Here is a 72,089-nt window from a genome sequence, read left to right as displayed (position 1 = left end):
ATGTCTATTCATCACCTCATATACTTGCCTTAACTTTAGAGTATTGCCACAAAGACATTCCTTTAACATTTAGTACTCGCCACAAACACTTTCCCTTTAAAGTATTGCCACAAAGGCATTCCTTTAACTTTCAGTACTCGCCACACAGACATTGCCTTTAGAGTATTGCCACAAAGACATTCCTTTAACATTTAGTATTTTCCATAAAGGCTTTCCCTTTAGAGTATTGAAATAAAGGCTTCCTTTAACAGAGATTGCCATAAAGGCTTCCTTTAACAAAGATCACCACAAAGGCTTCCATTAATAAGGATAGCCATAAAGGCTTCCTTTTAAGAAAGATCGCAAAAGGCTTCCATTAATAGAGATAGCCACAAAGGCTTCCTTTTAACAGAGATTGCCACAAAGGCTTCCATTAACAGAGATAGCCAAAAAGGCTTCCTTAGATTACGCCACAAAGACGTCTCTTTACACTTTTATAAAAAATGGTGTTTTTGACGATAGAGATTCGCCTAAACTCACCATTGTGATGTTTGCCCCTCACCATTTGGTACTCACCCAACAGTCCTTTACATATTCCATATGATGTCATGGCCCAACCATGGTCTTATAATATATGATACTCAGAGTGCCATAGCCATGGGCTTGTCCTTATTAGAGATTCATGTTTTCAGTCCCGATAGACTCCTTTAGCCTAACTTTTGTGTTTTTAGTCCTAGCAGACCCTTTTAGATGACTCCGGAGACAGACGCATTCTCATCATGCAAACTCATACATGACAGACTTATTCCTTTCAGAATTCTTCATGATAGATCCATTCATGCTTACAGATGCAATGCACTTCACATCAGACTCATTCAAATCACGACTAACTTATGACACACATGTTCATTCTTTCAGACATATATGCATGCATATTGTTCCTTTCCTTCTTCAGAATCATAGATTCATGCTTTACTAGTTTCGATTTCATGCTTTAGTCACTTTGCATAGAAATATCTAAAGTACAAAAATACATGTAAGATTCAGTCTTAGAGACTCACCTTATAACCTCAAAGGAAACTTAAACTTCAGATCTAGCCCTTTCTTCTTGAAATCAACCGCTTGAGCTCCAGATCCTTTAATCAGCCAGATGCTACGACTTCCTCACCTCAGCAAACAGAGACATTGTTAGAATTTCGGGTAACCTTTATCATCACTTTAAATCCTAAACGTAACACTAAGCCTTATTTCTTCAAGTATACTTATAGATATGTATTCCCTTAACAAGTAGAACCTCAAAACATACATTAATGTTAGGAAAATCACTAGCAGAAATTGGGGTTTTAGACTCATCTGTTAGGAGGTAGCTTACTTAACAGAAAAAACGAGTTTCAGACTTGTCTTGTTGGGAGGCATCCCTCATATACTTAGGCCCCTCCATCCTTAAGAAGGGAGACAACCCTTCTTAATCTAACTTAAGTGTCCTTTTAAATTAACCCAAGTCTTCATGGAAACTTGGTGAATTTTACGTCAAGACAAAATGGTATTGCCTCTAGTAAGATGTAAATCGAAATGACAGATCACGACATGAAAATATGTATAAGACCATGTAGAAGAAACCCATGGTACCCTCTAAGATAGTTCATCGGACAAGAAACACGTATGTTCAGAAAGCCTTTGTGGAATATCCGTAAAGCTTGTGGCATATTATATAAAACCTTTGTGACATATTCGTAAACACTACCACCTTTCCTTGAACACATTGTAGTTATTCCTTCTTACCTATGACCCACGCCTTCCTTTCCATGTTTCCGTAACTTATTTACTTTCCTTATTAGCTAAGCCTTAGTCACTTTCTTCACCTTATTAACTTACAAATCTTATTTACTACTCACCGATCATATGATTACATTCTTGTAGTAGACTACGGCCATTACTTAACTTGGAGTTCGCTTCATTTCGTCTTTACTTTTAGAGTACCTTCTATACTTCTCTTTAACACATGTCCTTGCATCGCCAAATACTCTGGCACACACTAGCCTTACTTTTCAGTCCTTATGACTCTACAAAGTTTGCCATTCACTTACATAAAGAGCCTTTCTTTCAACATTCCTTAGATGCTTAGTTCTTTCTACATGTCTATTCATCACCTCATATACTTGCCTTAACTTTAGAGTATTGCCACAAAGACATTCCTTTAACATTTAGTACTCGCCACAAACACTTTCCCTTTAAAGTATTGCCACAAAGGCATTCCTTTAACTTTCAGTACTCGCCACACAGACATTGCCTTTAGAGTATTGCCACAAAGACATTCCTTTAACATTTAGTATTTTCCATAAAGGCTTTCCCTTTAGAGTATTGAAATAAAGGCTTCCTTTAACAGAGATTGCCATAAAGGCTTCCTTTAACAAAGATCACCACAAAGGCTTCCATTAATAAGGATAGCCATAAAGGCTTCCTTTTAAGAAAGATCGCAAAAGGCTTCCATTAATAGAGATAGCCACAAAGGCTTCCTTTTAACTGAGATTGCCACAAAGGCTTCCATTAACTGAGATAGCCAAAAAGGCTTCCTTAGATTACGCCACAAAGACGTCTCTTTACACTTTTATAAAAAATGGTGTTTTTGACGATAGAGATTCGCCTAAACTCACCATTGTGATGTTTGCCCCTCACCATTTGGTACTCACCCAACAGTCCTTTACATATTCCATATGATGTCATGGCCCAACCATGGTCTTATAATATATGATACTCAGAGTGCCATAGCCATGGGCTTGTCCTTATTAGAGATTCATGTTTTCAGTCCCGATAGACTCCTTTAGCCTAACTTTTGTGTTTTTAGTCCTAGCAGACCCTTTTAGATGACTCAGGAGATGCGCATTCTCATCATGCAAACTCATACATGATGACTTATTCCTTTCGTAATTCTTCATGATAGATCCATTCATGCTTACATGATGCAATGCACTTCACATCGACTCATTCAAATCACGACTAACTTATGACACACATGTTCATTCTTTCGACATATATGCATGCATATTGTTCCTTTCCTTCTTCGTAATCATAGATTCATGCTTTACTAGTTTCGATTTCATGCTTTAGTCACTTTGCATAGAAATATCTAAAGTACAAAAATACATGTAAGATTCAGTCTTAGAGACTCACCTTATAACCTCAAAGGAAACTTAAACTTCAGATCTAGCCCTTTCTTCTTGAAATCAACCGCTGAGCTCCAGATCCTTTAATCACCAGATGCTACGACTTCCTCACCTCAAAGAAACAGAGACATTGTTAGAATTTGGGTAACCTTTATCATCACTTTAAATCCTAAACGTAACACTAAGCCTTATTTCTTCAAGTATACTTATAGATATGTATTCCCTTAACAAGTAGAACCTCAAAACATACATTAATGTTAGGAAAATCACTAGCAGAAATTGGGGTTTTAGACTCATCTGTTAGGAGGTAGCTTACTTAACAGAAAAAACGAGTTTCAGACTTGTCTTGTTGGGAGGCATCCCTCATATACTTAGGCCCCTCCATCCTTAAGAAGGGAGACAACCCTTCTTAATCTAACTTAAGTGTCCTTTTAAATTAACCCAAGTCTTCATGGAAACTTGGTGAATTTTACGTCAAGACAAAGTTGCTTATCAAAATCTACCACGTCTAAAACATTTTTTTCATACTCTTTTAGCCTTGGACTCTTCTGGTTCACATTTGGTTAGTTCCCAATCAGCTTTCCTTTCAAATCAACTAGTACGGGACCTTATTGGTAGCTATAGGTATTATGCCTTCTGGCGTGACCTCATACTTCATAACCATCATTTTCGTTTCACTTATCATTCTAATTTGACTAGGAATCCTTGTCTACTTATTTCCATATCAGAGTTTGCCCATTCTATACGCTAAAACTGCATTTAGGTGACTACTACTACTTAGTCAAATATTCTTTCCTATGATTCCTTAATCGTTCCTATTACAGAGGGTCGTATAAATGTTGGTTCACCTATTCTATATGCCAATATAGGCCTTTTTGGGCAAACTCTTCTTTGCCTGTCATTTTTCTATATAACTATACGCCTAATTTAGAGACTTATACACTCTTACCATTATTCTTTGAATCGTTATACTTAACTTAGCCATAAGTTTTGTTCCTTCAGAATATGCCAGACTAAGGCATTTCAAACGTGCTCGGAAAGCAACTTATACTTAATCCAATATTACGTTGGACACTTAAAACTATCCCCTTAAGCTTTATTCCTATGGATTATATTTCAAACTTTCAGGACTTCACCCAATGGCGTATTCATGAACTTTTGTTTCTTAAATGAATCCATCACTTTACTTATTCATTCCAAAATTCTTACTTCTAAAACAACTCCCGAATACTAGGGCTTCTTCGGGCGAGATGTTACAATCCACACATGCAAGTTCATAGATCTTATGTTCCTCATCAAATTCACCATATCATACTTTACTAGTTTCAATCTCATGCTTTGGCTATTTAACATAAATGTAATTCATCATCACAAATACCCATGCACTTAGGCTCATCTAACCTTTCATCAAATTACAATTCTAAGTTATACCCCTTTTCGACCAAACCTTAATTGCATACTTATCATTCTATTCTTCATTCATGAATTTCTGCACATAATAACTTTATTCTTATACAATTCCCTTATGTTTTACGTGTCTAATCAATATTCAAGTTTTTTCACTAATTAATCATCAATACCCATAGTTCACATTTCATAGTATACATTCCAAGTGAACACATACATAGTCATGATTAAATGTCACAACATTCATGCATAATGCATCACATACTAGACTAATCATATTCTTTATCAAATGTTCTTACTATCCTTAATGATCATTTATGCAGTCACTCATTATTTTAGAAACATAGATTATAAATGACTTATCCTAAAGATTCATATGAACCCATATAAGAGAACTCACATTCGACCAGAGTATTTATTCCTTCACTTAATATTTACTCAATACTCATTTAGTCACAAATTTAGAATCACCAAGCTTCATACCCAACACAGATACCATCAATTTCATATAGATATGTTTTAGTCTGAACAAAATATATACAAGCGTCAGTGAAGAAACTCACTCGATCCTCATCTAAAGTAGCTGGCACACCAAATCCAACCATGAAACAACCTCAAACCAACTCGATCTATCGGATCCAAATATCGAGTGTTATGTCCTTCTTACATATGTAACTTAAATTTTATTTTATTCATTATTGTAAATGTCTTTATTAGTGTAACATAATTTCTTATTGGTGTATATTTACATTTCGCCTATGTACACACTACTATCTATGGCTAATATAGAGTTTCTTATAAAAATACAATGTGTGGTTATTATTTCAATTAAATAAAACTTCATACATTCCTACTTTATCTCTTAGTCTACAAAATATACTTTTAGGTACTACTTAATGAACTTTAGCACAGACTCCGACATGCCCTTTAACTTCCTGTATATGCATAAAAGCCTAGTGCGCTGATTCCTTAGCACAGCCCCGACATCGTCTCTTGGTGCATATTCCTTTACAAACCTAAAAATAGAAACAACTTTTGTGAGTTTATAAGAACTTAGTGAGCTAAACCTTAGAATAACTTTTTCATTCATTCTACATTGAATATGTTATTTTGCACATCCATGGGGTATTTCTTGACCTTTCTTCCTTCTTTGGTGGGTACAATACTGATACTATCATCTTTCTTTCTCCAAAACCATTTTCCTTTCTCTTGAGCATACTATACTTAACATTTCTTTACTTTCTATATCCTTTCTTAAATCATATCTTTACATAATCCTTAACCTCTTCATTTACCTTATTATCAGACTTAATATCTTATTCGATACTTACTAGTTTTATCATTTTCTTTAAGAGGGGTAGACTATGCCCAATACTTAACACAGAATTCGTCTACATTTTCCTTATCTCAATGCAGTTTCTATATATACTTTACACATAAATTTGCCTCACCACGAACTCTAGCGCACACTAGCATTTCTTTTCATTCCTTCTAACTATACGAGGTTTGCCATTCATTCGATGTCTGCCCAAAGGCGTTGTCTTCAGATGATCATCATAAGATTTGCTTTTTAAATTTCACCATAAAGGCATTCCTTTCCAAAGATAGCCACAGAGGCTTTCCTTTGTCTCGCTACGAAGGCGTCATTTTAACAGAGTTTGTCACAAGACATTCATTTAACTGAGATAGCCACAAAGAAATCCTTTTAACACAGATCACAACAAAGGCTTCCTATGACAGAGATTAGCCACAAAGGCTTCTTTTAACAGAGATTAGCTATAAAGGCTTCCTTTAACATAGATTATTCTCAAAGGCTTCCATTTAACAGAGATTAGCGAAAAAGGCTTCCTTTAATAGGGATTAGCCACAAAGGCTTTATTTAATAGAGATTAGTCGCAAAGGCTTCATTTAATAGAGATTACCCGAAAAGGCTTCAATTTAACAGAGATAGCCACAAAGGCTTCCATTTAATAGAGATAGCCACAAAGGCTTCTAATTAACAAAAATCACCAAAAAGGCTTCCATTTAACAGAGATCACCACAAAGGCTTTCATTTAACAGAGATTGCAACAAAGGCTTCCATTTAATAGAGATAACCATAAAGGCTTCCTTAGATTTCGCCACAAAGGTGTCTCTTTACAGATTACCACAAAGGTATTCCATATTAGAGATTTGCCACAAAGGCATTCCTTTAACAAAAATAGCCACAAAGACTCACTTTTATGGAAAATGGCGTTTTTGACGATAGGGGTTCATCTAAACTCATAGTCATGAGATTTTTCCCTCACCATTTTGTACTCACCCAACCATCATTTACACAATCCATATGATGTCATGGCCCAGTCATGTCTTACACTATATGATCTTCAAAGTGCTAAGGATTTTTCCTTCTAGAGATTTATTTTTTTACTCTCGACGGACCCCTTTAGACGACTCCAAAGACAGACTCAAAAACTTCGTGCAGACTAATACTTGATAGACTCATTAACAAAAGACTTGTTTATATCCTCAATACACATGTTAACCAACTTTACTCATTTAGATACCTTAACCATTTTCCATAGAGATCATACTCATATGAATCATCCATGCAAGTTAATCAGACATACATTTTTCATAGAATCATCACATGATACATTCTTAGCTCATTTTTAAAGAAGGTACTTAGCATGTATAATACATTTGCAAGATTTGGATTGAGGATTCACCTTATAACTTGAAAGGCAAGTTAAATTTTAGATCTAGCTCTTTCTTCTTGAAATCAATTGCTTGAGCTCCAGATCCTTCACTCAGCTAGATGCTACGACTTCCTGACCTCCTCCGAACATACTAACGTCTAGAGTGTGAATACTACAATAAAATATATGTATATAAGGTGGTATCCATAAGTATATGAGTCTAGTTGCAATATAGTTACAATAGAGTAGGTGAGTACTCCGAGGATTGTACCCAAGAGAGGCTAGTGCTAGATCGATTTTAACCTAAACACTTAAATATCTAATTAGTACTCTAAATCAGTTATAGTACGAAAACATAATAAAAGGAGTTTTTAAGAGAGAATAAAATATAATAAAGAAAGAAATAGAAATCAAAAGATTGAAAAGTACAATTAATCAGATCTGATTCTGGGTGATTAGCTCGCTTTAGTAATTCCTATCAATTGGCGCTTCGGGTTCGTCAACTAGTCATTATCTTAGAAGGATCTTCCAATCTTCCACTCAAATAACAAGTCGGCAAGGCCTACTTATCTTTTGACCTCACAGTCCAGACCGAATTAGGGTAAAGGTGTTCACAGATAGGCCCTACAAATTATGGGTTAATTCACACCTTGATGACTTCCTTGGGTTGTTAGGCTTATGATTTTAAGTTCTTCCTTTCCCAAATAGCTGATCTGTTGAGTAACCCTACAAAACAGTTAATGGATCATACCTCCACTCGCTAATCCCCCATAGAAGGATTTGTTCCTCATGGTTTTCATGAACAATATAAAAATGATATAAAGATAAAACATGAAAAATGAATCGAAAGTATAGAGTTTAAGAAAAGCCTGATTTATATTAAGAATAAACGCGAATCCACAGAAGTTGATTATCTCCACAACCAGATCTCTTGGGATGAAACCAAGAACAAACTGAAAGTAAATCTAAAACCTAAGAAAAGAGAAAAATTGAACTGAATTTAAAAGACGATTTCTAAACTAAGTAATTGCCCCCATAACATGTGCCAAAGGTCCCTATTTATAGATTTTAGGTGGTCATCATCTTTAACCCTAGGTTAGCTGACGTTCTCGAGCTTTAAGTTTGATTATGCGGACCAAAACATCCCATTGCTCGTGTTTAATTCTCGTCCAGAGTCGATGTCGTGACATATTAGGACTTGTGTCGTAACGAAGAAGTCAGTATACTCCTCTTGTGGTATCTTCAAGGCTATGTCACGGCACCCTCGACTGAGTCACAACATCGAAGGCAATCCCTTGATTTCTCCATTCTACTCTCTATGTTGTAACATTGAACATTTCGTGTTGTGACATAGTGACCAGTATCAATTTAGTACGCCTTCTAATGGTCTCTTGCACATTTACTAAGGTCATTAGCTCTCCTTTATGCCTCATTCGGCCCCTCAGGTTACTAAAAACTTAGTGAAAACTTGGAAAAAAACATAATTAAAACCTAATGGAAATGCTTGCTATCAAGCTCTTGAAGTGCAAAAATTAGTTTAATCTGCTACATCGAATTATGGTAGATCACTTCCTTACCTCAGAAAATAAAGAAATTGTTAGAATCTATTTAGGTAACCTTTCTCTTCACTTTAAACCCCAAATGTAAAACTAAGCATTATTTCTTCATGTATACTTGCAAATATGTGTTCCCTTAACAAGCATAACCTCATAGCGTACCTTAATGGGAGGAAAATCATAAATAGAAATTAGGGTTTCAGACTCATCTATTGGGAGGCAGTCTTCATCTGTTCATAGACCTCATCCTTAAAAAGGAAGATAACCCCATTAACTTAACCTGGGTGTCCTTTTAACTTAACCCAAGTCTTCATGGGAACTTGGTCAACATCACGTCAATACTTATCAAATCTGCAACGTCTAAGAAACTTACCTGATACCCCTTTAGCCTTTAACTCCTCTAGTTCACGTTTGGTTAGTTCCCAACCAACTTTCCTTACAAATCAACTGGTACAGGACCACATTGGTCACTAAAGGTATTATCTCTTCTGCCGTAACCTCATACCTCATTAGCATTTGTTTCGTACCCATTAATTTTTTTTTACTTATTGATCTGTAGCAGTACTGTGTAGCAGATTAAACTAGTTTTCGCTCTTGAGAAGCTTAAATACAAGAACTTTTATTATGTTTTAGTCGAGATTTTATAGTTTATTTTACATTCAATAAAAAGTGTATCTTGAGTATTTTATTGACCTTAGGGGCTGAATGAGACCTAAAGGCGAGCTAACGTACTTAGTTAGTATGCAAGAGACCATGCTAAGGCATAGGAACTCAATATTGGTAGCTGTGTTGCAACACGGGGAGTTCGAGGTCGTAACATAAGGAGTAGAATGCAAGAATTGCCATATTGCCTTTGGTGTCATGACACAGCCATAGGACGTCACAACACACCTCTGAAGCCATCCCTGAACTACACATATTATCCTCAATGTCACGAAACAGGCACTAGGGTGTCGCAACACTGACCCTGTAAGGGAGATAATAACAAGTCAATGGAATTTTTTTCCGTACAATCAAAAGTTCAACACAAGAGCGTCAGCTAACCTAGGATTAAGGACGACGCCAACTCTAGCTCTATAAAAAGACTCCAAAACACTTGCCAAAGGACATCTTTTGATATTCTAAATTTTTCTTTGTAATTTAGTTTTCAATTTTTTCTTTCTTTTAGGGTTTAAATTTCTTTTCAGTTCTTTTCAATCGTGTTCTTTAGAGAACTTGATTTATAGACGCAATCAAACATTAGAAGATTTCCACGTTTCATGAATTGAATACAATCAAGATTCTTTAAAATTTATTCTTGATTTATTTTTTGTGCATATATTTACCATCAAGTTTACTATGTTTATGGATTCCATGAGGAACTAATACTCTTATGGGGGATTAGCGAATGGAGGTGTGGTTGATTAATTGCTATGTAGGGTTTTCTTAGCGGATTAGTTTTTTAGGAGAGGAAGAACTTAAACACTAGACTTGACGACCCTAGGAAGTCATTTAGGTAGGAATTAACCCAAAATTGGCATGGCCTATTCGTGAACACCTTAGCCCTAAATCGGTTTGGGCTGTGAGGTCGAGAGATAAGTAATTCTTGCTAACTTGTTAGTTTAGTGGAATATCGAGAGATCCTACTAGGGAAATGACTAGTTGATTGAATAGAAACTCGAAATAGGAATTATTTTAGATCACCAAAGTAAGCTAATTACCTATGTCTTCATTTGAATGAGTTTAGAAATTAGTTTTTTGAAGTCCCTTTTATTTATGAAGTTTTTAATTCTTTATTTATAAAAACCCCAAAAATCTTTCCTTTATATTTTATCGTAATATAATTTATTTAAACTAATAATTAATTCTACTTGTATTTAGGTTAACTTTAATTTAGTACTTGCCTCCCTTGGGTACGATGCTCGGAGTACTCACCTACTTCATTGTAAATTTATACTACAACCTAACTCATATACTTCCGGACACTGCCTCAACTCTATATCTTCAGTTGCAGTATTCACACTTTGGACGTTAGTACGTCTGGAGGTGGTCAAGTTGTTGGTACCGTTTTTGGGGAGGCAACGTTACTGAATTAGTTTTAATCTTTTTGTTCAATAGAATAATTACAAATTTTTTAAATTATGGATATGATTTGTACTAATTTAGTTTACTATTTTTTTCTTTTTCTTTTTCTTTTTCTTTTTCTTTTTCAATTTCAGTATATGCCTTAGAGGATAAGAACACATGTTTCGTCAATCACTGATCCATACAGACTAATCCAACAAACCCATTCAAATATGGATGAAACTAATTACATGTTGTTTAACAATGAGGTGATCTTTAATGATGAAGCATACGTCGACGGAGTATATGAAGAATGAGAGATCATGAAAATAAAAAATTATTCATGATGGAGCTGAGCCAACACAGAAACAAAGTCTTAACACCCCAGTGAAGAATGATCAAGGTACTGATATTGTCGAACATCCACATGAGTTCACTGGTAATTTGTATAAGGCACTTGAAGAAGATAATGATATGCCCAAAAATTCAGACAGGCCTCATTGTGATTCGTGTAAGATGCTTTCATGTGAAACGACCAGGACGGACAACTCTGAGTTATTATCAAACATGTCAAACATGATGGTGCAAATGTTAAAAATGATGCAAGAAATATTTGAAATGCTGCCTCTAAGGAAAGAGGACATGTCTGACGTTCACAACTCGGATCATGAGAACCCTTGTACTATTGATGACCATGATGAGATTTATGGTGAGATTCGACCAGAGCTTGTAACTAAAAATCTTTTGGATAAGTTGAACATAGTTGAAATTGTCTCTGATCCAATTGACATAGCCGTAGAACTAACTGTAAATGTAGAAGGGAAAGATGAGCTAACCACTAACATGGAGCCTAAACTAATATTGAATGAAAGTATAGAAAAGCTAATACACTTTTTGGCAATAGTAGAGAATGTGCCAACCGATGAGGTCGAGGAGTTTGATTCATTCTCATTCGAAAATGATAGCAAGGCTTGAGTAGCCAAAGTCTAACGCAACAGGGAGAGAAGGAAGCTCAAAACAATAGTACCCTGGAAAATAATTTCGGGTTGGCTCGAATTTGGTACAAAATGGCACACAATGTAGATGTTACGTCGGTCAAAAATAAGAAACCATCAATAGAATTGACTGGAGAGGCTAGTTCATACACATCGATAGAGGAACAAATGTCGAATCAAAGTGTCAAGAACCAGCTGGAAGTTCTTCTATGGTGGTGACATGGATCGTCCAAATTTTTAAAGAACTTTTATTTCTTGCTGTAAGTTTTGGTTTGTTTATTGTTTTACTATAGTGTTTATTTCATTTTATTTTATTTCATTTATATTATATCACATATTTCATATTTCTTGTCATAGTATTTACTTGTAGGTACTGCCTGTCCGCTTGCAGCAAACAAATCCCGGTGTTACTAGATCAACAAGGATTCAGCCTTCACAGGGAAGTTTTCTTGTTCGCACCTTAATCATTTTATAATAAGGGAAATGTGTGCTCTAAAGCATGGGGAGAAGTACACTAGGACTCAATTATATTAGGATTTAATTTTTTTTTCAAAGTAGGTTATAGTTGTTTTGCACAGTTTGAAATTCGAAAAGAGGGATCGAAATAATGTCGATGTTGTAACATGAAACCTCTGTGTCTCAATACCACTAATAGGTTTAAGAAATTGGGCAATTCAGCTCAATGTCGCGACATAGCACCTCTGTGTCACGACAAATTAATCATTATACCCCTAATTTTTGCATTTCAAAGTGTGTCGCAACATTAGCATCCTACCAAGGGTGTCGTGACACGGAACCCCTATGTCGCGACATCGCTACAATTTTCTACAAGGTTGACCCGACTCGTCACGCAACCTTTGGCTTAACTGTTGTTTTAACCCGATTTTTAAGGACAAAATATAAAATTTAAACCTAAAAACAATTTTAAATAGATTTCACCATTCATTAACCTCAAAACCTCTCAACAACCTCTCAAAACCACTAAACCTTAAAATCTATTTTCTTCTATTTTCTCTTTATTTTTGCTATAATCTTTCTTCTCCTCTTTCTTTTTTTTTTTAAGTGTAGGTTAAACAATCCACATTCATAAGGATTTTGGAACAAACCTTCAAATGGAGTAACAAGCCTTCAAGTCAAGGTTAAAAGTTCTAACTTAGACTTTTAATGTTTTATTGCATTCGAAATATATTACTTGATATCTAGTTAGTTCTTCTAATTAAAAGTTTTATCGAAAATGCCTCCTAGAAAAGCTAGAAGAACTAGCGAACCCAAACCATCGGTGGTGACAAACCCCTCAAGTTTTTCAAACCCAAACGTCAAGAAATTTTTTTTAAAACTTCAAGGAAAAATGTTTCTACAAGAATGGGGATTTGAACCATCGATGATTTTTGGTTCAATACCATAAGTGGGAACTCTTTTGTGTAACCCCTAAATACTCTGTCGTAGTCCAAGTAGTACAAGAATTCTATGCATCTTTTAGGGACCAAGAGTCTAAGAGACCAGAGGGTTCCAATTGGGAAACTATACCAGTACAAGGGAAAGAGGTGCTCGTTACCCCTAGAGCGATTGTGAGTTTTATAACACTCCATATTATGAATCTAATTTTTCGGAAGAAAACGAATTTAGAATATTTTAGAGATATTAATATGGATAAAGTTATAAAGTATTTAACGGAGGGTAGGGGTGAATGGAAATGTCGCCCTGGTACTGATATCCCTACGCCCTTTAATCAAGTCATTATGTTTCCAATTGCAAATACGTGGATACAATTTTTATGCACCCGAATTGCTCTTACCTTAATTTTTTTTAATGTCAATACTTTTTGAGCAGTTTTGCTATATGTTGTTTTACAGAAGAAACAAGTGTGCATCGAGACTTGGATCCACCATAATATGAAGCAGTACATTAATGGTCAGAAAGTCGAGGTTTTCTTCCCCCACTTAGTGACGGCCTTGTGTAAAAGAACAAGAGTTCCAATAAAAAAATATTGAACAGTTCATAAAGTCAACCAAAAGTATCATAGGGGATACACTATAAATGCAATTTACGAAGCTTCAATGAAAACAAATAAGGGATTGGAACAAACGTCAGAAAGAAAAAATGGACGACCTGGCTTCGCTCAAACAAAAAGAAAAATCGAGATCTCAAAAAGAAATTGGTGAGAGTAGCATTCCACAAATAAACTGAATGATAGGATGGATTCAAGAAATGAGCCAAGTTCTTTAAGAATTTGTGCAGTAGAACAATATGAGAGTACAAAATTATCCGCCAGACATGTTTGGTCTAATACATTCTCATCATGAAGCAGAAGAGAAAGGAAGAGAAGAAAGGGAGGATAGCAAAGATGACAAAGGTGAAAAAGAATGGGATGAGATAGATTTCAAGGAGGAAGATGATTGACCGAAATTTTTATTTTTATTTTTGGATTATAATTTATTTTGGACAATTTTTTATTTTTTAGGAATAGGTTAATATTAGATTTTTTATATAAATTTGTTTTATTTGTTGTTTCAATTTTTCTATGTAACAAAGAAAGAAGCACGCCATTTACAAGCTTGTAACAAAGAAATGAAGTACCCACCATTAGACTACGCCAATGTCACGATCAATCAGGTAACTTCTTTCCTTATCTATAGGAAATTTGTTTTTAATTTTTTTTACGCTTTTCTTTTAATTTCTATTATCAAATGTGTGCTTGAGCTTGTAAAAATACAATTGATTGGTTAGGAGCATTATATAGTTTGGCTGTATTTATTATAAATTTGACATGATAGTAGATGGTTTTAAATTTTTATTATTAGACTACTAAGTTCTATATATTACACTGTAAATAGGAATTGAGAAATTAGAGGTACCAAAGGATATAGAGAATACAGGAAAAGGAGCATGCTAGTATGTATGATAGATTATTGAATTTGTGATTGTTTGATTGATTAAATTTGTGAATATTGAGATACCTAAGGATGACCTAAGGTATTATTTTGGATACACCAGAGCCAAAAATCTAACCCTAATTATTTATCTTTAGTACCTATCTTTGAGCCAGAATACATTTCTTGATGAACCTTCATACAAAACTCGGGACAAAAATGCTAATTTGTATTTACCTTTTTTACTTGGTCTTAAACTGCACGACTATAGACGTCTGGCCATACATATTGGGGGTTAAGTAGATACATCAAGATGAATTTTATAAAAATAAGAGTGAAATAGGAAGAAACAATTTTATATAGTGATTATAGGTTAGCCATTATGTGCCAAATAAAAGAAAATTACTAAAAGAAAGAAAGAAAAGCAAAACAAGTAGAAAAAGTACTTGAAAAAGAAAAAGAAAAGCATTTGTGAGTGAGACATACTAAAAAAGGAAGAAAAATGTGACAAATTCAAAAAAGTAGAAAAAAAACCTTGTTCATTAGTGCATAAAAAATGTGACTTCCTATATGGAGAAATAGGGAAGGTGAGAAAAGGAGAAATAAGACGGTGAGCGGGTAAAGGTCACTAAGGGGGAGAATAGGGAACAATACAATGTGCCAAACTATTTTCATGCTTGAAACTATTTTGATGATTCTTGTTTTTGAATTTTTTACCTATCTTAAGCCTTAGAACATTACAGGCCGAAAAGCCCTATGTGATCTAGGTAGACTTATTCATAAATTGACATCATACCAAATAATTACATTTACGACTATTTGTATTCTGCTAGGATAATCAAGTTACCTGTATAATTTATTGATGGATCTATACATTTGAAAACCTTAATTTTTGTATACTTTGTAATATACTGAACTTAGGTGTTTGATATTAAAAATGGTAACTCGTCTACATATCATGTCAAGATTATGCATAAATATGAAATACCTAGTTATGTACTTTGAACCCAATGTTGTACTATACTTTCTTAAGGGTCATCTCTTAATTGTTTGTTGTTGTTTGCTTTGCCCAAGGATAAGCAATAACTTAAGTGTAGGGGAGTTTGATCTGCCGCAATATGGTGTAGCAAATTAAACTAGTTTTTACACTTGAGAAGCTTGAATACAAGAACTCTTATTATGTTTTAGTCAAGTTTTTTTATAGTTTAGTTTACATTTAATAAAAAAAGTATATTTAGAGTATTTTATTAACCTTAGAGGCCAAATAAGGCCTAAAGGTGAGCTAACATACTTAGTCAATGTATAGGAGACCATGCAAGGGCATAAGAACACAATACTGGTCGTTGTGTTGAAACACGGGGAGTTTGAGGTTGCAACATAAGGAGCAGAATGCAAGAATTTCAATATTGTCTTTGGTGTTGCGACACAGTCATAGGATATCACGACACGCCCCTGAAGCCATCCCTGAACTACACATACTTCCCTCGATGTCGCAACACAAGCACTAGGGTGTCATGACATCGGCCCTGTATGGGAGATATTTACGAGCCAGGGGCATTTTGGTCTGTACAATCAAAACTTCAACATAAGAGCATCAGCTAACCTAGGGTTGAGGATGATGACAACCCTAACTCTATAAAAAGACTCCAAAACACTTGTTAAAGGACAAATTTTGATATTTTATGTTTTACTTTGTAATTTAGTTTTCATTTTTTTTCTTTCTATTAGGGTTTATATTTTTTCAGTTCTTTTCATTCATGTTTTTCGGAGAACTTAATTTGTAGACGCAATAAACATTTGAATATTTTTGCGCTTCATCAATCTAATACAATTAGGATTCTCTAAACTTTATTCTTGATTTATTTTTCATGCTTATATTTATCATCAAGTTTACTATGTTTATGGATTCCATGAGGAACTAATCCTCTTATAGGGGATTAGCGAGTGGAGGTTTGATTCATTAATTGCTATGCAGGGTTTTCTTAGCAGATCAGTTATTCAAGAGAAGGAGAACCTAAGCCCTAGACTTGACAACCCTAGGAAGTCATTTTAGGTAGGAATTAACCCAAAATTGGTATGGCCTATTAGTGAACATTTTATCCCTGAACCGATCTAGACTATGAGGTCGAGAGATACGTAGCTCTATCTAACTCATTAGTTTAGTGGAAGATCGAGAGATCCTACTAGGGTAATGACTAATTGATTGAATAGAAACCCGAAATAGGAATTAGTTTTGATCACCAAAGCAAGCTAATTATCGATGTCTTCATTTGATTGAGTTTAGAAATTAGTTTTCTGAAGTCCCTTTTATTTATGCAGTTTTTAATTCTTTATTTATAAAAACCCCCAAAAATCTTTCCTCTGTGTTTTATCGTAATATAATTTATTTAAACTACTAATTAATTCTATTTTCATTTAGGTTAACTTTAATTTAGTACTCGCCTTCCTTGGATGCGATCCTCGGAGTATTCACCTATTTTGTTGTAAAATTATATTACAACCTAACCCGTATACATGCAAACACTACCTCAAATCTATATCTTTAGTTGTAGTATTCACACTCTGGATATTAGTCTGTTTGAAGGCAGTCACTTACCATCTTAATCTGACTAGGAATCCTTGTCTACTTATTTCCATCTCATAGTCCGCCCATCATTTGGGCGACCACTACTACTTAGTCAAATATTCCTTCCTGTGATTCCTTAATCATTCCTATTACAATGGGTTGTATAAATGGAACATTCTTAGTTAGCCTATTCTATATGCTAATATGGGCCTCTTTGGGCGAACACTTCTTCATGTGTCATTTTTCTATATAACTATATGCCTAATTCAGAGAATTAAACACTCTTACCATTATTCATTGAATCGTCGTACTTAACTTAGGCATCACAAATGCACTCAGAAAGCAACTTATAATTAATCCAATCCTAACGTTGGAAACTTAATGCTATCCTTTTAAACCTTATTCCTATGGACTATATTTCAAACTTTTAGGACTTTGTCGAAAGGCGTACTCGTGAACTCCTATTTCTTAAATGAATCCATCACTTTACTTATTCAGAACTCATTTCAAAATTCTTACGTCTAAAGCAGCACTCGAATACTAGGGCTTCTCCAGGTGGGATGTTATAACTCTCCCCCACTTAGGAAATTTTGTCCTCAAAGTTTCCCACCCTTCTCAAAGTTCTATTGCCTAAGTAAGACAACATTCATTCATCAAGGATAGTATTACTTCTTTATTAAGTTTCCAATATCTATCCTTTATTGGCATATCCTTTGAAAATCTCCTCGAAAATCGTCACTTATCTACTTTTGAGGACATAAATTAATTTTGGCAGTCAAACACTTAAAGGCAAATCTTATGCGATTTCCTTAGGACATTGTTAAACTCGTACTGGGGAATATAAGTCTTCGTTTTGACTTACTATGCATGTTTTTCCTTATTTATTGCTACCATTTCAACATTTATCTCTTATTACAATTTTCAAGACCCTATTTGAAGAAGTCGAACAATTCCCACCAGATTAACTACCTTGGCAAAGCTGACTTTTCTTACAAATCAGCCATGCTTCTGCCTTTAACTTTGCAAGGTTAATTGAAATCCCATCCTTCCTCTTGTTACACTCTTCCTACTTTCCTTATCCTCTGTTTCAATTTCCCTCTCCTTCTTTGTCACATTCTTTTCTTACTATTATTTAAGAAAAAGAGTGTGAATTTCCCTTTAAGGGAAAACACCTTCATTACAAAGAAAACATCATTCCTATCATTCTAATTCCATATGAATCTTTCCAAAATCGAGGATACTTTCCTCAAAAGAAAGGTCTATGCGATGAAACCAAGCAACTATCCAGACATCATTAAGACGACATTGCTCAAAGCCTTATCTCTCTTTTTCCTTAGGGGTCCCTAGCCAAAGGACAGATTTAGATCTTGGTGTGGGTTACTTAATTTCCCCATTATCCATTCTCATGAGGGACCTCCATCAGCACCTCGCAGCCAGAAGAGACCCTTCAGAAGATCACATGGAACCCAAGGAATAGCCACGTTACTTGGTAAAAACTAGCACCATACATGTGAGACAATTTCTCACCGTTGCTCCGTAGAGAGAAACCACGAAGGTAATCACTATTAAGACCTCCTCTCAGCACCGGGCGTTAGCTTCCTGAGGTCTTTAGTGGTCCACTAGCTAGAAAGGCCACTCTTTTTCAACACGTTCACCATATTGCTCCATTACCCTTCCTCCCAATAACCTTACTAATTGTTTCCTTAAGTGTTTACTAGCTCTACACAAACCTAGGGATGGTGAAACATACTTCGGAGACTAAGCCAGGGGCAATGTGTTATGTATACAGGGTTCCTTCATCTCCCTTCGTCTGAAAACCAGCTAAACCATGCTTTAATACCAAAACTTGTAACACCCACGACCTAACCCGATCTACCAGATCTGAATCTTAAATGTTACGTCCTTCTCACATATGTAACTTGGAAATTTTCTTTTACTCATTATTGTAAAAATCTCTATGAGTGTAACAAAATTTCTTATTGGTGTACATTTATATTTCGCCTATATACAAACTACTATCTATGGCTACTATAGAGTTTCTTGTAAAAATACAATGTGTGGTTATTATTTCGACTCAATAAAACTTCAGACATTCCTACTTTATCTCTTAGTCTATTGGATATACTTTTGGGGCACTACTTAATGAACTTCAGTGTAAACTCTAACATTCCATTTAACTTCCTCTTTATGCATAATAGCCCAGCATGTCGCTTTCTTGGCGTAGCCCTGGCATTGTCTCTCGACGCATATTCCTTTACAGACCTGAAAATAGAAACAACTTTTGTAAGTTCGTAAGAACTTAGTGAGCTAAACCTTAGAATACATTTTCATTCATTCTACATTGAATATGTTATTTTGCATATCCTTAGGGTATTTCTTGACCCTTCTTCCTTCTTTGGCGGGTACAATAATGATACTACCATCTTTCTTTCTCCAGAACCATTTTCCTTTCTCCTGAGCATACTATACTTAACATTTCTTTACTTACTACATCATTTCTTAAATCTTATCTTTACATAATCCTTAACCTCTTAATTTACCTTATTATCAGACTTAATACTTATTTCATACTTACTAGTCTTATCATTTTTTCAGGTGGGCTAAACTATGCCCAATACTTAACTCAGAATTCGCCCAGGTTTACCATACCTCAATGCACTCTCTATACATACTTTCAACACATAACTTTGCCTCGCCATGTACTCTAGCATACACTAGCCTTTCTATTCATTCCATCTAACTATATGGGGTTCGTCATTCATTTGGTGTCTGGCCAAAGGCGTTGTCTTTAAATGATCATCACGAGATTCGTTCTTCAGATTTCACTGCAAAGGCGTTCCTTTCCAAAGATAGCCATAGAGGCTTTCCTTTTAGAGTCTCTCCATGTAGGTTTCCTTTTAATAGAGATAGCCACAAAGGCTACCTTTAATAAAGATCGCCACAAAGGCTTACTTAAACAGAGATTACCCACAAAGGCTTCCTTTAACAGAGATTAGTCACAAAGGATTCCTTTAACAGACATTACCCACAAAGGCTTCCTTTAATAGAGATTAGCCACAAAGGCTTCAATTTAAAAAAGATTAGCCACAAAGGCTTCCATTTAACAGAGATTGCCACAATTGCTTCCTTAGATTGCGCCACAAAGGCGTCTCTTTATAGATTACCATAAAGGTATTCCTTATCATAGATTTTCCAAAAAGGCATTTCTTTAATAAAAAATAGCCATAAAGACTCACTTTTATGAAAAATGGTATTTTTGACAATAGGGATTCACCTAGACTCATCGCCGTGAAGTTTGCCCCATACCGTCTGGTTCTCACCCAATCGTCCTTTACATATTCCATATGATAACATAGCCCAGTCATGGTCTTAAAATATATGATCTTTAGAGTGCCATGGATTTTTCCTTTCACAGATTCATGTTTTTAGTCACGATGGACCCCTTTAGACGACTCTGAAGATAGATACAAAAACTTCATGCAAGCTCATACTTGATAGACTCTGTCAGAATAGACTTGTTCATATCCTCAATACACACGTTAACTCACTTTACTCATTCAGATACCTTAACCATTATCCACAGAGATCATATTCATATAAATCATTCATATAAGTTTATCAGACATACATTTTTCACAGAATCATCACATCATACATTCATAGCTCATTTTTACAAAAGGTACTTAACATGTATAATACATTTGCAAGAGTCAACTTAGGGACTCACCTTATAACCTTAAAGGTAGCTTAAATTTTAGATATATCCCTTTCTTCTTAGAATCAATCGCTTGAGCACCAAATCCTTCAATCAACCAGATGCTATGGCTACCTTGCCTCAAGAAACAAAAACTTTGTTAAAATCTATTCGGGTAACCTATTTCATCACTTTAAACCCCAAACGTAACATTAAGGCTTATTTATTCAAGTGTACTTACAGATATGTGTTCCCTTAACAAGCATAACCTTAGAACATACCTTAGGGGAGGAAAATCACAAATAGAAATCGGGATTTCAAACTTATCTGTTGGGAGGCAATCTTCAACTGCTCATGGCCCTCATCCTTAAAAATAAAGATAACCCCATTAACTTAACTCGGGTGTCTTTTTAACTTAACCCAAGTCTTCATGAGAACTTGGTGAACGTCATGTCAAGACAAAGTGGCTTATCAAAATCTGCCATGTCTAAGAAACGTACCTAATATTTGTGTATCTTTTAACTCCTCTGGTTCACATTTGGTTAGTTCCCAACTAAATTTTTTTACAAATTAACTGGTATGAGACCACAATGGTCACTAGAGGTATTTTGCCTTCTGGCTTAGCCTCATACCTCATAACCATCCTTTTCGTAACCATCACTTTCATTTCACTTCCCATCCTAATCTGACTAGGAATCATTGTCTACTTATTTCTATCTCAGAGTCCGCCCATTCTTTATGCTAAAAATACATTTAGGCGACCACTACTACTTAGTTAAATATTCCTCCCTATGATTCCTTAATTGTTCTTATTACGGACGGTCGTATAAACAAAACAATATTGGTTCGCCGATTCTATATGCCAAGATAGGCCTTTTGGGAGAACACTTTTTCATCTATCATTTTTCTGTATAACTATACGTCTAATTCAGATACTTATACACTCTTACCATTATTCTTTGAATTTTCGTACTTAAATTAGCCTTAAGTTTCGTTCCTCTAGCATACCTAGACTAAGGCATCACAAATATGCTTGGAAAGAAACTTTTACTTAACCCAATCCTAACGTTAGACACTTAAAGCTATCCTCTCAAGCCTTATTCCTATGGACTATATTTCAAACTTTCAGGACTTCACCCAAGGGTGTATTCGTAAACTCATATTTCTTAAATGAATCCATAAATTTACTTATTCATAACTCATTCCAGAATTCTTACTTTTAAAACAACATCCGAATACTAGGGCTTCACCGGGTGGGATGTTACAAATCATCTGACTTGCAATCATAGAATATGAAGGAATCTTCTACTTTAGATTCGAACTTTAGTTTTAGCCCAAGGACAACAAACCCTAGATGGCTTCCAAAGAAAGCCTCAAAAGCATTTTCAAAGGAAAGAAGAAGATAAAAATGTCTATCTCTCCATCCCATTTAACTAATATGTACTTATAGATAAGACCCATATTCCCCTAATAACATGGTGTACTATGCCTCCAGTGAGTAATCCCTTTAAAATCATCTTTCCACCTAGTTATTATCTCATTGAATGGTAAGCAAATACTAGGGCTTCACCGGGCGGGCTATTACATACTCTTAACCACTTAACACAATCTTCTCCTTAATATATAGTAAAATATCAGGAAATTAAGTTCTTACTTACTCTTGTAGCAGTTATTAAACATCCACATATACACACCAAATAATTATTTAGGCATATAACACTACGCCAGACAGACTCTTTACTGTTATGCGCCAAATCTTTAATCCCGCCAAAACTGGGGTGTTACAGTATAGGTGAGAATGAACCCAAATATGGTATTGCCTATCCGTGAATACCTTACTTCAATCCGGTCTAAACTGTGAGGTCGAGAGATAAGTATTTTTTGCTAACTCATTAGGTTAGTGGAAGATCGAAAGATCATGTTAGGTTAATGACTAGTTGATTGGATAGAACTCGAAATAAGAGTTAGTTATGACCACCGAAGCAAATTAGTCTTTTGTACTTAGAATTGATAAAATCTGTAAATTGTTTTCTCTTTTGTGTTTTTATGCCTTTTAATTATTATAAAATATGATTTTTTATCACCTTAGGATTCATCATATTATAGTTAAATTAAATTACTAATTAGACTTGTTAATGTAGAAATTAGAATTAGTTTAGTTTAGTTTCGCCTCCCTTAGGTATGATCCTCGAAGCACTCTAATACTTTGTTTTATAAATCTAAATTACAACCTAACCTGTATACTTGTAGAAATTGTTTAACTCTTCTATTTGGTTACAGTATTCACACTCTAGACGTTAGTACATCTAAAGGCCGTCACAAGGTCTACATCACTATTGCTAGTGCCAAACAATATGTTGCTTTGACTAAGAATAACATTATCGAATAGCATAATATTGATGAGAAAAGATTTGGTGGTCATGCTATTGACACCATTCTAGAGAAGAATGGTCTTCTCATCTCTGCTCAATTTATAAAGCCCTAAGTCAAACAGGTAGTATTGGATTTTTATGCTAACTTGCTTCAGAGCTTTGATAACCCTACCAGCAAGTTGCACCACAAGTTTTTTATGTGAGGTAAATTCTACAAGTTCGAGCCTGTATAAATCAGACACTTGGTCCACCATCCTTATACCAAGGATGTGGAATTTAGAGAATCAAAAGACACCATTGCTTCCTAGATTACAAATGAATTTCATCTCACCTAGCCTATTGGTTCACAACTTCACTCATCTATCTTGGAACCAACCTATGTTGTCGTAAATGTCATAGCCATAAGGAATTGGCTTCCCAATAACTAGACGCACAATGTGAGAAAAAAGACAGTTATCCTATTGAGTAAGGTGGGAGTTGGAATCCAATTTGATATTGAAGACTTGATCTTTACATAGATTTTTTGACATGCTGAAAAGGTGTACAATAAGCTAAGTCTTCCCTATCATTCTCTCATATTTCAAATACAATATTTGTAAAATCACAAAATTATCAAGGCTACTAAGAAGTATGAAAAGATGTATCCTGAGTGGAAGTTCTGAAAAGATGTATACTGAGTGGAAGTTCTATCACAAGTGGTTATAAGGAAGGCATGCTCCCCTGGACCTTGGGAATGTGCAAGACGAAGAAGCCCCTATTGAAGACACAATAGTGCCTGAAACTGTTGGCACAAATGCAGACATAGTTCTTGGTTCCTCAAGCACATCAAATGTTGTTTATCAGAGGCTCCTCAAGTTGTTTTCTGATAAGATTGTTTCCAATGAGAGGTAGATCAAGGACCTCAAAGCTCACAAAAGTAAGCTATTGGCCATGAAGTTGATATTTTGGCCAAGCAGCTTTAGTGATCCCTTTGCAATCATTGAACAAAAAAAGGGGTATTGATGGTGTAATAGTTTTTTGTCAGCAAGAATAACCCCAAACTTAGGGTTTCAGTTCTTATAATTTGGTATGATGATTCTTTTATACATATGCTCACTCAATCCAGTAATCTTATACTCTTCCCCATATATGTTTTGGATCATATTAACAAGCTTATGCTTTTGTCTTTATTGTATTCATACATTCATCAATGAATAGATCTCTTTGTTATGATAAAGATAAGAGTGTTTGGTTAAGGGGAATTACTTAGAGGGAGAATATGTAATTATGACGAGTTTATATTGCCCTGTATATGTTTTGTTAAAAATTTGTCAAAGGGGGAGATTTTTGCCACATTTGAAGGCAAGGTTTATATTGAGGTTGTTACTATGGCTAAAACAGTGGCCACAACTTCAAGCACTATTTCATTCCCGAGCTTGCCTATTTTTAGTTTTGGCAAATTTTAGATCAAAAGTATTGGGCTATTTATTTTGAAGACATTTGGACATGGTAAAACCCAAAACATGAAGACCAATTGAGTTGAAATTGAAGACTTGAAGATTGGTTTCTCACGAATTAAGTCTGGTTACTTGTGGAACAAGTTATGTTACTTTCTATGATTGAAGAAATTGGATTACATCAGGACTCTTATGAAATTATTATCCTATGCTGAATTTTAGCTTTACTTTATAGAAAAGTGATTAGAATATAACTCTTATGCAAACAAAACTTAAGTAGTACATAAACTTCAGTTTTGTCTAGGTTAAAGGGTGAGACTGAGAGATTAAAAGAGCACAAATTTGTTCAATTTAGTAACATTCTATGTCTGCCTTGTTTTTGTAAGCAATCAAGAGAGTCTCTTGAGTTGCAAAACTAAGCTTTCGAATGAGAAGCCTAGAGGGAGAGTGATCTAGTCTTTGTACAACGGTGAGGTCACTAAATTGGTAAGTATTAGGCCAGTGTTAGGATTTAAATCATTGGTTGTACTGTGAGAAATATAGTGAATTACGTAGATTGAGGTTGAACTGCATAAATAATCTTAGTATTCATCTTTACATTTTCGCATTTTTGATTTCATGGTTGAAATTGTGGCCACAGTTCCAAGCACTATTTTAGCCACAATTTATGGTTTGAAAAGCAATTACACCTCGTTTCTACAATATCTTACATTTTTAAATGCGAATCTAAGAAAGATAACATTTATAATATCGTTGTCAGAACAACAAAAAAACGAGATTTTCTAATTTTTTATTTTTGAAAAAAGTTGTTTTAAAAGGAAAGAAAAATCCAAGTTACTAGATTACGTCTTTAAATACTTAAAATCTCTTTTTTCCTTTTCGCTCTACACGACAAACTACATATTTAAAAGCAAATCCTAAACTATTAATGAATATCAAATTTCTTTAAATGTAAGAAGGAAGGTACCACTTTCCATTGCCTATATAAACTTACCTAGTTTAGGGATACAATCATTGGCATCGAAAAATTCATAAGCATTCGAGCAAATTAACAAGATAGCGTTGAGGTAATCAAATTAAGTTGGATACATACATTTTTACCTATTATTTACCTGTTTATTGTTTGTAGTTTTGAGCAAGTAATTTTCATGATTTGAGTTATTAAGCTCATATTTTCAATGTGTTTTCAAAGAAAGGTGATATCTGAAAAAATGTCGGGAAATGGTGCATCGAGTTCATCATTGAACATGATATCAGGTGAAGACGTGGTTAACAATAACTTGAGTGCGCTGGTTGTTGATGATAGTCCACTTCTGCGATTGCTCCATGATATACATCTTAAGAAGTATGGACTAAAGGTTCAAGTTGCTGAAAATGGGAAAGTTGCTGTCGATCTTTTCCATTTGGGAGCTTCTTTCGATCTCGTTCTAATGGACAAGGAAATGCCTGTCATGAATGGTGTTGAGGTACGTAGATACACATAATTTACCATATATGCTTTCGAGAATTCTATACTATATAGGTGCACCTTTGCAACTTACCCCTCCGATCCAATAAACCCATTGTCTATGGATTAGGTCTTGAACAGACATTTTGCTGAGTTAAGATCCACTTGCCCCGAATTTACATTTAATAATAATTTTTTATATTTAAATTTAATTACAAAAATATTTTTAATTTTAAATAATGAAATGGAATTTTAGGCTAACCAAGCTGGAAATTAAAATAAAATTCAATTCGCGGTCTAACCCAAAAAACATACCTTCAATTGTAGAGCATAAAAGATAAAATTTTCAAAATTTTGAATCTATTTACCTAGGAAAGCAATCAGCCCTTCTAATTTGTTCCATTGCGCAATTAAAAGGGTTACAAAAAGCATGATACGATCTGTTGGTAAAATAATGGACTTTCAGTTAACAAAAGTGTCAGAAAATGCACTTTCCAATGATAAATTTCATCGAAAATACTTCCACCCCTTTTAACAGAGTAATTAATAATCATACAAAAATAATATTATAAAATATTTTTACAGGCTACTAAGGAGCTGAGAGCTATGGGGGTGACTAGCATGATCGTTGGTGTAACTTCAAAAGACGGACCGGGTGAGCAGCAAGCTTTCATGGAGGCAGGCTTGGATTATTGCTTTGAAAAACCTTTGACTCCTGAGATCATCAGTTTTCTTCTGGAAGAGCTCAACAAGCACAACAACAAGAATTAACACCACCACCACCACCACCACCACCAATTTAGTTTAGTGAGTTATGAAATAAAATGCAAGCCTTCTTGCTTTATGTAGGCATATATATATAATATGTATGCGTGTGTGTAGGTTTACTTTGGCCTTTATGGTTGTTCCTAGGTTACTGTAATTTCCCTTTTCCTATCTAAATTTAAATAATAATAAAATGTTTAATGAATAATGCCTTCTATTTTAGAAATTAATTTTGGTAGAACTTTTAACATTTTAATCGGTGTGTATCAAAGAACGATGTTTAGTATGAAGTGATCTCTTTAAAATCGAAATTGATTTAATCACCGTGACTAAATCAATGTGTTTGGTCGTCACTGATAGTGAACATCTAAACCTTGTCCAAAAGGGTGAAAAAGTTGTCACTGAGGAAGAATGGTATTTAAAATTAGTTTCTTCATTTTATTTATATAATTTAATAAAAATAATTTCATTCTTATAAATGATTGTCCACTATTTTTTTTAAATAAATGCGTTTCATGAAAAATCAAACACATCCAATTATTTAGGACTTTATATATCTTATTAGTAAAAAAATTAATTAATCTAATGCTACAAATTAATTTGATATTGATTCAATTAATAAAATATTAAAGACTTAAATTTTTAATGAATAAAAAGGCAAACTTTAATTATAAGTCTCATAAGCAATTAAGGCTATTATTATAATTTACTTTAAAAATAGTTTTAGTGACATGAAATAAACTATTTTATTTTTTTTTTAAAATTTATTGTTAACTTTTTATTTTACATTTTTTTAAAATATATATTTTTTTAAATTTTACTCATATTTAGGTGTACAATATTTAATATCCATTAAATATGAATATATAAGAATGAGTACAGGTTAGTCCAAGAGTGCTTTGCTTAGAGAAAGCAGTTAACTACTACGACTTGGGATGGAGGAAAATGATGGCGGCAATAGAGAGGGGACGGTTGAGATCTCTCTTCTGACAGAAGAACTCATTCAGTTATCAGTTAAAAGTTCGATGGTAGTACCAAGTGCAAGTCCAACCCTGATCTGTACAATCTAGACAGGAAAATTATACAACCCGGAAAGTTTTAAGGCACAGATGAAAAGCATATGGAAGACAAGGAAGAAATTTGAAATTCGGATGGCTGGGCAGAATTTAATCTTGATCGTGTTTGCTTTAGAAGAAGATTTGGAGACAGTGATGGAAGGGAGGCCATGGCTTTTTCGTAAAAATCTTATATTATTTGACAGATTAACTAAACCGATGGAAGGGAACCAGATTGGGCTCAATTCTTCACCGTTTTGGATTAAGATAGGTTCGTGTTTACCAGATTTTGATAAAAAAAAGATCTTTTGCATGTTATTGGAGTCACATTTGGAGGGGTAATTAGATCTGAAATTATTGGTGATTCATGTCGTCTCAGGATAAATCTTAATGTGCAGCAACCCCTTCGACGAGGTATTTTTGTTTCAATAGATAATATAAATAAATCATGGATCTCGTTCAAATATGAGAAATTACCAATGTTTTGTTTTGGATGTGGAAGAATGGGGCATGATTTCAAGGGTTGTCTTCCTACAGAAAAGAATAAAATTAGAGATGATCCTCCATACTCTACAGCACTAAAAACAGAATCAAATTTAATTTGGAAGGAAAATATGAAATTTAATGCACTCTTCAAAAAGAAGGCGTCCCAATACTCTTATACTGGTAGTTCAGAGTCACCATTGAATTATGCCAAAATAGCAGTAGATGGGAATAATATGTTTTGGAGGTCTTAAGAGAACTTAAAATTGGTAGTATAGAAGGAAGCGCCAACGGAACAGGGGGAAGGAGATACAATTAATAAAGACGAAAAGGTGAATGCAACAAATTTAAATTTAGCAAAAAAGACCAGCTGGAAAAGAATATATCAAGTGGCTGCGTAGAATCAAAAAAGGGAAGAATGTACTACGAGGAAGAGGAAACCCTCAGAAGAGGAAATCAGAGTCTTATGCACAGAATTTGAATATGATGATGGAGCAAAAAGAATGAAACACGAAGAAGTAGCGGATCAAAGTGACGTTCAAACAGGTATGGAGATAGAAAATATGGAGCAAAGTGTCAATTCAAATTTTATAGGACCGAAAGTTGCCGAGAGGCAAGCCAACGAGACGTAATGAAAATCTTAAGCTGGAATGTCCGTGGATTGAGGAGTCCACAGGCGGTAAAAGGCTGTGGTATTTTTTAAAGCAGCAAAATCCCCATTTGGTCTTCTTTATGGAGACAAAAATTGATAAAAAAAACATATGGAGAAGGTTAAAAGGAGTTGTGGATTACTGAACGGGATCGATGTTGAGGCAGAGGGTTCTCGTGGTTTATTATGTTTGGCATGTTAAAGCGGATATCTCGGTCAATGTAAGAAGTTTTTCAAAAAGCCACATTGATGTCACATTAAAGGAGGAAGGCGTCAAAGAAGAATGGAGATTCACGGGATTTTATGGCTCACCTTATGTTCATAAGAAGAATGATTCTTGGAGTCTGCTAAGAAACTTGGGTCAACAACAATCTTTTCCATGGTTAGTAAGTGGATATTTTAATGAAATCATGTTTTCTTTTGAAAAAAGTGGGGGCATACCAAAGGAGGAGAGACGAATGAAGGCCTTTCGTAAGACTTTAGATGAATGCCAATTAGAGGATATAGGGTATTTAGGGGTTTAGTTTACATGGGAAAGGGGAAACTTGCCGAAAACAAATATAAAAGAAAGGCTTGATAGGGGTGTGGCGAATGAAAAATGAAGGCAGCTATTTCCAACAGGATACGTTCAACATTTAACCCACTCATTGTCTAATCATTGCCCAATTCTTTTGAATACAGACAGCGGTAACTTGTATAGGGGAAATTCAAGGTTTAAATTTGAGGTGTGGTGGACCATGGAGGAGTCTATAGAGGAAGAAATTAAGACATCATGGGAATCAACAGCAGGCACGCTAAATAACTTGAGAGATTACAAATGCATTTAAAGAGCTGGGCAGGAAAAATTAAAAAAGGCGAGAGAGGCTTAAGAGGAAGCTTACTAAGGACTTAGAGATACTGATTGAGAAAGAAAGGGATGATGATACGTTGGAAAATATTATTGATACTAAAATTCATCTCAATATGGAAATTGATAAAGAGGAAATGTACTAGGAACAAAAGGCAAGGGTAAACTGGCTTAAATTAGGAGATAAGAATTCAGCCTTTTTTCACAAATATGCCTCAAATCGTAAATGAGTAAACACAATATCTAGGCTGAAACTCGATGAATTAGGAGAGGCTACAGATGAGATTGAGACACATGAGGATGCTACATCATTTTTTTAGAAGCTATTTACGTCAAACGGTGTTGGAGACCGATCTTGTCTACTAACGAGTATTGACAACAGTATTTCGCAAGATGTTAATACTTTTCTACCGTCAACATTTACAGCAAACGAAGTGTCTGTGGCCCTAAAAGGTATGGGGCCCACTAAAGCACCAGGATCAGATGGTTTTCCCGCAATATTTTTTCAAAAATTCTGGCACATCGTAGGTAAAGACGTCACAACCTTTTGTTTGGGAATTTTGACTGAAGATCAGAATTTTGGCTCTTTCAATTCAACAGATAAAGTGCTGATCCCAAAGACCCCAAACCCTACAAATCTTGTTAATTACAGGCCTATTAGCTTGTGCACAGTTATTTACAAAATTATGGACAAGACACTAGCCAATCGACTTTAAGAAGTAGTTGGGAGATGTATTGATACAACTCAGAGTGCTTTTGCCCCTGGCAAATTAATCTCTTATAACGTGCTTTTAGCATATGAAATTTTACACACTCTCCGACTAAAACGTACAGGGAAAAAAGGATATATGGCAATAAAGCTAGATATGAGCAAAGCCTATGATAGAGTTGAATGGAATTTTTTAAAGGATGTAATGTTAAAGATGGGTTTTTCTAGGGAATGGGTGGCATTGATTCTGAAATTCATTACCACAGTTTCGTATGTAGTAAACATTAATGGAGAAAGGGGATAAATTTTTTAATCTACTAGAGGGTTGAGACAAGGAGATCTTTTGAGTCATTTTCTTTTCTTTTCTGTAGTGAGGGACTTTCATCATTGATGAGATTGGCAACAAAAGAGGGTCTGTTAAAAGGCGTAAAGGCTAGTAGGCGGGGTCTAGTGATATCACACTTGCTTTTTACATATGATTGTATATTGTTTGGAGAAGCAACACGTAATGGAACGATGGTTTTAAAAGGTACTTTGAAGGAATATGAAAAAGGTTCAAGATAATGTGTGAATTTTAAAAAATCTACGATTTTTTATAGTTCAAACACATTGGAGGGGAGAAAATGCAAAATTTCGGCATTAATAGAGGTACGAAGTTCAACAAATCTGGATAAATATTTAGGACTTCCCCATGTGGTTGGCAGACAAAAGAATGAATCTTTCCAGAATCTTAAAGAGAGGGTCCATGCAAGAATTGAAGGCTAGAGTGTCAGATTATTATCACAAAGGGATAAAGAGGTTTTTATCAAATCAATGCTTCAGGCAATACCCACCTATGCTATGTATTGTTTTCTTCTACCAAAATCTTTCTTTGGGGACCTCGAAAATATCTTTACTAAATTTTGGTGGCAAAAAGTGTATAAGAAAAGAGGAATTCATTGGTGCCAGTGGAAGTTTCTGTGTCGACCAAAAGAAGAGGGCGGAATGGGATTTTGGAGTATGACCTAATTTAATACTTTTTATTAGCAAAGCGAGGATGGAGAATTTTAAATAGTCCAAATTCTTTAATCGCGCAAGTTCTTAAAGCGAAATACTTTCCAAATGAGAACTTTTTAAATTCGCGCTTGGTAAATAATAGCTCGTATACATGGAAAAGCATATGGGCGGCAAAAGGAATTTTGGGGGAGGGACTTTGCTGGAAGGTAGGTAGGGGCACGAATATCTCAGTTCTTCATGATCGTGGATTTCGGATGCAAGAAATTATAGATTATCATCGATTGTTAACAGTTTATGTGATTTTAAAGTTGTTGAGCTTATTGATGTTAATAACAAAAGCTGGGTAAGAGAGAAGATTGTCAATACCTTTTCGAATGAAGTAGCTGAGAAGATTCTACATATTCCTCTGGCGAAAGCACCTCATGATGATTTCCTGGCTTGGAGTGGTGAACTCTCGGGAGAATACTCTGTCCATCGTGCCTATAAACTCTTACAAAGGTCGAAAGATCCTAGTGTTTATGCTTTACAAACCGACTACAGTAGTTTCTATAAAAAAAAACTATAGCTTTTAAATCTACCCTCCAAAATTAAGATTACAATTTGGAAAACCTCCTAGAATTACTTGCCTACACGAGCTAACATGCAATACAGAAAGCTAATTACTAATGCAATTTGCCCCCGGTGTGAATCAGCATGGAAACGATGGACCATCTTTTCCGAGAATGCCCTGTATCAGTGTCAATATGGACAGAATTATCATTCTAGAAGCTTCTACAGGAATCTAATATGGAATTTCTATAATGGCTAACCTGGGTGTTTGCTCAGAATAACATTTCCCTATTCAAATTATTTTGTTGCGCGTTATGGGCAATCTGAGGAGAAAGAAATAGTAGATTACATGAGAAAGTTAGTAGATCTGGGAAAGAAATTGTAAATTTTGTCCAGAGCTATATCAAAGAGTTAGATGGGAGTGAAAAAGAAACACAAAAAATTACCCAGAAAGTCAGTAAATGGAAACACCCACCTGATCAGACAGTGAAGATTAATTTTGACGTAGCATATGATGAAAGATCTAGTCAAGCGGCTTCGGGGATAGTGGTTAGAAACAGAGAAGGAAAGGCCCTAATATCTTGCTCAGAGATTCATCACCAGATAGGCTCAGCTTTCGCTGCGAAGGCACTCGCTTGCCCCAGAGCAGTCCAAACTGGGATAGAGATGAAATGGTCCAAGATCATTATTGAAGGTGATTCATTATCAATCATCAAGAAATGCAAGGAAAACAGATAGGAAAAATCACATATCGGAGCATATATACATGATATCTAGCAAATAATGTCTAGCTCTAGAAACTTAATGTTTGAATATATCCCAAGAGCAACAAATAGTTTAGCACATATACTAGCCAAAGAATCAATGAAGAAAAAGGAGGAGATATACCTGGTGGATAGTGTTCCTGAATATGCCGAATTTCATAAAGTAAATGACAGTGTGCGAGAACCGGATTAAAAATGGATAGAGAATAAGAGAAAGAAAGGGAAGCTGTGAAATGGGCAAATCAACAGACAAAGTGTTAAATGCTCCCCTTGGAATTGTGAAAATGTCTTGAAGAAGAAATGCCAGCCTAGCAGACAAGACATGCATTAGTTTTCTGATTGAGCAGAATAGGGGTTATAATTATGGTATTCTAGAATACTCTTAGTTTAGTTTTGAATTTCCTTCCGGGCCAAAGCTTAAGTGTTGGACCTCCTTTTGTTTAGTTTATTTTTGTTTTTGATCTGTTGGATATTATGTTTTTATAATTAAATAAAGCCCAATCTGATTTTTCTCAACCAAAAAAAAGAATGAGTACAGGTTCATACTTCACAATCTTTTATAGAAGAGTAATTTTATGTAAAGTTGTTATTTTATTAAATAATTTATGTTTTTAGATTGATGCACGAATTAATTATATGTATTAATTAAAATGTAATTTTTTATTTAATACTAAAAATTTTAAAATAATTGATAACACACACAAAAAAATTGAAAGTGAGAACATAGGAAAATGATAACTTTTAAATTTAATGAAATAATTAAACAAAATTTAACTTAATTTTCTAAAAATCTAATGATAACAAATCTTAATATTATTTATATTTATGATAATTTTATATATTTTACTTCCTTCATAAAAATTTATGTAAAATTTTAAAATTTATCTAACCCTTTCATATTTTTACTCAAGATTTTAATTTTATTTATTTAAAATAATAATTATCCACGTGACAACTAAGTAAGTTGTCCATATCAATTTTGGGTCTTAGACCTTGTAATATATATATATATATATATATATATATGATTTGATTATTATCAACAAATGTTGGGTAAGTGGCAACGCACATTGCACTCTCAAGAGAGAACACAAGTTCAAAAATTAGAGATGGCATTATTGAAAGGTGTTGACGCAAAGCTTAAACATATGTATAATGGATATAGAGAATACAAAAAAAAACATAATTTTATCATTAATAATAATAAAACACCAACTTCTGCCCATAATCCCTTTCCAATCTAAATTTGAAATAAAAACGCGTTTAAACACATTTAAACTTATATCCCGTAATTGTTACCATAAAAATAATACTGACTAACGAAGGCTGAATCCACTTTTTTATGCATTTTCAACCATAGAAACTTAGGATAAATAGATACATAATATTATATCAAACACAATAATTTAAGATAACCTTAGTGATCTTTATTACCATGAAAATTAAATCATGATGGCGATCTTAAAATGATGCTAGTTTTACCTATAAACAATATATAAAAGGAATATCCAAATTTACATGTGGCATATGACGGATTCTTTTAAGTACTGTGCCATATAATGGATGTTCCTCTGTTTCTTTTTTTTTTTTGTTATAGTTAAGTGGTTTAATTTTGATTTTAGTCTCTATTATATTAATTTTTATATTTTAATTTTTAATATAATTTTATCTTTATATTTTATAATATTATTAATTAGTCTAAATAGTTAATTTTATCATTTTTATTAAAAGATTATGTAGTTATATATATAATTTCTTTCTGTTTCTTTTGAGTTTGTCTTTTTTTCTTTTTACATTATAAGACTATGATCAAATTTCATTTTTAGCCCCTATACTATGCTAAAACTTTCTATTTAATCTATATGTTTTAATGTTTTATATTATTTGATTCCTTTACTTTTACATTGTCATTAGTTAGTTCAAATAGTTAATATTGTTAATTATTTCAATCAAAATGTTGATGCCAAATTTTCTTAAGATCACAGCTCCAACGAAAAAAAATTTTATCGTGGCAAGTTCAAATAGTTCTTTAAGAAAAAAATCTTATTCAGTGTTTTCAATATTATCTTTATTATTGCATGACTTCCAAGTAAATATATATAATTTTAAAATATCACACAAGTGAATTAATATAGGGTTTTAGTTTTATTTTAGGCTACTATTATCTCCCCACTATGAGAGATTTTTATTTTTTTAAAATTAATTTCTATTTGATATTAACAAGTGGTTGGGTGCAATTATAACGACCCGATAGTCGGGGTGTCAGAAAACGTATTTTCAAGACTCAGTTTTCGTAAGTCGAACTCATAAATATTTAATTAAATATTTACAAAGTTAGTTGGGTAGCTAATTAATTTTTGGATTAGTGAATTTTAGGAAATTAGAAGTTATTAAGGTATAGGGACTAAATCGCGTAAAGGTTAAATTTTGAATTATAAATTGAAATAAATTAAAGGGGCTAAAGTAACAATTAAATTATTTAATAAATGGTTGTGTATAGGTTGCCCAATATGGTTAAGTGTAAATGCATGTATATATGTTATATATGTTATATTATAAAGTTTAATAATAATAATAAATTAAATGAAAACAAATTAAATGAAATAGAAAGAAAGTGGAAAGAAAGAGATGAAATGCATGCAAATTAGAAAACAAAGAAAAAGAAAAGAAAGAAAAGAGAAGAAGCTCACAGCATTTGGGGGGTTTGAAGCTCAAATTCAAATTGGTTAGTGCAATTTAGTTCCTACACTTGTAATTTTTATATTTTTGAAATTCCGATATTTAAGGTTATCCGACCCATATAGTAATTTTTAGTATTGTTCAAGATTTTAGATGCTGACATTGTTGAATAGTTTAAATTTTAGGGATTAAATAGATAGATTTTTAAGTTAGAAATGGAAAAGGACTAAATTGTGGAATTACTTGTTGATTTTGAACAATAGGGACTAAATTGTGATAAATTTGAAATTATGGGGTCGAATTGGAAAAGAGGAAGCTAAATGTGGTTTAGAGTAAAATTAGATTAAAAATATGAAGTTAATTGTGAAAGTTAAAATTAGTCTCGGTTTAGGGACTAAATTGATAAATAAGCAAAATATAGTGTGAAAATTAAAATTTAATGTGAAATTGAAATATGTAGTATTAATGTGATTTAATTTTTTCATTCCGTAGCTAACGTCGTACCGAAATCCTCAAGTAAAAAGGGGAAGGATAAAATCGACGTCGAATAGCTCAAAAATCACGGTTTGTGTTTCTATAATCTGAATTAAATAGTAGATTATTGCATATATAATTGTTTGCATATGGTAAGCTTTTGAGGCGAGTATTTTGGTACTTGGGAATTGAACTAAATTCATAATTGAAATGAAATGGATTGATTTTGTATATTATGAAATATATTGATTATGAATATATGTGCATTGAGAAAAATGTGATAATTATCAAATTGAATATATGCTTATATGTGATGATATATATTTATGAAATTGAGACATTGGTTGTATTGAAAAGTGAAATGAAACCCTATTAACTGTATTGGGCTAAGTCTGATATAGATGGTATGCCATAGGATAGAAAGAGTTCAGGGATTACTTCGACCTCAAGTCGATGAGGCACGGCGTGCCAATTTGCTTCGGTTTAACCAATGAGACACTGGGTGTCAATTTATATAGTGTTGAATGCAGTTATTACTTCAGATTTATCCGATGAGGCACTGGGTGCTAAACTGTGTTAGTTGCATCCGTGTATCTGCCCGAGTCTGTGTGATGTTAATAAGGGAAAATAAAATAATAACTTATGTGATTGATATTGAAATAGCTAAGATGAGAAATGAATATGATATGAGAAAATATTGAAATGGAAAATAAGAGAAATGATTATGAGATGAGAAATGAAATATGAATTGATGAATTGATAAGTGAAACTTGAATGAATTCAAGTATTGATCAAATATATGAACCATGCCATTGCATGAGATGATGTATTCAAATGTTAAATGAAATGCCATTGATATATACTTATATATTTAAACATGTGAAAATCTTAGTAGGTGTGAATAAAGAATGAGAAAAAAGTATACTATTGAATTGAAACACATGAACATAGCTTACTTGTTGCATTTTTCATTTTAAATACTTACATCAAGTTTATGTTATTCGGATTATAGAAATACCACTGAGTTTTACTCAGCGTGCGATTTTGTTTTCTGTGCGCAGGCTAGGTACTGTTTGAATTATTGTCGACTCAACATCAAATCATAGACCCCTAGCTCAAGTGTGGTGATATTTCATTTTTTAATAGCATGTACCTAGGGAGTGTTTTGTTGATATCGTTTATAAGATGTGGTTAACTTAGTTTCTAGCGAAATAATGGTTAAATGTGTATATGGTTGTGATTGAAGCTATGTTGGTATGCTAGCCTAGTTTATATTTTGGTATGTGATAGTTTAAAGTTGGTAGTTTAGCATAATGCTTGGTATGTGCTTAGTTTCATATTTGGTAACTTTAGAAGTTTGAAAGTTAGTTCAAATATGGTAAGTGTGATATGAATGAAAGTCTTGAATGTGGGATGTGTTATTGATGTATTTGAACATATAAAATGTGGTACCAATGAGGGTACATTGGTTAGGCATATTAGGTGATAAATTTGGTGTATTTTGGGCATTTTTAATCGTGTTTTGAATAGGTTAAAGAATTGGTAACTTAGTTGTTTAGTGCCCAAGTAAGTAGGAATTGGTAAACTTGAGTTTTAATGTGCTTTTGGGTACACACGGCCTGGCCACACGGGTGTGTGACCCCTAAAATCAAAATTTTTGTAATTATTTCTTTAACTTCCAGAATTATTTCAAAATAGTCCCTGCCTATTTTAAAACTATTTTTCGGGTCCCGTGGACTCATAATAGGGTCTGTAAGAGTAAATTTTACTCTAAAATGGGGCGAATTAGCAAACCTAAATTAAGTGCATTCCACTAACATTATCAAAGATAAATTAAAAAGATAATCGTAGATGAAGTATGGACTAATACTTTGATGCTAATAATTTGAATAGTCTTATATGTATCCAAATTCTGACATTTTAGAAGGGATAAATAGTGATAAGAGTGTAGACAGTGGAAGACGAAGTTTAGAAATGCATAGCATAATTTATTATTTGAATGTATAAGAATTTAGCATGAAAGTATTAGATTGTCGTGACCTACCCCTGCATATTATAATCGTATTAGTTAGTTTATAAGTTGATTATGATTGAATTAATTGTTTGATTCATTAGTAATGCTCGTGACCCAAATCTGACGACAGAAAGGGGTTCGGGGTGTTACATTTAGTGGTATCAAAGTTATAGGTTTAGTTGATTCTCGAGCTAAATCGAGCTCAGAATTGAGTCTAGAGGTGCATGCCATAGTTGAGTCTAGTTGAGTCAGGATTTTGATGCTGATGATAATTTTTTTTGTTTTATAGTTAAATGATGGCAAATGAATCAGATAATGAAGTGGAATAAGAGTTCTACTTTAGTGATGTGCATAGTGATGATTGTGAGGCAACGAAGTCAGTAACTCCGAATGTTAACCCAACCAGTGCTCAATGACCTAATATTGAGCGAGGTGATAATGATGGAGCAGGTGATTCACATTTACATAGAGCTATCATTGATGCACTTCAGCGTGTTGCGGGAACTACGTCTGCTTCAATGCCTGCACCTACCATTCGACGGGCTCCAATAAAAGAACTGTGGAGATATGTGCTATTGAGTTTTTGGGGTTGAAAGGGGTCGATCCCACAGCGGTGGAAGTTTGAATTGAATCCACTAAATGTGTTTTGCAACAACTTGAATGCAACTCGCGTGAAAGCGTGATTTATGATGTTTCTCTACTGTAAGGAGAAGCGTATACATGGTGGCAGTCAATAACACGCCATGTACCTATTGAACAAGCCAATTGGGAATTATTTCAAAAGGAATTTCAAAAGAAATATGTCAGAGAATTATACATATAAGATAGAAGGAAAAAGTTTTTGCTGTTAAAGCAGAGGGGATGTCAGTGACCGATTATGAGCGGGAGTTCGTACGACTTAGTAAGTACACTGCTGAATTTGTACAATCTAACATTGAAAGTTGTAGACGATTTCTACGTGGGCTACGTGATAAACTTCGGGTACACTTGGTATCGTATCGAATTACAGAGTTTTCTGATCTAGTTGGTCGGGCAAAGATGGTAGAACAAGCCTTAGGACTTGATAAAAAGGCTGAGGTTACTTGCAGTTCTGGAAAGCGGTTTGGTACTGCTACTTGCATCCGCAACCAAAACAAACCAAGAAATTTTGCAATGGCTGGAAATTGACTTTTAAGTTTGATAGATCTGATAGAAACCGTGATCAACAACGGACTGTGTCCACGGGTACTGTGCGAGGTCTGCCCAGGGATACTGATATTCCGAATTGTGAACATTTTGGGAAAAAGAACCATGGTGAATGTTGGAAGCTAACTCTGGCTTGTTTTCACTGTGGATCTATATGCATTTTGCTCAAGAGTGTCTAAAGAATGAAAATTTTACTCTTGTTTCTTCTCAGAGGTCTATGCATGCATCTAGGGGCAGTGGAACAAGTCACAGTGGTTCTTTTGCTAGAAGTGGTGCTATAAAGGGAAGTGATACTGTTACTCACCAGACAGAGGCTAGAGTGCCAACACGAGCTTATATTGTACGGACACGTAAGGACGATGATGCTACTGACGTTGTGGTAGGTTTTTTTTTATTCCATTCAGAACCTGTTTATGCTTTGATAAACCCGGGCTCTTCACACTCATATGTTAATTTTGAATTAGTTAAATTGGGAAGTTTAAAAGCTGAGATGTCTAGAGTATCGATAGTTGTGTCAAGTCCTTTGGGATAGTCCGTAATAGAGGATCAGGTGTGTAGGCGATGTTCGTTAGATATGCAGAATATAACCTTTCCTGTTGATTTGTTGATAATGTCATTTGGTGACTTTGATTTAATATTGGGAATGGATTGCCTTACTGAGCACAGGGTGATTCTAGACTGTCGTAAAAAGAAATTTGTGGTTCAAAGTAAAGATGGTAACATAATTGAATTGAATAGTGTTCGAACGAGTAGGCCAACTCGTATCATTTCGACAATTCGAGCTAACAAACTTCTCAATCAGAGTTGTGAAGCATTTCTAGCCTATGTTATCAGCTCGAATTCTGATCATAGTTAGAGCAGTAAGATTTGTACCATTTGTGAATTCTCCGATGTGTTTCCCGAGAAATTACTAGGATTACCACTAGATCGAGAGGTTCAATTTGCAATTGAAGTGTTTCCTGGTACGACTCCGGTGACAATGTCCCCTTATTGTATGACACCTACAGAGCTGAAAGAATTGAAGAGGCAATTGCAAGATTTGTTAGATCGCGGGTTTATACGCCCTAGTATATCGCCTTGGGGAGCTCCGGTGTTATTTGTTAAAAAGAAAGATGGCTCGATGCGACTCTGTATAGACTATCAATAATTGAATAAGTTGACAATTAAAAATCGATACCCCCTACCTCGTATCGATGACTTGTTTGATCAGCTAAAGGGAGCTTCTATCTTTTCTAAGCTCGATTTGAGATCTGATTACTATCAATTAAAAGAAAAAGATAGTGACGTACATAAGACGGCGTTTAGTACGCGTTATGGCCACAACGAATATTTGGTGATGCCTTTTGGGCTGACTAATGCTCCGGCGGCATTCATGGATCCCATGAACCGTATTTTCCAACCGTATTTGGATCAATTTATGGTAGTTTTCATAGACGACATCTTGATCTATTCTAAATCTTAATCCGAGCATGAGAGACATCAGAATTGTTTTGGACGTGTTATGAGAGAAACAATTATATGGAAAGCTTAGCAAGTGTGAATTCTGGTTATCAGAAATTGTGTTTTTAGGACATGTTATCTTGGAAGATGGAGTTAGAGTTGACTCAAAAAAGATCGAGGTCATTGTTCAGTGGAAAGCACCGAGAAATGTGTCAGAGGTTCGCAGTTTTCTAGGTTTAGCTGGTTATTATAGAAGATTCGTAAATGGATTTTCCAAGATAGCTTTACTGATGACAAAGCTGTTGCACAAAAATGTTTAGTTTGTTTGGAGCAAGGAATGTCAAGAGAGTTTCGAGAAATTAAAACAAATGTTGACGGAGGCACAGATTTTAACTTTACCTGAACCGGGAAAAGATTTTGTGGTCTATAGTGATGCCTCATTGAGTGGCCTTGGTTGTTTTTATGCAAGACGAAAATGTGGAAAGAAAGAGATGCATGTGTATAGGTTTAATTATAAATTGAAATAAACTAAAGGGACTAAAGTAACTATTAAACAATTTAATAAATGGTTGTGTATAGGTGGTCCAATTTGGTTAAGTGTAAATGCATGTATATATATTATATATGTTATATTATAAAGTTAGTAATAATAATAATAATAATAATAATAATAATAATAAAATGAAAACAAATTAAATGAAATAGAAAGAAAGTGGAAAGAAAGAGATGAAATGCATGCAAATTAGAAAACAAATAAAAGGAAAAGAAAGAAAGAAAAAGCGAAGCTCACGGCATTTGGGGGCTTGAAGTTCAAATCCAAATTGGTTAGTGTAATTTAGTCCCTACACTTGTAATTTTTATATTTTTGAAATCTCGATACTTAGGGCTACCTGACTCATACTGTAATTTTTAGTATTGTTCTAGATTTTAGATGTTAACATTGTTGAATAGTTTAAATATTAGGGATCAAATAAATAGATTCTTAAGTTTGAAATGGAAAAGGACTAAATTGTAGAATTAATTGTTGATTTTGAATAATAGGGACTAAATTTTGAAAAATTCAAAATTATGGGGTTGAATTGGAAAAGAGGAAACAAAATGTGGTATAGAGTGAAATTAGTATAAAATATGAAGTTAATTGTAAAGGTTAAAATTAGTCTCGGTTTAGGGACTAAATTGATAAATAAGCAAAATATAGTGTAAAAATTAAAATTTAATGTGAAATTGAAATGTATAGTATTAATGTGATTTAATTTTTTTATTCCGTAGCTAACGTCGTATCGAAATCCTAGAGTAAAAAGGGGAAGGATAAAATCGACGTCGAATAGCTCGAAAAACACAGTTTGTGTTTCTATAATCTGAATTAAATAGTAGATTATTGCATATATAATTGTTTGCATATGGTAAGTATTTAAGGTGATTATTTTGGTACTTGGTAATTGAATTAAATTCATAATTGAAATTAAATAGATTGATTTTGTATATTATGAAATATATTGATTACGAATATATGTGTATTGAGAAAAATGTGATTATTATCAAATTGAATATATGATTATATGTGATGATATATATTCATGAAATTGAGACATTGGTTGTATTGAAAAGTGAAATGAAACCCTATTAATTGTATTGGGTTAAGTCGGATATAGATGGCATGCCATAGGATAGGAAGAGTTAGGGATTACTTTGACCTCGAGTTAATGAGGCACTGGGTGCCAATTTACTTCAGTTTAACCGATGAGACACTGGGTGTCAATTTATATAGTGTTTGGCGCAATTATTACTTTAGATTTATCCGATGAGGCACTGGGTGCCAAACTGGTGTGTTGGTTGAGTCCGTGTATCCATCTGAGTCCGTGTCGTGTAAATAGGGAAAATAAAATAATAATTTATGTGATTGATATTGAAATAGCAAAGACGGGAAATGAATATGAGATGAGAAAATATTGAAATGGAAAATATGAGAAATGATTATGAGATGAGAAATAAAATATGAATTGATGAATTGAGATGTGAAAACTTGAATGAATTCAAGTATAGATCAAAGATATGAATCATGCCATTGAATGAGATGATGTATTCAATCGTTAAATGAAATGTCATTGATATATACTTATATATTTGAACATGTGAAAATCTTAGTAGATTTGAATAAGGAATGAGAAAAAATTATACTATTGAATTGAAACACATGAACATAGCTTACTTGTTGCATTTTGCATTTTAAATACTTACATCAAGTTTATGTTATTCGGATTATAGAAATACCACTGAGTTTTTGTCAGCGTGCGGTTTTGTTTTCATACACAGGTTAGGTACTATTCGAATTATTGTCGACTCAGTATCAAATCACAAATCCCGAGCTCAAGTGTGGTGATATTTCATTTTGTAATGGCATGTACCTAGGGAGTGTTTTGTTGATATCGTTTATAAGATGTGGTTAACTTAGTTGTTACTGAAATGATGGTTAAATGTGTATATGGTTGTGGTTAAGGCTATGTTGGTATGCTAGCCTAGTTTAAAGTTAATAGCTTAGCATAATGCTTGGTATGTGCTTAGTTTCATATTTGGTAACTTTAGAAGTTTGAAAGTTAGTTCAAATATAGTAAGTGTGATATGAATGAAAGTCTTGAATGTGTGATGAGTTGTTGATGTAGTTGAACGTATAAAATGTGGTACCAATGAGGGTACATTGGTTAGAAATATTAGGTGATAAATTTGGTGTATTTTGGGCATTTTTAATCGTGTTTTGAATAGGTTAAATGATTGGTAATTTAGTTTCTTAATGCCCAAGTAAGTAGGAATTGGTAAACTTGAGTTTTAAGGTACTTTTGGGTGCACACGGCCTGGCCACACGGACGTGTGTCACACACGGGCAACACACATGGGCGTGTGACCCAAGTCAGAGAGTTACACGGTCTTGGCCGTGTGAGGCACATGGCTTAGCCACACGGGTGTGTGACCCTTGAAATCAAAATTTGTGTAATTATTTCCTAAACTTCCAGAACTGTTTCAAATTAGTCCCTGCCTATTTTTAAACTATTTTTAGGGTCCCGTAGACTCGTAATAAGGGCTGTAAGAGTAACTTTTACTCTGAATTAGGGTGGATTAGCAAACCTAAATTAAGTGCATTCCACTAACATCATCGAAGGTAAATTAAAAAGATAATCGTGAGCAGAGTATGGACTACTACTCTTATGTTAATAATTGGAATAGTCTTATATGTATCCGAATTCTAACATTCTAGAAGGGATAAATAGTGATAAGAGTGTAAACAATGGAAGACTAAGTTTAGCAATGTATAAATAGTGATAAGAGTGTAGATTGTGGAAGACCAAGTTTAGAAATGCATAGCATAATTTATTATTCGAATGTATAAGAATTTAGCATGAAAGTATTTGATTGTCGTGACCTATCCCTGCATATTATAATGTTATTAGTTAGTTTATATGTTGATTATGATTGAATTAATTGTTTGATTCGTTAGTAATGCTCGTGACCTTAATTCGACAATGGAGAGGGGTTAGGGGTATTACAACCATGGTAAGACATATTGCACTCATAAGGAGAGAATGTAGGTTTGAACCTTGAAGACAATACTGTTGTGGGAAAGTGCAGCCACGAATCCTGAACATAGATAGTAAAGCAGACATGCATAATTTAAAATAAATTGTTAAATTATAATTATTTAATTTTTTTGTTAATTATGAAAAACTAAATGTATTATAATTATTCAAGATTGAATATGAATTTTAGATCAATGGTGTCACCAACCATTTTAAATATATCATTTAAAAATAAAGAATTTACTTTTTGGTAAGATATGATTACTATCTATCTTAAAAATTAGCAAAAATGGCAAGTAAATCAGTTACAATTTATAAACCAATGCTGGTTTAACCTTTTGAATGTATCCTTTTAAATTAAATTAAAATTAATTATTTTAATTTATACTTTTATAATTGGGAGGATTAAATCTTAAATCAATTCACAAATCATCCATTTAAATATGTTATTTAAAAACAAAAAATATGTAAATTAATAAAATGTTTTTTTCTCTAAATTGGATTACCCAAACAAATTATTTAAATATTATATTTGATCTTTTAAAAATTGAAAGAAAAGAAAACACATTTTTTTTATTTAATCTCTCTCTTTTTTTTTTCTCCTTCCTCTCTAGCCTCCCCGCAAGCCCTTCGATATTGTATGTGCATATATATAGCAGCTGAGGTAGGCAGATTACACAGCCTAGCTACAATACCAATGTTTCTTACTTTTATATAATAGATACAAAAAAAATTGAAATATTTATCTTCTTTTAGCAACTATTAGATGTTTTGTTACAAAAGGAGAAATGTATATCAATTTTATTAGGAATAATTTAAACAAAAATTTGTTAGGAATAAACAAGAATATATCTGAATAAATTATTGTCCTCAACAAAAATGAATTAATGTCTTCATTTCATCTTAATATGACAATATGAAAAATAAACACTCTCAAACTTTCATTTTAAAATTTCAAACTTAATTGTGTTTTATGTTAAAATATCTTAAATTTTAAATGGTCAAATCAACAACAAAAATATATTTTCTAATTTTTATCTTTGAAAAGAATTGTTTTAAAAGGAAAGAAAAATTTAAATTACTAGATTTCGTCTTTAAATACTTAAAATCTTTTTTTCCTTTCCGCTCTACACGACAAACTACATATTTAAAAGCAAACCCTAAACTCTTAATGAATATCAAATTTTACTTTGTAACACTCTATATCCGACCTGCTCGTTAGATTTGGGTATGGGGCGTCACAACTAAAAACCGATTGGTCTAACAAAAATATTTGAAAATCGAATACTTTAACTCGGCGAAAAATCCGCGCAATGGGCGATAACCCCAAAATATTGAATAATATATGATACTTTTTTAAAACACTTTAAAAACAATAATACTCCGCTTATAACCAGGCTATGGTTAAACACCATTTGGCGGAAACCTTATAAACATTTGCAGGTTGGTATAAAATGCAAAATGAGATAGCACTCATGCAAAGTTTAAAATTCACTACTTGCTGATCAACATCATTCAAAATGGTTTGGCGTGAAGCCTAACAAAACTGCTCATAAGAATCTAGAAATACAAATCAACATGTCAAATACAACTCTTCAGATTTAAACTGGCAGACACTAACAATTATCCTATTCCCCAACGATTTCATATTACAAACAAAACTATAGATGGCTCACAAAATAAGCCTCAGATCTGGCTGAATCCTTATATAAAAGCATGAAAATAAGAAGAAGAAAACTAAACAAGTTAATAAAAACTGAGTGAATTCCACGGTAGCATATCCTCACGATAAAATTCAACTGACACGTGAGGCTATGACATAATGACACGCCACATTTGGCGGACTCAATTTCCTATTTCTAAAGTATGCTGACGGATACTTCCGCAAGCAGACCCTGCCTATTGGCAGACATTATTCCCTATTAGGGATCTGCATAAGACGAACACAAGTCACGACTACTCTATTTGTATGTTGCATTATGGACTACCCCTTTATGACCATTTCTTGTACTTTTTACACTTTCATGCAATGTCCACACATGATTTAACATGATATACACCATTTTTATTAGTATACTTCATTCATTTTTATAAATGGGAAACATAGAAAAACTACGTTAAAAGAGATGTAGAAGGGAGGAAAATAGAGGAAGAAGCAGAAGAGAATGGAAAATAAAGAAAAAAGAAAAAAATAAAAGAAAAAAAATTAAATTGTTCAAAATGAAAAAATATGGGGATCAATTGTATAATTTAACCTAAAAATTTTGTTTCAAATGATAATTTAACGTGCCATGTCAGCTTACCGTTACATCGTTAACGATAATTAACGACTCAATGACTAAAATGTTATAACACGTTAACGTAAGTGACTAAAACGTAATATTTCAAACATAAATGACTAAAATATAATCTGAAGATAAAAATGACTATTTTAATAGTTTACCTAAAATTTTATTTGTGTGTATAATGGATATAAAATTGTAAATTATCTTAATCATACAATATTATATTGTTTTCACACAAAAATTTAACAAGCTTGTTGGCGGACAAGGAAAAGGATGAGGGATGTATCTAAAAAGACAAGGGAACACCCGTCTAATTCAATAAATGGTCCCATTTACATCATCCATCCCACCTTTATCCTTAATTTATGTATTTATCTCAAGGCAAATATTTATTGGAAATGTTCTTCCAGTTCATATTTAATATATTTTGAAAAAATAATATGGATTATATATTATAAAAATGTGCGAAATTCTTTATGGTTTAAAATTTAATAAAATAAATAAATTACTAAGAATTAAATAAAATTTACAAGTGCAAAAGGATGACATGAATCAATCTGAAAATTTGAGATTTTTATTTATAAAACAAATCAACTTTGAAATTTATATTTACAGACACGAATCCTGCAACAGATGTAATACTTTTTAAATATTAAAAAAGATTTAACATAGAAATAAATAAATATATATATATATATATATATGAAAATTTTAAAAAAATATATGTGATATTATTTTTGTGAATTTTGTTGATTATACCTTATAAATATCTAGCCCATGCCATCTCACGTGTCCTTATCCATAAGCCAGACGGCATAATTCCCCCCTCCCCCCTCCTATTTGCCTAATACCAGATTCCTGTATTTTCTTCCATTTTCTTTCAATCCATCCAAAACCCGGCTCTCCTTGTCGAAATGGCGACGACTCTGTTAGCTTCCTCTCAAACAAGCTTCCACCACCCACTCTCTGTCTCTGACTCATCATTTTCAAGTCCTTCATCCTCTTCTTCATCGGTCTCTATGTTCACTCTCACAAAACCTCGAATCCTTTCATTACCTTCTTACAAATCCAGTTTCTTCAACCCAATTGGGAGCTATTTCAAGTGCATTGAGATGGAACCAAGAAAAATCAGGAGCTCTTCACTAGCGGTTCGAATGTCATGGGACGGTCCACTCGCTTCCGTCAAATTAATCATACAAGGCAAAAATCTCGAAGTAATTTTACTCTTACTAATCATTTACTTTATTTACAAAAAAAGAAAAAAGAAAAAAAAAAGAAGCTTTTCCACTCAACAATGAGATTTCTCTTCCTAGTTTAAGTTGTAACCCTTTATTTTTTTAGTGATGATGCGTCTTTTTCCTATTGGAAGCCCAAGTTTTTTTACTTGAAGCATGTGAAAGACCAACTACATCATAATGATTAATGAAGCACTTAGTTTGACATCTATATTTGCTTTGGGTTTTTGATTTAAATGATTTTTATTATAAGGCCCATGTCGAAATTGTACTTCAATGGTGGGAAAGTTTAGAGAAGGTTTTGTCTGCTGTAATAAACTTGTTTTCGTCGGATACAGTTAACAGATACAGTTAAGCAGCATGTTGAGGAGAAGGTTGGTAAGGCAGTTCAGAAGCATAGCCATCTGGTGAGAGAAGTTGATGTTAGGTTGTCTGTTCGTGGGGGAGAACTTGGGAAAGGTCCCAGGATTCGAAGATGTGAGGTACTTTCCCAATCCTGATATTTGATGTTTGCATTTTGAATTTTAGACACTTAGCTTACTTTTTGCTCTGATGGGTTTTTGTTTGAAGGTGACTTTGTTTACAAAGAAGCATGGAGTAGTTCGAGCAGAAGAAGATGCTGAGACAGTATATGGGAGTATAGATTTGGTGTCCTCAATTCTACAAAGAAAGTTAAGGAAGATTAAGGAGAAAGAATCAGATCGTGGCCGCCACATGAAAGGCTTCAGTAGATCAAAAGTTAGAGAACCGGTGGCGGTAGTAGTAGATGATGATGCAGAGGCCTTTCCCGAGCAGGTAGTAGCAGATGATGACGTAGCAGCGGTTCCCGAACAGGAGGATGATAGCTTTATAGATGAGGTTTATTTCATCAACTTTTAACCTATTGATCTGTTTATGGAATTAGTTTTCTTGCAGATATTTTTCATATATTCTACTTAGATGCTTGGCTGCATGACATTATATTAAGGGGCTTTTAAAACATTTCTTCTTTTGAGTTCATCAACTCTCATTTATGGTTTTCGTTTCCTAATTGGATATGCAACTTTTATTCAATCTGGGATAGAGGAAAAATAAAACAACAGGAAATAATTTGCGGTGTTATTGTTTATTTTGATATCTTTTGGTAGTTTTGCAAAAGGTATCGTAGTAACATGTATGATGATTATTATTAGAAATTCTGAATGAGTTTTTGTCCATCTTTTCTTGCTTTAATTTGCGTCGAGAAAGATGATCAAACAAATTGATACAGCCCCTTCACAATTGATGCTGGTACTTGTTTTCTTTTTCCTTTGCCTCTCCATTAACGCACCTGCATTACGAATGTTTCAGATTGTTCGTACAAAATACTTTGAGATGCCACCACTGACTGTCTCTGAAGCAGTTGAGCAGCTGGAAAATGTTGATCATGACTTCTATGGTTTCCGCAATGAAGAAACTGGTATGACGTTTTCCAAGCCCTTGTTCATTTCTTCAGCCTTAACTGTTATGAGCTAATAAAAAGTATTATATTTGTGCTCGGCACAGGTGAGATTAATATTTTATACAAAAGGAAAGCTGGAGGGTACGGACTCATTATACCTAAAGGAAATGGTAAAGCTGAGAATTTAAACCCGCTGGTGGTCGAATCTGGAAAAGAACACTCTTACGTGGAATAGTTTGTCTGAGATTGTGAGAAAGAAAGTTGCAAGCTGTTCTGTTCATCTGTAGATTTTTCATGGCAACACTATAGATGAAGGTCAAGGCATGTAGAGAGACATAGTACAAGGTTTAAGATTAAGCGAAGATGATCATGTGGGGGTTAAAAATATCATTGCCTGAAGTATGGGGGATACATGAATAATGATATTTGTACAATCACCATGCAATCTATATAACATCTCTTACATCTTAATTTGCTCGAATTTTTTTCTCAATTTGATAAATTGGATACCGTTATGCCTTCTGCCTATGCATTTGCTCGACTTAGGCTGGTTGTGAGGGTACCTTTGATTTTGTTACGCTGTAACGTTTTCTGGTTGCCTTTCAGTACAGGTGAAGCATAAAGTGAAGTAGTTTTCAAGCTTATGGTCGAGTTACATCTCACTACAAAGGAGATGGACTTCTTAAAATGAAAAAGATCGATGATTGGGGTCGCACTGCCATATTTATGCAAGATGCGAACTCAGCATTGGCCTTGTACTTGGAGTGAGGCAATAATTCTGGTAAGAATTGTCGGCTTTTTGAGGCATGGGAAGATTATGGAAGGGAGACTTACGCAAGGGTGAACCCTAAAATTTTTTTAAGGGGTGAAAATTGAATTATAAATTTTTGAGAGGTTAAAATATAATTTTATCATATGATAATTTATGATTTCATCGTTTTCAAAAGAACTAAATAGATTTTTTTTACATTTTTAAAGGGTTAGAAGTGTAATTTTATTATATATTAATTTATAATTTCATTATTTTTTCATTTATGATTTCATCATTTTCAAAAGAACTAAATAGATTTTTTTTAAAGGGTTAGAAGTGTAATTTTATTATATATTAATTGATAATTTCATTATTTTTTAAGGATTGAATTGCAATATTTTCATTTTAGGAGATTAGGCGTCTTGCTTGCTCCATTAGATTCGACTATAAGTTAAAGGATTATTTGGAGGGGCAAAGTATTGGATTTTGTTTAGGATACATTGACCAAAGTCATGTATACTAATGCTAATTGTATCGATACAAGTCTAAAGACTTTTTACAAGTATTGAGACTTTTAAGGCAATGCCATAGGCTTTTTGAGAACAACATGGTATTGATACTTTAGTATTGAGTCTCAATGCCTTAATTCTTCTAATAGCTATTTTTCAGATTGAGAATTGACCCCGTAGACTAAATTTAATGCACGAAATCAATGCTTTCCATGGCTCCAAATGTCTTCCAACTTACTAAAATGTATAAATACAAGTCAAAAACACTTGAAGGCTTAAAGAGAGACTCATCCAAACATTGAAATCAAGAGAACTCACCTCAAATATTCTCTTTCTCATATTCTCTCATACACATTCTCTTTGGTGCTTATTGTAATATATTTTATCATTCTCATTTTCACTTTTCACTTTGTAAGATTGTTATTATTTATAAACACACCTTTTTAAGAGATCTTAATTGTTTATACATTTCTCTTTGTATTAAAAGGTTTACTTAAGGTTTTTTGGTAGAAAGCTTTAAGGGGATTTTAAAGGGTTTCTATTTGAGCCACCAAAGCTAGAGGGTTTTTTTTTTACCTCAAAAAAAGGAATGGTAAATGTTATAACTTAGCCTTAAAAGGTATCAACTCTAAATAGTGAATTAGGAAAATTCTTGGTTGAGGTATACCAAGATAATGGAGTTAGACAATTGGGGTTGAATCACTATAAATTGATTGTGCAAGTTTCTCTCCCTTTTTCATTTTATTTTAGAAAAGTTTTGCGAAGTTTTTAAAATACAAATTCACCCCTCATGTGTATTTTTGATCAAGCAATTAATATCAGATCTAGTTCTCCGACAAAGGTTTCACCCTTAAAAGAGGTGCAAAAAATACCAAGTTCAAAGATGGCACAAGATTTCGACTCAACTAGCTTCGGCGAACGCCAATCCATTGTGAGACTACCCTACTTCAATGGAGAGAGTTAATACTTATTGAAAGATAATGATTGAACTTTTCATTCAAGAAAATGATTTTCATGTGTAGAGGATTATCTCAAATGGTGATTTAAAGGTGCCCAAGGTTGAAGATAAGTGGGAAGAAGATGACAAGAATAAGGCTCAACTCAGTACCAAGGCCATGCACACTCTTTTTCTTTCTTTTTTTTTTGCATTAAGGCCTAATTAGTATAATATAGTATCCCAATGTCAAAGTGTTAAGAAAATTTGGGACAAACTTGCCACCACTTATGAAAGAACAAGATAAGTCAAGGAATCCAAGATTATCTCAAATCGTGATTTAGAGGTGCCCAAGGATGAAGATAAGTGGGGAGAAGATGACACGAATAAGATTCAACTCAGTACCAATGCCATGCACACTCTCTTTTTGTGCACTAAGGCCTATTTAGTACAATAGAGTATCCCAATGTCAAAGTGTCAAGAAAATTTGGGACAAATTTGCCACTACTTATGAAGGAACAAGACAAGTCAAGGAATCCAAGATTGGTCTACTCACACTTTCCTATGAGCTTTTCATGATGAAGTCAGGAGAGAGCATCAAAGAAATGTCTGATAGATTCACTAACATCATCAATAGCTTAAAAGCACTTAGGAAGACTTATTTCAACAAAGAAACTGTAACACCCTGAAAATCTCTGTATAAGGTTTCGTGCTATAGTTTCTAGTGTTTTTCTAGAGTTTCAGTACTGTTCCTATGGGCATGACACGGACTTTTGCATTTCATCGTTTCCTGAAAAAGAATTTTTTTTTGAAATATTGTGGTTGTTTTCCCCAAAATTTCCATTCTGTTATGTATGCATGCAGACTCATTTTTGAAAAAAAATCAAAATTCAGTCCGAGGTTTTGAACCTTGACTCTGATGCCACTAAATGTAACATCCAAAATCGACCTATATGTTACGGCCAAATCGTGAAGATCAAATTGATCACCTAAGCGAAATGCTACCCCATTGTCATTCAAAACCTTAAGTTCCCTCTCTTTTAGGAAAAATTGCAGTTTGCTTTTGTTAATTTTGGGAAAATGTTCATTAATTAAATTAACCATTCTTACATCATGTTATTAGCAATAGCGTGATTTTAGAAAACATTCAACCCATCATTTTTATCGAAACTTTGTTATCTTTAATTGCAGCAGAAAACTTGGTATTTAACAGATTAATTGTTTAAGCCAAGTATCAATGCTTTGTATAGTTTTGGATATTTCTATAAAAACAAAATCTATATGACAAGTATGCATGCATGAAAATCCCAAAGAAAAAACAACCAACCACGGTTCAAATAATTTATAGTCCAAAAACTAAATAAATTTAATTAAAACTCAAGAAAAAGAAGAATAAAGTCGGAAGTCCGTCATATGTCCGCATGCCATGTTCGATCCTAGTCTCAAGCATTACCTAAGATACTTGAAACTATGGGGTGAGCTAACTAGCTCAGTGTGAGTCTAAACCATAAGTACATTCAAACAATCATGCAAAAATCATTCACCATTGATCAACTTTGCAACACAATCATAACATAAACATTATCATTCATAACTGCATGGACATATATTAATGCATAATGAATTCCTACCCAAACCAACCGCTACACACCACGAGTTCCCTAGAACCCATTTGCCAAAATCCAATCATTGCGAGCAAAGCTCGATGTGGTTAAACCATCATAATACATAATGCAGTTATACTGCAGTTTAACATAAAGTGCGATATAATCGCCAATCTCCTTAGTACTCTCGGTGTAGCGCACTGACAACATATATATATGGATTTAATATACAACCATTACTCTACAAAACTCCTTCGTCATCCACAATATCCCACCCCGTGCACATGCGATATGTTATACAAATTTCAATCAGAACGAATTTCAATTACATTATCATTTCAGTAGCATGCCCAACATGCCCTCATTTTCTCATTCACTCTCATTCACTAATAGCACTTATTAAACAATCAATTTCACCATTAATACGGTGTTGTTCAAACATTCCTTAATTTCCATATCATTTCATAAACATTGTTCTAAATGCATGTATAGCAAACTTTCATTCCGTACATTTCATAGCATTTGAACCAATCATGCGTTTCATGCATTCAAACTTTATTTTCATTTGATTCATGCTATACATACAACCAACATACAATATATTAACAAACCATTCATATCAGTACCAATCAAACAACCATTCAGTCAATTAAAAAACTTTGCAAACATGCCATTTAGTTAGGGCTCGTAACGTACCTGATTCGTCCACTTTAAAACCATTTACTTAGCCATTAAACTAAGTTCGACCAACAAGCTTAGTAAACATTTATAACATTAAAAATATTATTAAAGCATTCAAGTTAACAAGTTAGGACCCACACCTTATTTTTGCACTACTGCAACACTATTTGCGAAACACACAATTTCTCATTAAGACCTTAAACCGAAGATTGGTTTAACCCAAAATGTACGCGTAAACGTCCAAAGGCTTCATTATTGGTTCAGGGCATTTAAGTCAGCACTTAACACGATTAAAATACTAAAAAATTAGTAGCTAAAAAACCATTGAAAACCCTAATCTAATCAATTAAAACAATCCCTAATAATCAAATTGAAAACTTCGCATTAACCCGCAACTATCACACTTACGCTTCCCGCTACGTTAGATCTGAGTTGGCGAACAATCAAGATCGAATTTTCCTAATTCACATATGGTTAAAGGATGATTAGGAGGGGTTTAAGAGACTAAGATCTTGTTGAAAATAATTGGTAAAAATTAATAAAACAAACATCCCCCTTTTTATGCTTCTAGGCGTGACGCACCACCACCAACAATGACAAATTGAGGCTGTTTTGAGAGCTTATTAAAAACATTTTTGAAGATCGGAAAATTACCCATAAAATCATAAAAAAAATAATCCCAATTCTAGATCTAGAAAATTGGGTATTTTATTGAAAAATCTGATAAGAAAGCGAAAGAAAAACATCACTTACTCTAAGAAGAAGAAATGGGTGGCAATAGAGACCGATTTTGAATGTAAAAAAAATTAGTTTTAAGGCTGGAAAAATTATGATAAAATGAAAGCTAGGAAAGGAAGAGAATGGTGCAAAAACCCGTCGTTAAAGAAGGAAAAATGGGTAGTGGAGCTTAGTGTTTTGGGCAGCGGCACACAAGGGGAAAAAAAGAGAAAAATTGAAGACAATGGGAGAGAAGAAGAGGCTGGGGCGGCTAGGGCTGATGAATAATGACTAAAGGCTAAAAAAAAGTAATACTTATACCTAGGTTTACTAGATAAGGGTGGCACAAAAGTAGGTAGAAGGAAAAATTCTTGAAAACTTTTAGCTATTTAGCAAGGGGAAGGGATTCAAACTTGAAACCTTGATCTAATTACCTTGCTCCTAATTTTCCTAATAACCACTAGACTATTTACTCATCTTTGAAATAATTTCACAAAACTTTAAGTTAAAATTTTGGATGTTACAACTCTACCCCCTTAAAAAAATTTTGTCCCCAAAATTTACTTATTTAAAAAAGGTGAGTATACTGAAACCAAATTGAATCCTCCGACTCCCAAATAGCCTCTTCGACGCCATGGTTTCTCCAAATCACCTTCAGTAAAGGAATTCGCTTCCTTAAAAATTTAATCTCACGATCTAAAATTCAAATAAGCTCCTCCTAAAACATTAATTTCGGTCTGACTTCGATCTCCTCAACTAGAACAATATGCTAGGGATCAGATCGATACCGCCTCAACATTGAAACATGAAAGGCATCATGAATGTGATCCAACTCAGGAGGCAATTCAAGCTTATATGCAACAGGACTAACTTTCTTAAGCACTCGATAAGGTCTAATGAACATAAGGCTTAACTTGTCCTTTTGACCGAACCTCTGAACCTTCTTCCATGGAGAGACTTTAAGAAAAACCAAATCTCCTACACTGAATTCAATGTCTTTGCGCTTTAAAATGGCATACGATTTATGCCTGTCAAAAGCTACCTTCAACTCATCTCGAATTAACCAAAATTTTCCTCAGTCTCCGAAATCAAATTTGGACCCATTAACTTCTTCTCACTCAACTCAGCCCAACATAGAGGTGAGCGACACTTACGACCATAAAGAGCCTCGTAAGGTGCCATTTGGATACTTGACTGGAAGCCGTTATTATAGGCGAACTTTACCATCAGTAGATGCTCTTCCCAACTACCTTGAAAGTCAATCACACAACTTCTCAACATATCCTCTAAAATTTGAATAACTCTATCTGACTAACCATCAGACTGCGAATGAAAGTTGTACTGAAGTCCAATCGAGTACCCAAAGCCTCGTGCAATTTCTTCCAAAATCGAGACATAAAATGGGGATCCCGTTCTGAAATATTTGACACTGGCACACCATGTAATCTCACTATCTCTGAAATATAAAGCTTAGTTAGCTTTTGAAGAGTAATTAGTGCGGATGAGAATAAAATGGGCAGAATTGGTTAATCTATCCATTATGACCCAAATTGAATCTTTCTTAGTACGTGTTAAAGGTAACCCACTAACAAAATCCACTATCACTCTTTCCCACTTCCACTATAGAATACAAATTGACTGTAATAACCCCAATGGAAATTGATGCTTAGCTTTAACTTATTTTCAAGTCAAGCACTTCAACACCAACTTAGTTACCTCTCTTTTAAGACCTGGCCACCAATAAACTTCCTTTAAGTCATAATACATCTTAGTAATAGCATAGGGGCTTCTATGTGCTTCATGTAGTATAGATTGTCTCAAACTCTAATAATTCAATACACAATATCTACCTTTGAAGCACAAAATTTCATCAGAATTAACCCCAAAGTCATCAGTCGACCCATCCTTAACTTGTTTAAATCGAAGTGCCAAGATTCTTTCAAACCTTGCTTATCTTTAATTTTCTAAACCCAAACAGGCTTTATTTGCAATCAGCTAGAATACCCCTATCATCAAACAAACGAGCAAACATAGCCCTCAAATCAGTCATTGCGCTTCTACTCAAAGTATTAGCCACAACATTAGCTTTCCTAGAGTGATACTGAATCGTACAATCATAGTCCTTTAACAACTCAATCCACTTGCACTGCCTGAAGTTAAGCTCATTCTCAGTAAAGAGATCTTTGAGACTTTTGTGATCCGTGTGAATAATACACTTCTCACCATAAAGGTAGTGTCTCTAGATTTTAAGATCGAAAATGACAGCCGCCAACTCTAAATCATGAGTAGGGTATTACACTAACGTAGCCTAAGTTTTCTCGAGGCATATGCCACTAACTTACCATCCTGCATTAAGACACGTCCAAGCCCAACATGCGAAATATTGCTGTAAATAACGTAATGTTTACCATATTCTAATTGAATTAGAATGGGAGCTTCAATCAACATGAATTTTAATCTCTTAAAGTTGGCCTATTGCTCATTTTCTCATTTAAATGGAGTATTCTTCCTTAACAGCTTAGTCAATGGGGATGCTATCAAGGAAAAACCCTTAACAAACTATCAATAATGCCCAACAAGACCTAAAAGACTTTGAATCTCTAAGACATTCTTCGGTTGTTTCCAATCTAAGATGGATCCTACCTTTTTAGGATCTATACGAATATCCTTAACTGATACCATGTGACCCAAAAACATAACCTCCTTCAACCAGAATTCACACTTACTAAGTATGGCAAAAAGTTACTTTTCATAAAGTATCTATAGGACCAACCTTAGATGCTCATCGTGCTCATATTCTATCTTGGAATAAACCAGGATGCCGTCGATGAACACAACAATGAATTGATCTAAGAAAGGTTGAAAGGCACGATTCATAAGGTCCATGAATATAGCAGGTGCATTAGTCAATCCATAGGGCATGATAAGGAACTCGTAATGTTCATAACAAGTCCTAAAATCAGTTTTGAGAACATTAGATTCTTTCACTTTTAGTTTGTAATATCCGGATCTTAGGTTAATTTTAGAAAAGATAATTGCACCATTGAACAGATCGAATAGGTCATTATTCTTTATGGTTGGCTTATATCGCTGTCTATAATCGATGCATAATCGAAATATACCATCCTTTTTCTTTAAAACAATACCGGTGCACCCCATGGAGAAACACTAGGTCTAATGAAGCCCCTATCCAATAGTTTTTGTAACTGTATTTTCAACTCCTTAAGCTCTTAATGTGCCTTGCAGTAGGGAGAAATAAACGCCGGTGTCGTTCCTGACAACAACTCAATACCAAATTCCACTTCCCGATCCGGAGGCAACCCTAGCAGTTCCTCGAGAAAAACATCAGGAAATTCCCTTATTGTATGAATACTATCTATAGAAGGATCAACTGCGCTCGCATCCCGCACATAAGCCAAAAATGTTTTACACCCCTTTCGAACCATCTTCACCACTACCATAGTAAAGATCACATTAGATAAATAATTTTAGAGTTTCCTGACCATAACAACCTCCTTTCCAAACTCAGACACCAAAGTTACCCTTTTCAGTGCAAAATCCAAGCGGACTTGGTGTTCAACCAACCAGTCCATTCCTAGAATCATATCAAATTTTTTGAAAGGCAATTCCATTAAGTCAGCAAGAAAAATCTCTCCTTGAATTTCTAAAGGGCATTTCCTATATATCTTACTTACAAGTACAGATAATCCTAAAAGGCTAACTATAGTACCAATGTTATCAATTGTATCTACCCCAATCCTCAGTTTTACAACCATATTACATGTAATATAAGAACAGGTAGATCCTATATTAATTAATGCAAAATAAGGCACCAAATAAATAGTGAATGTACCTACAATGACGTCAGCCGCATCTCTATCCTCTCGGCGTCTAGCCGAAATACCAAAGCAGGATGCCTAGCTTCAGCTAGATTTGTACCCTGTGTCGGTGCTCTCTATCCTTGATTACCATTATCATTTCAGTTCTGATCATGACTCCTTAGAACTCCCTGAGTACCCCTCTAATTTTGACCCCTAACTAGGCCCTGATTCTAAATCAGAGCTTGCATCTGATCATTTCAACGAGGACAATCCTTAATTCTATGCTTTATCGAGCCACAAACCAATCAAGCACCCATTCTTTTTTAACACTCGCCTGGATGGTGCCCCTTGCAAAATTGACTTACTTGAATCTGCCCCTTTCTATGACCCACTATTTTCCTATTCAGTGGTGGTCTAGCCTATCTAGCTCGCCTAACAAGTTCTAGACTATCTAGCTCGCCTAACAAGTCACGGATTTGGGCTAGCAAAGCACACTTCTCTCCTAGGTTGATATTTTTATTTACCCTTTTTCTCGCGCTCTAATGCCACCATACTAGGTGCATAGCGGCTCAATCTCAGAAGCTTCGCCTCATATTCAGAAACTGTTATGTCATCCTGTTTAAGATTTATGAACTCCAAACATCAAGCCTCAACATAGCGTAAACCCACAAACTTACCTTGAAAGGCATCCTGAAAATAGGCCCAATCAATACGCTCTGGTAGTGTACCTTTAACCATTGATTGTCACTGCCTGTATACCTTGTCCCTTAACAAGGATGCGGCACCCTTAAGGCCTAAGAGTTTTAGGGTAATTTAGGAATTTTAGCCTTAAAGTGTTCAAAATTTTGTGGCATGGTATATCAATAATGTTTTCGATTATGATTTTTAGAAAATCAAATCAATTTTTGAAGAAGTGTTTTAGAAACCTTTAATTTTAGAACAAAGGACTGATTTGCAACATGGTCAAAATTGTGAGAATTTATGCCGCAGTTTTACCAAAATTTAAAATTCAACCTAAAACCCCTCATCTATATAGCTTATTCTCATGATAGTTTTCACTTTCTGTTTAGTGTTGTCATCCATTCCTTTCACAAGCTCAAAGGACTCAATTTTCATTTCCAAACATAATCCTCTTGATTTCCATCATTCCCCAAGTATTAAACCTCCATAAATCTTCAAGAAAACATCTTAAAATACCATTAATTTCTTCATCTCTTCACTTGTGGGTTTCTCAAATTTGCCTCAAAAACTCATTTATTTTTTCATTTTATTATTCGTTTTAAATGTTATTAGGCCTTTGAAACTGAGTTTTGAGTTATTAAATTGCATGTTTTAAATAAAAGTCGAGAATAGAGTCGTTAATGGTGAATTTCGTATTTTCAAGTAAAAATGTGATTTCAAAGTGTTAATAAATAGGTTTTGACATGACTAAGAGATTCCTAAACTTACTTTGAAGTTTCGTTAAATATTTCTTAAGTTTTAATAAATTTTTGAAAAATAGCCAAAAAAATGTCAAAAAAGCTGATACCATGAATTGAGTAGTTTTGTGTAGTTTAAAGGTTGGGAATTAGTTGTAGGTGAACTATAAGATGAAAATAATTGGTTTTAGGCGAAAAGATTGAGTATAGACCGAGATATTTAAATTTAAAGTTTGCTATGTTAAAGGTTTCGATTACATGAGAACTTAGTTTAGGCTTATGTTTTTTTATTGCTTGTGGTAAGTCCTAAGCTAAATTTTGAATGTATTGTTGTGTGAATTATTGTGCTAAAACTTTGTATTTGTTAGGACCATCTACGAGTTGGGAAAGGCTAGTTTGAGCTTTCAGTTTTTCAGCGAAAGCGTATCGGTAAGTGTTTGGAATAATTGCTTGTGGACACAATTCAATGCTTTAATTAGGAATTTAGTAGTAGCCTAAACTCCTACTTTAAATTCTGAGTGTAAGCTTTCTTGTGCTCATGTTTATCTTGTGGAATATATGCTTGTGTTATTATGAAAATGTGAACTGAAATGAGATGCCATATATGTGTTATATGTTCATGATTATTGTTGAGAAAGAGTATATGTAAGCATGTTATACATGTTAAGTGGCAGTGAAAATGTCGATGCAAATGTGTTGTGATAGTAAACAGAAATCAGTAAGTAATATGTGTTTAAATATGAATATTTTGGCTGTGTGATTCTTAAGACTGTTAGATATAGTTGGCATGTCATAAGATTGTGAGTATTCACTTATATGTTATATGATTTGGGAGTTGATGCTCTGGGACACGTTTGGAGAGATAAGGAAATGTGAGCTAAGCTCCATTCAATAGGACATGTTTGGTGTGTTGGAGAATGTTAGCTTTATGCTTCACTTTTGGGACTTGTTTGACTCTATGAGTCTATATGGTGTGCTGGAGATCTGTGTATCTGATGAGTGGTGGTAATACCACCTTTACGTTTCATAGCTCAAGTGTCAAATTATCCATAAATATATTTGTGTGTATTGTGATGTATGCATGAATATGTAAGTATTGTCTCTGTAAATAAATGATTGAATATGCATGAGAAGTAAAATATGTCAACAAAGTTGAGGTTGCTATAATTATGCTACTTATATGTTTTACTAATGCTTGATGAACTATTTGCATGGCAGTTCACCAACTCCCTTATTAAACTATTGCAGATTAGTCGTGTTTCGGTGTGAGCGGTGTGGTTTCCGGGGGGTGATCCAAGCAAGCCCGTTTCTATTTTTTTGTAGGTGTTATTGTTAATTGTTTATGTTTTGGGAATAAGGAAATGTGGTAGACTTTTATTGGTATTTCTCATGATGTTTTTAGATGCTTCCATAGACAGTTCGTTCTTAGGATTATGAGATTTGTTTTGTATCATGTTGATTATTACTTAGACTTAATTTTGGTGTTTGAAATCATTATTATGGATGATTTGATGTTTATTCGATATAGTAATGGATGCATGTTGAATAGGTTTTGTGTTTGAATGGTTGGTAGGCTTATATGTGTTGTATTTTTTAGGTTTAGAGTAGAGGTATCGATATTCGTGTGTTAAAAATGATACTTCTATGATTTTGAAATGTGCAAGAAGTCTGAATCATAATATGGTATAGATACCATATCACGAGTATTGATACTCAGGGTAATTTTTACTAATATTTTTGAAAAGTACCAATATTTTCTTGAGTGTTAGTTTTAACTGAGAAACAAAATGTTGATTTAGTACCGATTTTTCATACGGTATCAATACCGTGTAAAGAAAATGTCGATACCCATGTTCAAGTATCGATACCTACATGTTTTGGAAATTTTGCTAAATAGACCCTATGCATGTTTAATTATTATTGTAAGAACATTCGATGTATGTTTAGCATGAGCTAATGATTAAAGAGTATGATTGGCTTAAAATCTGTACAAATGTTCAAATGGAAGATGTACCCTTAATAATGAGTTCATTTGCCTGTGTGTGACATGAGACGGTGGTGTGACGTCCTAATATTTGGGCTCGGTGACCGGCCGGGTATAGGTGTTACAGTACGGGCTTTTAAGACACAGACGACTCAGCTGGAGCCATTAGAGGTCACCCCCTACCACGAGTTATCATTCCACGGGTATTCATTTTGATGTTTTATAGAATCTACAATTTACAAGAATATCTTTAGTATTTTGTTTAATCTTTTAGCGTACTCTTAATCAAAGTTCTTTCATTTAAAATTTTATGAAATAGTTTCTAGTGCTTTTCTAGAATTTCAATACTATTCATATGGGCATGACATTCACCCTTTGGACTTCGTCGTTTCTTGGAAAAGAATATTTTTTTAAAAAATACTCTGGTTGTTTTTCCCAGAATTTCACTTTTTTTATGTATACATGCATGAAGACTCATTTTTGAAACGAATCAAAATTCAATCTGAGGTTTTGAACCTTGACTCTGATACCATTAAATGTAACCTTCGAAATCTGGCCTAGATGTTATGCCTGAATCGTGGAGATCACATTGATCACCTATGTGATAATGCTACCCCATCGTTCATTAAAAACCTTAAGTTCCATCTCTTTTAGGAAAAATCGTAGTTTACCTTTGTTAATTTTGGTAAAACGTTCATTAATTAAATCAACCATTCTTAAGTCATGTTATTAGCAATATTGTGGTTTTAGAAAACATTTAACCCATCATTCTTACCAAAACTTTGTTATCTTTTATTGCAGTAGAAAACTCAAGATTTAACAGGTTAGTTGTTTAAGCCAAGTATCAATGTTTTGTCTAGTTTTGAATATTTCTATAAAAACCAAATCTATATATGTCAAGTATGCATACATGGAAATCCCAAAGAAAAAAAAAACCCAACCACAGTTTAAATAGCTTTAGAGTCCAAAAACCAAATAAATTTTATTAAAACTCAAGCAAAATAAGAATAAAGTCCGAAGTCCATCGTATGTCTGCATGCCATGTCCGATCCTAGTCTCGAGCATTACCTGAGATAGTTGAAACTATGGGGTAAGCTAACTAGCTTAATGTGAGTCTAAACCATAAGTACATTCAAGCATTCATGCAAAAATCATTCACCATTGATCAACTGTGCAACACAATCAAAACATAAACATTATCATTCATAACTGCATGGACATATCTTAATGCATAATGAATTCCTACCCAAACTAACTGCTACACACCATTAGTTCCCCAGAACCCGTTTTCCAAACTCCAATCATTGCGAGCAAAGCTCGATGTGGTTAAACCATCATAATATATAATGCAGTTATACTGCTGTTTAACACAAAGTACGATATAATCGCAATCTCCTCAGTACTCTTGGTGCAGTGCATTGACAACATATATATGGGGATTTAATATTTCGCCATTACTCTACGAAACTCCTCCGTCATACACAATATCCCAGCTTGTGCACATACGATACGTCATACAAATTTCAATTAGAACGAATTTCCATTGCATTATCATTTCAGTAGCATGCCCAACATGCCCCCATATTATCATTCACTCTCATTCACTAAGAGCACTTATTAAACAATCAATTTCACCATTAATACGGTTTCGTTCAAACATGCCTTAATTTCCATATCAGTTCATAAACATTGTTCTCAATGCATGTATAGCAAACTTTCATTTAATACATTTCATAAGATTTCACCCAATCATGCATTTCATGCATTCAAACTTTGCAAACATGTCATTTAATTAGGGCTCGTAACGTACATAATTTGGCCACTTTAAAATCATGTACTTAGCCATTTAACTAAGTTCGATCAGCAAGCTTCATCAACATTTATAACATTAAAAATATTATTAAAGCATTCAAGTAAAAAATTTAGGACCCACACCTTAATTTCGCACTACTACAGCACTACTTGTGAAACACACAATTTCTCCTTAAGACCTTAAATCGGACATTGATTTGATGCAAACGTACGTGCAAACGTCTAAAGGGCTTACATAACTTTACCTTGTTTGATAGTTAAATCAAAACATCTTAGTATATATTTAAGTTTTTATTTTTAAAGTAGTAATTTATGCTTTCTAGTAGTTTTTATTACATGAGCTTGTTGGTCAAGTCAAGAGCTAAAGATGCTTATTCGGGCCAAAATTGATGCTAATGTCGTGACACTAAGATGTTGATGTCTCAACATCGAAGACAAGCTAAAAACAAGTTCTGGAGAGAAATTGCTCTCGATGTCGCGACATAGCCCTCCTGTGTCACGACATACCTCCTGTGGTTGGTTGCAACACCATAAGCCTATGTTGCAACGAAGCCCATGCATAGCCCAAAAATTCCTGCACGTTTTAATTATGTTTTGGAGGGAAATTAGGTGTATTTATCCTAATTGAACTCTAAGGACTTCAAGGATAATTTAGAAACTTTAATATTCCAAGTTGAGCCTATATAAAGGCCATTATAATCAAGTTAGACTCACAATTTTAGGGAGACATAAAATATACTTAGGGTTTTTATTTTATTCTTAGTTTTATCTTAGGGTATTTTATGTTCTTGTAGTTGGAAGATCCTATTCCGAAGTGAGACTCTCGTGAGTAGAGAATGTTCCGGAGCCACACTTTCATCGATAAATCTATGAGCATCTATTTTCCTTTATTCTATTATTTATATCTATTTCTTTAACAGTGTGTAATTGAATTTTTGTGTAAAGATTAGAATTAATTTATGCTTCATACATATCTCGCATGTTTTAATTGTTCTAATGTTATTAATTAATTGAATGATAGAGTTTCTTAGTGGATCAACTGTTTGGGAGAGGAAGAACTTAAACCTTAGGCTTGACGAACCTATGAAGTCATTTAGGTGGGAATTAACCGAAAATTGGTATGACCTATCTGTGAACACCTTAACCTTGAACTGGTCTGGACTATGAGGTTAGAAGATAAGTAGTCATTGCCGACTCATTATTTTAGTGGAAGATTGAAAGATCCTGCAGGGTATCAACTAGTTGATTGATTAGAACCCTACATCAGTAACTAATTAGGTAAAACAATTGGATCTAGGTTAAAAGAACTCGTGTAGTCGAAACAAGGGATAGGAGAAGTCGATACATCAACTTAGGAGTGGATTTAGATTTAATTCAATTTTTTGTTTACTATTATTATCATCTTGCTTCTTGATTAACACTACTAATTTGTGACTAAAGTAAATTAGTAATTATTTTTGGTAATTGGCTTAATAGTAGTTTTCTCCAAATTACAATCCCTTGGGTGCGATCCTCGGAATACTTACCAAGTGCTTTGTTGTAAAAAAATATATTACAACCTAGCTTGTATACTTGCGTACATTGCCTCAAATCTATATATTTAGTTGCAGTGTTTACACTCTGGATGTTGGTACGTTCGGAGGCGGTCAATTTCTTTAACTGGTGTGTAAGGATGGATAGAGATGGTGTGTAGCAAATGGGGGTAGGTTTGTATCTGTATTTGTGTGTGCATTCATATTAGTATTTGCATCTATATCTATAACCGTGTTTGTATCTATATATTTCTGTCATATTGCATCACGAGATATGTCATGCTTTTGTATCTATTCAATTTCAAATTTTTGTGTGAATTTGCAATGTGATCTGTTTGTAAGGGTTGTGTAATGGCCCAAATTCAAAGTTATCGGAATAGTGGTTTCGTAACCACAAATCTGATTTAAAGACAAATTTATTTTAATATTTTTGCATGAATATTGGTATGATAGGAAAATCGTATGAAAATATCGATAGAAAAATTTTACCAATTTAGTTGTTAGTTAGAAAAAGAAATTATTGAAGAAATTGGGTAAAAATAAGGTATCGAGACTTTGATCTCGTAAAAACCGAGTCAAAAAATAATTTTATAAATAATTATGAAATATTAGTAATATGGTATAAAAATTTCGTTAGAAAATTTTAATGTTTGGATAGTCAATTACGTAAAAAGGACTAAATTGAAAAGGTGTAAAAGTTACTAGAAAGATTAAATAGCTCAATTGTTAAATGAGGAGGGACATAAATTGCAAATAATCCCAAAAGAAGATATTTTGGGCGGCATACGTTGAGAAAAATCAGGAGAATTGAAGAATTAAGGGTAAAATTGGAATATTGCAAAAATTGCTTTAAAAGTTAGGACTAAAGTGGAATATCTAGAATTCTCTTCATATTTTCTGCATTCTCATCATCCAAAAACGTCCCAAGGGTTTCTTCAAGCTGGTTTTTCATAATTTTTGCACCAAGTGAGTTAATCCTTGCCTTTTTCTTGTAATTTTTGTGTTTCTAAGACTTTTACAACTAGGTCCTATTACTAAATTCATTAGTTTTTGATTTTGTGAATGAATTTGAAAGTTTCTATGAATATGTGCTGGAATTTTATGATGAAATAGGATGAAATTGAAGCTTTAATTTGTTTATGAGATGATTTTATTAGGTAATTTCAATAGAAATTGATTTGTAGGACCTAATTGTGAAAATGTTTGGAATCAAAGTCTAGTGCTGAAATTCTGACTTACAAAGGATATAAAGTAGTCTAAAGTGATGGGATAAAGTGTTAATTGAGAAAAATCAGCTCAATTGAGAGGTTAATTGAGCAGGGATGAAATTATCATTTATTGAAAGTTTAGGGAAAAATGGTAATTAACATCATACACTAAAATAGTTTTGGACAGCAGCAGTACTCTAACTTTTAAAATTCACCAAAATATATAGAGATCGAATTAGAGGATGAATAAAATATGAAATTAAAGCTTGTTGGGTCTAGTTTCTCATAGAATAAATGGTTGAATCAATGGAATTGTAAATAATGAGATATAATAGATTTTGTGAGACAAGGTCAGAATGAATTCGGGTTCCCCTGTTCTGACTTTAGAAAATCATTAAAAATTGTAAAAAAATTATTATGAGTTATAATTTATATGGTTATAATCCTTAATGAGTCTATTTTCAGAAGAAATAAACGGAAACATCATCTGAATTCTGTACAATGAGATAATTAATTTTTAGTGAAGAGAGATCGGAACTGTCGAACAGTGAAATAGGGGAAACTTTAAAGAATAAACTGTACTTGTTGGCTAAACCAAAAATTCTTAAAATTTTATGGTAAGAAGATATGTGAGTCTAGTTTCAGGGAAAATTAACAGATATTAATTTGGAGTTCTGTAGCTTAAGATATAAATAATTTAGTGACTGTGACTCAGTGAGACAGCTTTGAATGCACTATAAATAATAATGGAATTATAGAGAATGTTACATATAAACAAGAAATGTATTAGATTAATGATTAAATTTATTTATTTAGATCCGGAAAATTCAAATACGAAGCAAGATCGAGGAAAAGAAAAAGTTCGGGATTAGTAGATTTTTGGTTACTAACAAGTGTCGAGGTAAGTTCGTGTAACTTGAATTATATTCTTAAATGCTTGAAATGTTTGTTATTGTTGTGAATATGAGTTGTATGTTTATTGTATGATAATTGATGAAGTATTGATATACTTGATGAAAAGAGGAAATAAATCCCGGTTGAATGAAAGGAAAATTCGATGGATCTCTGAAAAGGAATTGATGGTAAAAAGGATCTAGCCCGGACGGGTGATCTTATCCTGATATAGCCCTCCCGAAGAATATGTGGAAAATGGATTTAGCCCAGACGGGTAATCCGAATTAGGGTCTGAATTTAGCTCGACTGTAATTCAGATCCAAGCTCATTAGAGTAATTGTCGTTGCAGGGGATTTAGCCTGGACTGGTAATCCCGACAATACTCTATGAGTTTATATTACAAGGGATTTAGCCTGAACTAGTAATCCCATGTAAGGATGAGGTTCGCGGGAGTTTGCTCTCTGAAATGGAAATGTGCGCACATGAATATGAATTGACGGACCCAAAATTGTACACTTATGTGTACCCCTGAAAATCCATCGAAATTCCAAGTAGTTCAACGGGATAAATATGGAAAAATAACAAGGAAATGTAAATCATGGAATTGATGAGCTCATCAATCATGATATATATATTATTGATACATGGAAATTATTGAACTAACTTGAATGTTGAGTTTGTGCATGATAGGGGAATAATGTGTTGAATGGATGTATGAATGTTTATTGCATTGTATTAAAAATATTAGGTAAGTATAATTCCTGTTACATGAGCTTACTAAGCACAAAGTGCTTACCCTGTTTCTTTTTCTCCTGTTTTGTAGTGTTAAGAGCTCAGAGGTCGGATTTGGTCAGAAAAGCATCACACTATCAACCTCAAGATCTCGGTACATAAAGAAACTTTATTTTGGAAATCAATGGCATGTATAAGCTAGTAAAGTAGATGTTAATGTGGAATGAATGTATGGTTAGCCATTGGTATGGCTAAAAAATTTTGGTTTTGGCATGTGATGAGATTATCTTATGAATACAATAAATCTATCTTGAAAATATGTTGAAATGGATTGGTTGTGTTGGCTTGGTCTCGGTTTAAAATTTGCAGGGAGGATTAGATATTTATAAAAGGGGTTATATTGAGTTTTAAAAAAATCAGTAAAATCTGGTAATACCTCGTATCCTATTCCGGCGACAGATACGGGTAAGGGGTGTTACAGGTTGAGTTACACACTGAGCTTGTTAGCTCACCCTGCATTATTATCCTCACAGTTAGTCATCAATCTTAAGACCGGGCATCGTGCGGGAGCACTGACTGGTTTCTCAGTAAATTAAATATGATAATTTACTTATTTAAACTATTCGGGACATTTTGGAAGTTTTTGGGATTGTGCAACTGTTTGGGATTTTTTTTTGTTAAGATTTGTTGTTTTTAAATCTGATAACTATTATGTTTTTACAAACTAGAGTCATGGTTTTCAAATTTTAATAGTCTGGAAATTTCGCTACAAAACAAAGTTATCAATTAAATGAATTTCAGTAAAATGAACAACTAAAAAAGTGAATTTTCTAAAAATTGGAAAGAGGTTTTCAAAATTAATAATGTCAAGACACACATTTTATGAATTCAAAATCGGGGTTTAAAATGAGTTTATGTAATTCCTCAAGATTCGGCCATAACAATTAGACTAGTGTAAGGTGTTACATTTGATGGTCTTAGAGCCTAGTTTAAAACTCCAGCTGTGATTTTTGGGTTAAAAATTTTTTCATGAAAATTGTTTTAAATTATTTAGATTTTTTATTAATTTTGATACTTGGGTTTATAAAAAGTGAATCCAAGACTCCAACGTTGATCCAAGTAAGAAACTTTATACTTTAGTTACTTTAGTAAAATTGGAGTGCTAAGATTACTTTTCTTTAGTTAAAGGTTCAGTTAACTTTGATAAAACTTTAGACTTAGGATTTTTAATAACCTAAGCTAGTACATAAAATTTCTAAACTGTAGATAATTAAAAATGAGCACATGAAGTGTGCGAGGTCACGATACTCGATGGAGTGGCGAATACCGTAAAGAGGTTCGAGCTGAGCCTTCTTCTTTGGGTAGTAACAAGTAGTAGGTAGAGAGACCTACCGTAGAGACTGAACCTCAAACTCAGACTGTAGGGGATGACGCATTGTCCAAGCTATGTTAAGGGTTTTGCAAAGGGTCACTGAGACCCAATCCAGATATAGTGGCAGAAAGGTCGGTAACTGAACGAATCTGGTCTAATGGTGTTGAGTTGTTTCGTGGTGTTTTTGGGATTACCTCGACAGTGGCTGAGTATTGGTTGGAGGCCACTGAGAGAACCATGGATGACCTGAACTGCACCCAGAGTAGAAATTGAAGGGTGCAGTATCTTTGCTTTGGGACGAGGCATATCAGTGATGGCAGTCTATTGTGCGGGGCACTCATTCTGAACGTGTGACATGGGAATTCTTTCAAAGTGTATTTCAAAAAAAGTATGTGGTGGGGAGGTATATTGAAGCCTGTAGGTTGGAGTTCATTGGGCTTAAGCAAGGCGAGAGATTTGTGGTTGAATAGGAGGTCGAGTTTTTGAGGCTGAACAAGTACGCTTAAAGTTTAGTAGCCACCGATTATGATAAGAGTGTACATTTTGGAGAATACTAAGATTATTAAGGAGATTAAGTGCGTGAAGCGTGAGAGGAGGGAGCAAGAGAAGAGTCAAAATAAAGATAAGAGGGATCCGAGTCCTTTTAGTTCTGCTTTGTGGCCTAAGAAACGGGCTAGGTTTGATAGGCTTTAGTAGGTTAAGGTGACAGTTAACTTTGGTAGGGTTTAGGTTTGTGCTGGTTGTGGTAGATGCCATCCAGACAAATGCTAGAAAAGGACAGAAGCATGTCTGTGGTGTGGGTCTATGGGTCATCGCATTAAGGACTGTCTGTATCAATTTGAGTAGATGCAAGCTTCAGTTCATGGTTTGGTTCATCCTTAGAGGGTAGTTCAACAACTTTCAAGAGGTCGTGGTCAGGTTATTAGTGGTAATGTTATGGGTCTAGGATAGAGGGCATCAGGCAAAAGTGCTAATTAGACTGATGCAAGGTAACCTGCTTTAATGTATGCGACGAGGCACCGTGAGGATAGAGATATGACTGACGTGATAGTTGGTACATTTACTATTAATTCCCACTCATATTTTGAATTGATTGACATTGGTTCCACACATTCATACATAGCTAGTACTGTTTCTGGTAATTTTAGAGTTCCCACTGACGATACTTCTAGTGGGATATCAATAATTAGTCCATGAGTCACTTAGTGCAAGTTAGTAAGGTTTATAAGAGGTGCCCATAAAGATACAATGGGTTATGTTTTTGGTAGATCTGATGGACTTACCATTTGGGGAATTTGATTTGATTTTAGGCATGGACAGGCTTGTGGAGCATCAATTCAGTTTGGATTGTGCGTCAAAGAGGGTGACTCCGAAAATCAAGGATGGTGTGGAAATTTTTATGGTAAGTGAGTGTCGATATTACCTCTCTAATGTGATCTCCGCTGTGGTGGTTGAAAAGTTTTTCTGAAAAGGGTGTGAGGCGTATTTGGCCTATGTGAATGACACGAGGGTTGTGGATTCTTTTGTGGAAGTAATTCACACAGTTAAAGAGTTTTCGGATGTCTTTCCTGAGGAATTGTCGGGGTTACAATCAAAAAGCATAGTCGAGTTCGAAATTGAGGTTCTACTAGGGACAACTTCAGCGTCCATTGCTCCATACCATATGGCACTGAAAAAGCTAAAGGAACTGAAAGTGTAGCTTTAGGAACTTCTTGATAGAGGGTTCATTAGACTCAGTGTGTCCACATGGGGAGCACTGGTACTCTTTGTCAAGAAGAAGGATGGTATTATGAGGATGTGTGTGGATTATCAGCATCTAAACAAGTTAACAATAAATAAAAATATCCACTACTTAGGATCGATGATTTGTTCGATCAATTCTGAGGAGCGTCTGTGTTCTCCAAGATTGATTTGTGTTCTGGGTACCATCAGTTGAAGGTAAAAGAATCTGATGTGCATAAGACCACCTTTAGGATTTGTTTTGGTCATTACGAGTTCCTACTTCTGCCTTTTGGTCTGACTAATGCACCGACTATGTTCATTGATCTCATGAATAGGGTGTTTCAAGTTTGTTATTTCGACATAGTTGTTGGGTAAAGGTTATGAATTGATTAAATGAAGGAATTTAATAATTAATTAGCTACTGCTTTTCCAGTATATTATTGAATTAGGTGCTGACCCAAACACCCCAAATCATCCGTAAAGGCGAATAACGATTGTACATACAGTTCGCATCGATACAGTGTAAGGAATCTAACTAGTTTGGATTCATAAAGTAGTTATAATTTCAACGATTGGTTTAAACTCATAAGTGAGTGTTTGGGGGCTAATTTAATGGTAATTTTATGTATTTATATTGAATTTTGGTTTAGGTTCGTTTAAGGAATTATTAAGGAAAATTGGAAGATTCGCTAGTGTGCTGCGAGGAAACGAAAAATAAGGTGTGGGTCCTAAACTCATAAAATATCATGTTATATATGATAAATTAGCTTGCTGACTGGATTTCCTTAATATCCAAATTATTGATTTTGTCAGTGGTCGAACCAGGTATGTTTTGAGCCTTAAAAGATTGACTTGTTGGCAAAATTGCTAGTTTGATAGTATGAATGTTTAATTGAGTTTGTAATTGCATATTTGAGTTATGAGATATGAGAATGTTTGACTAAATGATATAATGTGTTGAGATATTAAGTTTATGTATGATTTAAACGCATGAGATATTTGTTATATTGTGTACTGAAAAGGGTGCTATTTATGTACAATGAAAATTTGTAAAGTATGTGAAATTGAACAAT

General features: G+C 33.9%; 2 protein-coding genes and 1 long non-coding RNA gene across 3 annotated transcripts; 2 read left to right on the top strand and 1 right to left on the bottom strand.

Annotated features, from left to right (window-relative positions):
* Positions 1–25,785: 25,785 nt before the first annotated feature.
* LOC105791244 (two-component response regulator 24) lies at positions 25,786–26,978 on the top strand. Its single transcript, XM_012619232.2, has 3 exons — positions 25,786–25,827; positions 25,953–26,226; positions 26,793–26,978. Exons 2-3 carry the CDS (start codon positions 25,972–25,974, stop codon positions 26,976–26,978), a joined length of 441 nt encoding a protein of 146 aa, XP_012474686.1. The 5' UTR covers positions 25,786–25,827; positions 25,953–25,971.
* Positions 26,979–28,460: 1,482 nt separating this feature from the next.
* On the bottom strand, positions 28,461–33,368 carry LOC105791245 (uncharacterized). Its single transcript, XR_008198911.1, has 5 exons — positions 33,149–33,368; positions 32,736–32,915; positions 32,521–32,583; positions 32,078–32,438; positions 28,461–30,644 (listed from the first exon to the last, which is right to left on the bottom strand). It is a non-coding gene; the product is annotated as an uncharacterized LOC105791245 (long non-coding RNA).
* A 14,098-nt stretch (positions 33,369–47,466) lies between these two features.
* Positions 47,467–49,806, top strand: LOC105793253 (ribosome-binding factor PSRP1, chloroplastic). The gene is made up of 5 exons (XM_012622176.2): positions 47,467–47,884; positions 48,244–48,387; positions 48,476–48,763; positions 49,235–49,343; positions 49,430–49,806. Exons 1-5 carry the CDS (start codon positions 47,585–47,587, stop codon positions 49,558–49,560), a joined length of 972 nt encoding a protein of 323 aa, XP_012477630.2. The 5' UTR covers positions 47,467–47,584; the 3' UTR covers positions 49,561–49,806.
* Positions 49,807–72,089: the final 22,283 nt, after the last annotated feature.

This window comes from Gossypium raimondii, chromosome 8 (genome assembly GCF_025698545.1).
Source record: "Gossypium raimondii isolate GPD5lz chromosome 8, ASM2569854v1, whole genome shotgun sequence".
Lineage (NCBI taxonomy): Eukaryota > Viridiplantae > Streptophyta > Magnoliopsida > Malvales > Malvaceae > Gossypium > Gossypium raimondii.
The sequence above is the reverse complement of the archived record's forward strand: the minus strand, read 5'-3'. Positions and strand labels throughout refer to the sequence as shown.

Excerpts from the sequence above, each read along its gene's own strand:
- LOC105791244 (XM_012619232.2), top strand. The coding sequence starts at position 25,972 with ATGTCGGGAAATGGTGCATCGAGTTCATCATTGAACATGATATCAGGT. Across the intron at positions 26,227-26,792 it reads CTGTCATGAATGGTGTTGAG|GCTACTAAGGAGCTGAGAGC; the intron begins GTACGTAGATAC and ends ATATTTTTACAG.
- LOC105793253 (XM_012622176.2), top strand. The coding sequence starts at position 47,585 with ATGGCGACGACTCTGTTAGCTTCCTCTCAAACAAGCTTCCACCACCCA. Across the intron at positions 48,388-48,475 it reads CCAGGATTCGAAGATGTGAG|GTGACTTTGTTTACAAAGAA; the intron begins GTACTTTCCCAA and ends TTTTGTTTGAAG. Across the intron at positions 49,344-49,429 it reads TTTCCGCAATGAAGAAACTG|GTGAGATTAATATTTTATAC; the intron begins GTATGACGTTTT and ends TGCTCGGCACAG.